The sequence below is a fragment of the Juglans microcarpa x Juglans regia genome, chromosome 7S (assembly GCF_004785595.1).
Source record: "Juglans microcarpa x Juglans regia isolate MS1-56 chromosome 7S, Jm3101_v1.0, whole genome shotgun sequence".
Classification (NCBI taxonomy): domain Eukaryota; kingdom Viridiplantae; phylum Streptophyta; class Magnoliopsida; order Fagales; family Juglandaceae; genus Juglans; species Juglans microcarpa x Juglans regia.
In genome coordinates this window covers 8,799,192-8,860,139 of record NC_054607.1, presented here as the reverse complement: position 1 = coordinate 8,860,139, position 60,948 = coordinate 8,799,192, and the positions used below count along the sequence as shown (strand labels likewise).

The window sequence follows — 60,948 nt, the reverse complement described above, 5'->3', positions numbered from 1 at the left end:
GCTACCTGAATACTTACCCCAACTCCCATCTCGAAGAAGTTACCACCTTAGGGAATCAAAGGGGCGGGTTTGACTTGAGGTATCCCGACCTCTTCCTCCAAAGAGGCGATCGGAGTCTCCCTGACGCGGCTTAACTCTTAAAGGGGGATTTCCAACCCCTTCAAGCTGACGACAGCGAGCCAGAGTCAGCATACACTAATGGCACTTCTATCTTCTTTCAATTACATACCAAAATAAAGCATAGCAACGCAAAATTGAAGAACTGAAAGACTAGGCAGGGTAAAGCGCATCCAAGAGACAGACGACAAGGAGGAAATTGGCGTCAAGAAGAACTGGATAGACATCTGCCTCGTCAAACAATATCGCTAAAGGCCCCAAGAGGACAACTGCCTAACAAGGGCAAACGAAGACAGAATAAGCAAAAAAGTTGTCGGCCAGCATGGCCGTCGGGAATAGATTAGGCGCTGGCAGGGTGGACCGTAAAACTCTATATGATGGCAATCACCCCGCCTAACGCCAAGCCCATAATTTCCTACAACAAACCCCCCCTGGCCGGCCATAAAAAAAATAAATAATAAAAAGGGAAGAAGAATAATGAAACATCGGAGAAGAATACGCAAAGAAAAACAGTCTGGCATAACAAAGTATAAGGCAGTTTCATTAATGATCATAAGTTACACACGAGTCGCATGATGATGGCGCACAGGTATATACATTTACAAAAAGAAAGAGAAAGAATAGCAAAATGAAATAACAACAATGGTACAAAAAATATAAGGCGTAATAATGTCAGGCACCTTGCTCAGAGACCTTGGCATCGGGAGCATCAACCTCAGGGATGTCTGGCTCGAGGTCGCTGTATTCGGGAGTAGTAGGCTCGAACGTGGACGCATTATTTTAAATACCGTACCGGCCGGTATATGTCATACTGGCCATTGGTCCGGTACAGGTATTACATACGTACTGGCCCAAATACTGGTCGTATCAGCCGATATTTCGGCCTTTAATTTTTTTTTTCAAACTACAAGTTCATTTTTTGACCCCTAATTCAGACTAGGCTATTTATAATTTATATATATATATTTATATATAATTTATTCATATATAGACTATTATTTTGGAATATAATTTTTATATATATTTATATAGATAATATATTCATATATCGACTATCTTGAAACGGTACAGGTATCGAAATATTTCTTTCCAGTGCCTTAACCGGTATGACATCCAGTACGGTATTCAAAATATTGCATGGACGAGAAGGCAAGACCCATAAAACCATCAAGGATCACGTCCATCCCTAACTTGAGGCCAAATTCAAAGGCTTCTCTGTCAATGACAACTTGGGAAAGGTCAAGGTCCAGCAAATATTTCTCGAAGGTCCGTGAAAATAGCTGCGAACTTTCTAGAATGTGGTCTCGCAATGACTTAAGGCCCTCAGCAAACTCATGCGCCCACTCGGTATCGCGAACACCCACAGCCAGCTTCAGCTGGCTAACTAGGAGGGAGGCAACGTCCTACACTTGGGACAAGGTGCATGCGGATGCCTGCACACCACACACGACAGACAGATGCCCTGCTCGCCTGGGGAGGAAACAGACGGGCCAATAGGATGTAGGTGGCTGCTCACCAAAAATTTGGGGTTTCAAATGTGAAACTCCGAAAGTTTTTAGTGAGCACAACTTGCCGAAAATAGTTATTTCTGGCAAGAAAAATCGCCTCAAAAAGTTTCTCCTTCTCACATGGAGGGGATTTCTAGACTCTGTTATGGTATTATTATTTTAAGGTTTTTTTTTTTCAATTTGCTTAGTAATTTTAGATTTTAAAATATGTTCTTATTATGATTTTTTAATAGATTAGTTGATGGGGAATCAAAATAACATGTGTAGGCTTTTGATAGGTAGAATGCGCCATATTTATCACTAAAAAATTAACATGTTTTTCGTGGAGTGAACTATTCACGAGTTCTTAACATTTAAACATTAATTTTGCAAAAGGTAAAAACCTATGGAATTTTTATAAACGATCAAAATCCCAAGTACTATTCCGAGAATAACCCTATTTTTTAATTTCCTTTAATTCCAAACCAAAAGTAGATAGGTGGTAACTGGGTTAGGCCAAGATTAAACCTGTAGTGGCCTTGTGCTAAAACTTAAACAAGGAGAAGTTGAATGGTCAAGCAGCCCAAAGCTCCTCAGTCCATTCTACGGACTACATATTCAGCTTTACCACAGCTTTGGGCTCCCAAATGTTTAACTCTCTAATTTTTAAATGTTTTCATTTCAAAGTTAAAACTCACGTCATAAAAACTTAAAAACAATGTGTTAGGTTTACAATTAATCTAATACAAATGTTTATATGTTGACGTGATTTAATATAATACGTCATATTTATTTTATAATAAAAGAAGAGTTTTATAATTTATAGATCATATTAGACCACATTATTATATAAACTTTACAAGATTCTAAATGAGTTGAGTTGTAATTGAAAATTCCGACATTCGACTCGAGTTTAATGAACATATTTTAGACTAATTTAAACAAGTCCTAGAAACAGTGTTTTAAATTTCGTACCGTACCGGCCGGTATGGCCGAAATTTTTCGTTTCGGCCGTCCGGCCGGTACAGGTACTATACCTGTTCCGTACCAGCCAAAATACCGGCCGTACCGGCTTGAATTTCGGCCTGTACCGGCCTATATTTCGGCTGGTACCGGTCGATATTTCGGACTGTGTTTTTTTTTTTTTTTCATTTTTTCAAACCACAAGTTTATTTTTTAACCCCCAATTTAGACTAGACTATTTATAATTTATATATATATATGTATTTATATATAATTTATTTATATATAGACTATTATTTTAGAATATAATTTATATATATATTTATATATATAATTTATTCATATATCGACTATCCCGAAACGTTATCCCGAAACGCTATCCCGAAACGGTACCAGTATCAAAATATTTCGTTCCAGTGCCTTGACAAGTACGACGTCCGATACGATATTCAAAACATTGCCTAGAAAAGAGTTAACAGTATAGTCATGCCGAGGAGAAATATCCTCCGGTACAAAAATTCTATAAGCTTTAATTTACATTTTGCAACAAGAACATAATCCGCAAAAAAAAAAAAATGAAGATAAAACAAGTTCTCGTTGTACTAATTTTTTTTTATGGTTGAAGGTTCATATATGTTGGTAAAAGCAATAATTAGTGCAATGCCTTAAATTCTCAACCACCTCCTCGTTTGTTTTCATAACTATTTTCAACTCATCTCATCTTATCTTATTTAATTATTACAATTTTATCAAATTTTTACACAAAATAAAATAAATAATTTAACATTTTTAAATCTCAAAATAAAAATAATATTAAAAAAATATATTCTAATAATATTTTTTTCAATTTTCAATTTTCATCTCATCTTATCTACGAAAATAAAATAAAATTATGAGCATTGCTAAATCCAATTATCAGCAAGACCCTAGTTAAATAACTAAAAGTGAATTCTACACAGGTTTTAACATGCATCAGCAACTATTCACTCCCACACTCCACATTTGACAAATTTTTCTTTATTTTTTCATAGAGTGTGAGGTGTGTGCAGTGAATAGTAACTGATGAGAAGAATTATTCTGTAAACATATCATACTGCAAACATCCATGGACCATATATACACTATATATTATATACAAATGAAATAGATTTTATAGCATTTATTATTGTTGGTATGAGTTTTCTGGAACTTGAAAACTAGGTATAATTACTTTGTACATTAGAAATCTGTCAAATATATGCAGAATCTTTCTTATCTTCAATTTTGGAATTCAAGTTATAATGTGTCTTCCCCCAACCCCCCCGCCCCCCCTCTTATGGTTTACCAGAAGTGGATTAATCAACAAGAAGGTAATTTATCGTAGGATGGTCCTGATCAGGAAAAGCTACAACAAAAAACAGTTTTGTGGGTTTCTTCTGATACACTATAATCCAAAAGACATAAGATTTAAAAAAAGTATGATATGGTTGAGGTGTAACATGTGAAACTGAGAATGACATATATAAAATGGAGGCTACTATTCATGAACAGTGAACAGTGTTTCCATGGGCCATGCATATCATTTTCCTATCCTGTTGGGGAGCTTTTGGCCTCCTTAAAACAGATCTCTGGCCACTCTTATCAAAGCAGCTAAAAAGAAAAAAGACAGAAGAAGCATATATCTTCAAGGTGGGGAGGGCCCTTCGATTTAATTCCACCTAGCAATAAACAAAGACAGAAGTGCAGACAGACAAACACAAAAGTGACCCCCACCACCCATTGGGGTGTCTCATTCAGTGCCACACACTAAATGGTTATTTTAAGAATCCCAGAAAAGATCTCAATGTCAAATTGAAACCTCACCACTCAAAAGAAAGAAGGAAAAAAAAAAAAAAAGCCTTGAGAGAGTAGCAACTATGACCATACCTAACCCAAAGCCAACAAAAAGACAATGTGGGATCCATTCATATATATTAAAGAAGGATGTGTCATAAATTTGCAACTGTGTGCTAGGGACCACCACGTGTTCAGAAAACCCTTATGAGAGAGAGAGAATTATAGTAGAGTCTACGTACATTGGAGGAGAGGAACCTTAGTTGTAGAAAATAGAAGAACAAAAGTGCCTCATTTAGGATTGATTTGGATAGAGATGCTTACATTTCATTTCAATATTTAAATATTTAAATAAAAATATTTTAAAATTTTAATTTTTTCAAATTTTCATCTAATTATTATAATTTTTTTAAATTTTTAAATAAAACTCAAAAAAAAATAATTTAACTTTTTTAAATCTCAAAATTAAAATTATATTAAAAAATTATATTCTAATAATATTTTAATTTTATAATATTTTTATTCAATTTTTTCTCTCTCATATTTCAAAACCTCATAAAACATTTTAATTCATTTCATATCAACTCAAATATCTCACTACTATTCACAAACTATTTCAACTCATTTCATTTCAACTCATTATCCAAACCATACCTAATACTACTACTGCAGTACACTACTCTTGTCGTGAGTTTACCCTATGATTTTGCTCTCTCATTTTGATCGTTTAGATTTTTTTTAATTAATAGTTAAGAAAGTGATTAATAATAAATTAATGTATTTTAAAAAAATATATATTTAAAGATATTTAAAATGCAGTACATAGCTGATCGCTGAATAGCATTATTCTTTTACCATCCCCATGTTTACAAAATATACCTAAACTTTGTGCATCTAGGTAGAGGTTCATGTACTTGTAACCATCTACTATCTGATGAATCTGCAATGTTTCTATTCCTTCTTTTTATGTTTAAGGATTTCTTGAAAGGTTGAGTGATGATGCTTTTCTGAACATTCATGTAAATGACGTGTTTCACATTATCAACTATTTAGATGACCTGTAACAAATAAAAAGACGGCATTGATTACCCTAGAGACACTCTAATACCAAAATCAGTATAACAATTTGAGAGTAAGTGTATAAAGTAGCAAATGAATCAAGTGAAGTGGTATACCAAAGTCAGTATACCACTGTTTATAGAGGTTATTTCTTTTGAGTAATTGAATTTAACTTGACTTATGATACCTTTACTTTTTAGGAGTTTGATCCAATTTCTTTACCTTATCTCTTCCATTAGTGATAGGTTTTCAGAGAGTTTGACCCAGTCAATTTAGTCCCTAACAATTCTATTGTTTTAGAATAATATCATTCCATCAAACTAGCAGCAGTCTTGGATTTTAAGGATACGTTGAATTGAGTTGAGTTCTTTATAAATAATAATGAGTTGAGATGGTAGAGTGAGTTTTGTGGAGTCTACTCAAGATAAGTTTAAATGTTAAAATTAATTTAAATGTATTTATGAGAAGGTGAAAAAAGATTGTGTGTCTCACATTTAAAAAAGTATTAAATTGAAAAAAATTGTGAATTCCACGTATAAATAGGTTTTGAGTTGAGATGAATTTAGTAATTTGAAAATTTAATATTTAGATATTAAACTTAGTTTAAAATTAGACTGAACTGAGTTGAACTCAGATAAATTTAAAAAACAAACGGGGTATAAATCTTGCTAATTGATTCTTAGATGCAACAACTACCATCCTATTATTGATACTCATTCCCATTATCACTTTATAAAATCATAACTTGTTTCAAAAATTTAGTAAATTATACTACGTAATTTATATATTAGGATAGGGTTTAAATTTAAAACTCCACTTAAATTTTTATATTCTGAAATCACTACTTAACTTAAAAATTCATCACTTATAAATGGTGATTTCGGACGCTCAAGATGAGTGAATCCTTATCCGGATAGGGGGTGAACATTGGAGGCTCTGATTGGGTGGCTGAGATGGAGAAATGAGAGGGCCACACCTATCTTGGACCTGCAGTGATATTACTAAATCTAACAGTACTGTCGCCACTGGCACTCTTCATTGTTGTGTCATATTCTGCTTGTCTAAATAATAATAATAATAAATAAATAAAATATAGGCTCGGCCTTCCTTTTTGTATAATTAATCGCGTTTCCAAAACTTGGTCGGCAGTGGACACCTCTTTTATACGGTGGTTGGAGAAATGTTTTACAGATTTTATATAAATAAATTTATAAATTAATATAATTTGAAGTGATATATTAAATGATAAAATTATTTTTAATATAAAATAGATTTAGTTTATCATATTAAATCATGTTAATTTATACATTTATTTTTACGAAATCTTTTCATGATAAAAAATATTTTAGTTATAAATAGATTATATAAAAATAAATTTATAAATTAATGTGACTTGATATGATACATCAGATTGTAAAATTATTTTTATTATAAATTAGATCTAACAAATTTTATGAAATTACATAAGTTTGTAGATTTATTTTTTGTTCTCTTTGTATCTACGTCAGTTCTCTTTTATAATTATAGTACTTCTCTTATAATTTATCGATATAATAAAATTTTATCTATAACTGATTTTGGCTTTTTAATTTTCTTTTTAATAAAATTAGTGACTTGGTGACATCCTCCGCAACAACTTACTATCTAGTAAAAGGATATTTCATATAATCCACTAGTTTGGCTAATCTAGATTATCCAACGACCAACCATTCTCACAATACCCATTTCAAAAATTGTAATTTTTACAATTCCAAATAATATTGGTAAAATGCATCCCAAATTTACATGCAAAAACAAAAATCATTAGAAAATATCCTTTTAAATTTTGAAAATGTCTCTTGAGCACACATTAATATGAGCAATGGTTTCTATAAGTTTTGAATAGATCAACTTTGTACAGTCCTTTTGTTAAAAATGAGTGAACTTCACCATAAAAATTATAGAAAAGTTTATCTTTTTTTAATAAGACTCGTTTTTACTGAAGGCCTGCACGAGATTTATATATTGAAAAATGATAAATACACAGTAATTTTTACAATATTTTACACAATAATATTTTAAAATGAGAGGTATTTTTATAAAATATATTTTAAAACTAAAATCATTTTACAAAAATACATTTACTTTACAATATGTGCTGTGAAATATGTTTTGAAATATGTTATGTAGATATCATTACTCTTATTTATTTGAAACTTATATTTAATCGTATTGAACATTTGAGGTGAAAATAATCAAGAAATATTAAATGATTTGATCTAAGAATTTCTCTGCTGACTTGATTGACATGGGTCTTCTTATTAGTAGAGAAACTCCATTTTAAATGGGAGTGGTGAATGAATGAATCAGCTAAGAGGAAGTTGGGAGTTGGGATCACTTTCTTTTTTAACACATTGGGTCTACGTTTAAATGAGAATATAATTTCTTTAGTGGTTAATTAAAAGAACCTTTTTTAAAGTCACCCACGAAAAAATAATTGTCGAATTAATTATGAGAACTCATTTTGACAACTCTTTATATATAAACCTAAATATATTTCTTTTTTTCAGTCAATTTAGAAAAAAAAAATTGTAAATTTAAGAATTTGGAATGGGAGAGATATGCATGCACTTCAAAATGAGTGGATGAGAGGAACAGGCAAATGGTCATTGCTGTGAATGATTTGACAGTATTGGAAAGAGGCATAAATGGCACATGAACAGTTAGTCCATTGGACAATGAGGGATAGGAGGACGAGGATCCCATGAATCTATTCTAACGTTAGAATTACTTCTGTCTCTCACTGCCACGTGGCTCTTCCCCTAGCTTGTCCTTGATGCTTAATAAAGCCCTTTTTTCTTTGTTTTTTCTTTTTTTTCTTTTTTTCTTCACGATTATTTTCTCGGTAAAGAAAAATGACTTGATATTCTCACAAGTTATAATTCCTTAGAGAATTGACGTTAGATTCATCATTTTTAATTAAAATTTTGATAAAAAATATATATTTTTTATAAATCCAAAACATCCTTATCTATAACCTCATATTAGATTAGTTATTAGATTCATCAAAATAATAATATAATATTATTATGTTAATAATAATATTTGTAATTTATTTATTTTTTCATATTTTACAATTACACTTAGTATATGTTAATTAATAATTTAATTTGATACTTAAATTATTGTTTACCAACTTAAATATATTGTGCCTCAAAATTGATAAAAAAATAATTTAAATAAATAAAATAATGGTTATAGAGTGTGAATAGTGAGTTTTCAAATTTAAAGATGAAGGGAAATGTACTGTAACTAAAAGTTTGACATTTAAGCATATGGTGAATCTAATGCTAAGATTTTAAAGTTATAATCATTAAATTTTGAAAATGTGACTCATTTGATGAGTCTAATACCAGTGATCTTAGGATTGTCCTTTTACATTCTTCATGGGTATTCAAATGCCAACACCGTGGCTTTCAAATCTTGTGGAAAAAGTTCAGATGTATAAACTTGGGAAAACACTATTCCTACGAGATGTCCACCGAAATTTTGTACCGATTTGTTTTTTTTTTTTAAATTATTATAACTTGTGAGTTTGTATTTTTTTTAAAAAAATATGATTAAGAGATTTAAAGAATGTTTGGAAAAAAAAATTACACAATGTAGCATCATCCTAAACCTAATAAATTGTATTTGTAACATCTGTAACACTATTGAACTTAGTGTAACACCACCGATTGTAACAAGCAATCAAGCTGCATCAGAAGTACTAGCTTTACAAAGAGATTTTACTCGCATAAACAAACTTATAAGTTAACGTAATTTGATGTGAAACGTCAAATTTATTTTCCAATCTAACGTATCACATTAATTTATAAATTTATTTTTATAAAATTCCTTTGTAGACTAGGATATACTACACTGATGTAGGTATTGGAGGATGTAAGATATGGCTCTAAAATTGCCTCCAAATTCAACACATGCATACATAAATACAAATATTGAAGGAGATGAGTATTTTGGATTTCAAAGAGAAAAAAATTATTCTTATCAGACATTATTCATTACTTCACATTTTATAAAAAAAATTATAGATATGAAGTATAAAAGTGAATAGTAACTGATGAATAAATTTTTTTTTTTAAAAGAATAAAATTTACTATTAAAAAATTAATTTCTTTTTATGTAATTCTCATATTTACTATTTTTTTAAAAAATGAGTTAATAATACTTACATAATCTATAAATGTAAAAGAAACTAAAAATTGGGATCATTAAAAAGTAGGAAAAAGTTACTTTTCCTCGCCTTTGACCGCTGGCCAAAAATTTTTTTTTTTACTTAAATGATTTCAAGTGTATTGAAAGTAATAGGATCAGCGCACCTTTTGTCAGTAGGTTCCTTCCCCGCTTGTAAAAAGCACTCTGTACAATGTCTCCAAAATGTGCACATGCATTTAGCGACCATTGAAAACCCACTTTTGCTCGAGCTACGAGGTATCATACATTATACTTACGGCCTTTAGGATTTTAGGAATCACCAAAAGAGATGAACATCAAATGGTCCGTCAGATATTTTGCTGTTGGATCATAAGAGCTACCACAGGAATAAAGTATCGATTTGTACCATGAAAATTCAGAGAGCCAAAAACCAAAAACTACTTAGAACCCAATTTACTTCTCTAGAAAACTTGACTCTTATAACTAAGCAAAACACGAAGAGTTTTGGGGAATCCCACCACAGAGTCCAAACATGACATATTGCTGGAAAACATAAGCAATGGGAATTATCATTTCTCAACATATATTAGCCAACATAGTATGGGAATGACCTATCTAAGTCAGGAATAGTCGAGTCTTTGCATTTTGTCACAAACCGCATTTGAATTATAAAAAGAATTCTGAAAACCACAACTGTTACGTTTGCCTGCCCTCTTGATTCGGAGGGGTAAATAGGCTAGGGTGGTGCAGGTGGTGGCTTCGCCTGGTAAAAATATGGCGCGGTGTTGGCGGCAGCTGTGGCTGATGAAGTAAAACACAGATTGTGGGCCATTGAATTGGGAGGTTTTGCCGGAGGAATGGCAGCGGAGCGAGGGGTAGACAAAAATGAGAATCCTGATGATGCTGCAGTAGAGATCAGTGGCATTGGGGGAGCACTGACTTGGCCATGCATTTGCCATGCCCAATTGGGGAGTCCTTGTGAAGAACCTAATGCAGTTCTCTTGTTTGTTGCTCTTTCCTGCCGGAAAGATCAAAAGTTCAGTTAAAATAGATCCAAAAAGGAGGTTTCATGATCAGTCGGGGAATCCAAATAGTGTACAATCAAAATCTTAATTTTTCTTTGCACCCAAGTATTGAGTTCACCTAGCAAAGAAAAAAACATGGATGGTTTGGTGAAAAAAAAGAAAAAATTTACAACAAGGCATATAACTGTATTCAGTTGAAATAATCTAATTGCCTCTGGCCTGGCACCCTCTTCCAATATACATCACCTAGATCTGTCCTAGAAAAGGATTCAACATAAGATATAATACTATGTAAATGAAATTCAGTGATCAGTATGGGGTTTGGTTGCAGTTTTAGGTTACTGCCACAAAACACATGCAAAAATATTAAGGAAAAGAAAGGGATGGTACCTAGTCTAATGGATAATTGTTTACAGACTATGAAGTTAGGAAATAATGAGAAGCTGGTTCTTTGTCTAAAAGGTAATTGGTTCCAAACTATGAAATAGGAAATAAGTGGACAAATTCACCTCATTAGGAAAGAAGCTAGGATATAAACCCTTCATTAAGGTTGACTGCTCTGAGGTCATTACTAGCCCTTTTAAACGTGGATCTGTTAACGTTGGGTGCACATGGTTCTTCATCTGCAAAAAAGCAGGACGCAGTAAGGATGAAGTATAGGTAGTTTTAGAAATTGAATATGGATGAAACGATTCATTATCATCCAGCATGTGTAAGGAAAACTTAAAACGGATCAACTATATTTACTACAGCAAGCTAAATTGTAGCTTTTAAGTCCTTCAACGAGGCTCGCAAGATTTAGTATTTGAACCTAACTTGAGATTCTTAAGTACATCATCAGCAAGCTAAAAATACGTTTGAATTTACCCTAGAACTCCTTTCACTATGCATGTCATAAGTGCCGGAGTGGAACTGAAGACACCCTTCAATCTCCTTTGAACCATTACCAAGTGAAGGAGGAGACATCCCCAAATTCAGATCAAGATTGTGGTCACCACCTGCACCAACACACATACATGCACAAATCACTACGATAATGACCACTAGCTCCTCAAGAAGTAACATACATGTAAAGCGCATACAAGAATAGCAACAGCTATATAAAATACCTTCATTACTGGCCTCAGAGATCATCTCCCCTTGATACGCACTCAGTTCAAAGTTGGTGACTGCCTCCCTTCCATTACATTTGATAGCTGCTTTGTCATAAGCCCTGATTTCCATAAAATCAAAAGGGAGACACGTGTTGGAGTGGAACCTAATGAGCTTGATAATTCAGGGTAATAAATTCAGTGCAGGTAGAGAGTAATTCATGATCATTAGGACCTTGCAGCTTCTACTTCGCTGTCGAACAGCCCAAGATATATATACCTGCACGCAAGCATCGTAATCTCCGTGATGAAAACACCATCCCCAATCATTTCTTTGAAATAGTCATCGTCTTAGACTTGTTTTTCCGAACAAGGGTAAAACAAATACAACCAACCAACAATTTAACTAAGAATTGGAACCAACCATTTGAAACTTCTAATGTCTCTTCTCTTAAGCATAAAATAAGCTGAAATTTAAATTCCATAAAATGTTGCCTCACTTTTTCCCAAGGAACTGCCCCATTCGAGCTTCCCATCGTCCACATTTGTGCAGTGTCACTCCTCGATATTTTGAGCTCCCCCTTGAGAACCCAGTGCTCTGCCGCCTTAGTATGTGCACAAATTCTTCCTTCGCCAGATTCTTCATCTGTCCATTGATAGCAAAATACAAAAATAACACAGCTTACAATTTCATCATTTGAACTACTTTTAAAAAATCATTATTTGGAGCATATTGATTCAGTTTGATCGAGGCACGCATTATCCAACCTGTTTCATATCATCGTCATAATCACTGAGATTGAAATTGATGTCAGCATCAACCCCCCTAAACTTAATAGCAGCACGATCATAAGCCCTGAAATTATGAACACCAATTTTAAGAATAATGTAATTCAAAACAGAATAAAGCTCAAAGGTAAAATACAAGTTAAAGTAAGAGACCCAATTTCCATAAATGACAACTTTTACCTAGCCGCAGCATGAGCAGTGTCAAATCCACCTATAAAAATCCAACACCAAAATTTACAAGAATAGAGTTATATATACTTTCCGCAACAGTAGAACTCAAATCAATGAAACAAAAACATTAAGTCCATACCCAAATACACTTGCTTCCCACAGTCCCTGCACCAAAAGAAAAATAGAACAACTAAAGGAATTAGATAGAAATTCAGCTCAGCTCAGCTCAGCACTATTAAAATTGAAATCAAATAATAACTACTTTTACATGCCAAGGCACACATGGAGAGAGAGAGAGAGAGAGAGAGAGAGAGAGAGAGCAATACAGTTAAGCATAGAAGCACCTCAAACTAATAAATGAAATTCAGACTCAACTAAGCAAAAAAAAAAAAACAGCAGAACTAACTCAGAATTTAATTGAAGAGCAAACAAAAGCATCGAACTTAAATTAAAAAAGAGCATCCAAATTTAGTGAAATTTTTCACTGACCAGATATGGGATTCCCATCTCCCAGTCCTCCTATAGAACGTGACACCTCTGTACTGCGAGCTCCTAGACCTCGGTCCCCTCCTACTCTTCTTCACCTGCTGCTTTTGTTGCTCTTGCGGTTGCTGAACCACTCTCACCTCAGCAGACACACCGCCCTGGTCGAACGACAGGTCGATCCAATTCTTCTTCGACGAAGAAGACGAGGACGAAGATTGACCCTGCCAATTCATAACATCCCCGTCCTTCCCTTCGCTCAAAGGGAAGAGCTCCTTGGTGATGACGTCGTTCCCGCCTCCGACTTTTAATATACCGAAGTTGAAGGTGAACAAGTCCCTGGCGGCGCGTGTGGAACACGAGTCGTCCTCGCACGCGTCGGCATTGACGATCGAGGAGTTCGAGGTCCCCGATTCGTCTAATTGGTTCCCGGAAGAGCCTTCGGGTAATATATCGAGGAAAGTTACGGATTCGTCTTTCTCAGACGAATCAGCCAAGACCACATTCAGATTAAGATCCAGCATCACGCTCTTCGTCTTCGAGATTTCAACTCTGATTCTAGCTTAAAATAGAAGTTTGGCAACCACTTATTAGCTTAGAAATGACTACTTACAAACACTTGAGCAACGAGTAACGGCTTTCAAAGCAGATAATCGAACGGTGTAGATCTATGGGATCGGAAACAACCAAGGGCTACAAGGAACGCGATCGGAGCTCAGAATTCCAAGGAAGAGAGACATAGACAGAGACAAAGACAGAGAGTTTAGAGAGAGAAAGAGAGAGCCAACTCGACTTCGTTCAGTAAATACGAAGATTGAATAAGAAGCTCGTTTGCTATCTCTATGGCCACCGGAAAAAGCAGCCGGAGAAGCTATCGAGGAGAAGAAGATGCACTAGCATTGAACGCCTCGTTTAGAAGACGAGCACGGTAAGCATTAGCAAGTTGCATTTGCCAACTGCTCGGCAATGTGTTCGGCGACGGAGTAAATACATCGCCGACTAACAGATTCCATAGCAGAGAGAGAGAGAGGGAAAGAACTAAAGAAGGAGATGGGACGTGTGAAGGAACATTTCAGACCCATTTCAAGAGGGACGGAATATATAAACATTTTCTCTCTCATCGTGGCCACCGGTTCGACCGGTCACTGGTTCTTCGTATCGGCAAGTAGATTTTTGTCTTGTTCAATGCTTTATCGTTCCACCATCGCCACTAGGTACTAATGTCCTCTGTAATACATTTTTCTTTAAAATATAAAGACATTGTCTGAAAAATGCCCTCAAATAGGTATTTTATTTTAAAAAAACTTTTATATTTTACTTCATCAAATCTCTAAATGTAGATAATACTGTTTATTATTGTAAACATTTTTAATTAATTTATCTTCCCTCCTCTTGTTAAGTTTCTCATTTATTCCACTCTCTTGATAATATTTTCTTTATATAATCTTTTTTTTTAATTTTTCAATTAATTTATATTTTGATTTAATTTATAAATTCAGATTAATTTAAAATAGAACATAATTATATGACATTGTATATGAGAAGATATTGCAAATATCAAAATATATGAGGATATCATTAGTAGTTAGAAAAAATATTTGAAATGAATAAAAAATATTAAAAGGTATAATATTTAAATGATATGAAGAAAAAATAGATAAACTAATATATGATATATTATAAAAGTTAATATGCAAAATAAAAAAAATAAGTTTTGATGATATATTTTAAAGGATAGGATGAAGAATCTATTTCCCGTACTAAGTTAGTTACATTTTATTCGAGAATAATGTAATTATGTTGTCTCATTTTATCATTTTATCTTTTTATTTTGATCGTTCATCTATTTAATTTTTTCTTTTACAAGTTTTTTATTTATTGATTAAAAAATTGATTATTAATGTATTGGTATTTTTTTAAAATGTTTAAAAATATTAAGAAAATATGAATAAAAAATTAAAAAATAAAATTTTGCATAGGGCCGCACCTAACGGTCATGCTGGGCGGCACCAAAGTAGCGCTTTTTATTTAAAATTTTACTAATCATCACCTCTAAACACCAAATATTATATTTATTATTTATTTATTTTTTTTGTTTTATTTTTATTAAACTAATTGAATCATATTTTACTTCCTATCCATATACCACACATTTGATAAAAGAAAAAATAAAAATAAATATAGTGTGTTGTGTGTAGAATTTTCTTTTATTAATAATTTTTTAAGTTACTCATCTAAGTATCAAATAACAAATGAAAAATCTGAAAAAAAAGAAGAAGAAGCTTTTACCCTCTCAACCAGAAATTATCATATTAATCTTTTTTATTATAATTAAAATACATCAGTACAGAGTCAAAATTTACAATTTTTTGGGAAAAAAAAAAACCAATAATGGTCAATGGCTGTCGGATTGTAGCGAACTCCGACGATGGATCACCAAATTTCGGCCAATTCCAATGACTTATCAGGGTGGCCGTGACTCGGCTGAAATAATAAAAGAGTTCTTAAAGTAATTTCTAGTTTTGGTATTGAGGTATTATCAATATTTTTATAATTATTTTTTATTTTTTTATTTATTTTTATTTATTTTTTATTATAATTCACTACTATTCAATGTTAGAATTCTTTAACATTGGTGTTAAAGAACTATTCAATTTTATTATTGGTGTTAAGGCATTCTCATATCTTTTTTATTATTATTCAATTTTCATCTTTTCACTATTTTTTATTACTCTTTATTTAAGAGTTCTTCTAAGTCGGTGTGGAAGTTATACTATTTACATGGTAATATTTTATTTGTAAAATATTTTATTTTTAAATTTCTCTTTTTAAATCAAATCATATTAGGTCACAGTATGGAAGGTGACCTCCACACATGCTTGCAAATAGAACTTCTCTTAATGGTAATATAGTTATACTTTGGTTATGATGTTTCTTTCTACAATATTAAGTACTTTTTTTAATAACTTGTAAAGCATCTTAATTTGTCTAGGTGAAAAGTATTTTCTGTAGGGATATTATTTTCTACAATACATTTTTCTGAAAAAAAAAAATTGTTTTCTAATTTTTTATTGAAGACCTTGGTCCTTCAAGAAAATTATGAATTTATAAAACATTTTCTACTGTTTGGTTGTAACCTATAATCATTACACCTCCTACCCAAAAAAAAAATAATAATAATAATAATAACTAGAAGCGAATAAATAAATTATCGCACCCAAAAATAATCACAATCACCTAAAGAATAATGATATACATAAATAAAATTTTTCATTTTTTATTTATTTTTTTTATATTTTGAGTTTCTTATTTGACTTGGATTTCAAATGTCATATAATCTTAACCACCTGCAATAACATGAAACTCTATCAATGATATATTTCAAAAGAAACTTTATACTCATCATCTTTACATACCACATATAATTTTTTAATTTCAAATTTTTTTCTTTTACTAAATGTGTGGTGTATAGATACTGAATAGAAGAATTATCACGAAGACTAAAGTAAAAAATAAAAAATAAAACAAATATGGTGTGAGGGGATAATGAGTAATAAAACCCATTTAAAAAAAACTTTATCAAGAAAAATTCTACTTGTCATCTTTTATACCACACACCAACATGTGAATTGTCATTTTTATCATTTTATTTAAAGAAACATATATTGATGTGTAAATATGCGTATTTAAATAGAAAGATAAAATGAAAAATTACATGTTGGTATGTGGTGTGAAGAATAATAAGTAGCATTTATCTTTTATTAATATTTGAGGACATAGAATGAGAGAGATACAAAGTAGAATTAGATATGTAAGACATATATAGTATCTAATATTGTTGAAAAACTCAAATAAAAAAACAATTAAATATTGTAGGGACTATTTTATACAACACGTCACTTGAAATTAAAAAATTAAAAAAATAAAATAAATTTAAATATCGATGTGGGTAAAATCTAGCTCTTTAATTAAAAATAATATTTAAGATTTTAGCACTCCTTCATCCAAAATAATATAGAGAATCCTAATTAAAAATAACACTAGATCTCAAGAATATGATACTAATCTTGTCCCATCGTGGATTTTAGTAAGTATTCAAGAGTCATGATTGGATGAATCTTAACACTTTATTATCTTCTTATTTTCTTTATGTTTGGTGTAGTATCTCAATCAATTTTCCAATTTTGAAGTTCACATTTCTCCTCTATTGGCTGAAAATTACATTTAAATCGAATGAACTTGAGTAGATTTGTAATTTATCATATGATCCTTCTTTTTCTTTGTTGGGAAGGGAGAATATCTTTATAGAAATGTTATAACACTTTAAACCACATTAAACCACACAAATTTATTTTTATAAAATTTCTTTATAATTATAGTAATTTTCTTATATTACGATGAAAAGAGTCTTAAATATATATTTATCAACCACGTCCCAACTAAAAATCATATATTTATCATATATAGTTAGAGAAATGTTATATCCAGAAAAGCATATATTTGAAGTGATATGTTGTGTTACATTAAATCTATTTTATAATAAGATGAATTTTACATTTCGATATATCACATTTTATCACATTTGAATGAGAAATGATAGTCATTGATATTTACAGTCATGAAATATACAAAGACCGTACAATTACTTAAAAAAAAAAAGTAAATACATGACCAACATAAAAAAATAATAATAACTTTTTAATAGCGAGCCTCACTCTTTTTTAAAAAGATTACATAATACTTACGTATTTTACGATTGTATCTAGTATTACTCTTATTTTTATATATCTAAGATGTTACCAAAATATTATTTTTTTTCAAAGCCATAAAGTTGATATCCATGCTTAAAAAATAGTGAGAAATACACGAAGTTTGGATTCATTAACATGCGCAAAATGTGCAAACGCGTAAGCCATGACAACATGAGCACGAACTTTATGCATAAAATATTTATTAAAAAAATTTTTTTTTTCTCTACACAAATCAATTAAAATGTATATAGATTCGGCGGGTAATAGCCCGTACACGTTGGTACCTGCCCGAAAAGGGCCGGATGTGGATTACTCTCTGCCCGAACTGCATTATGGAGTCAACAGTAACGAGTAACAACGACGACCGTTATATTATCCTTTCCCCCAACCCTGTATTTGCATAATTACCCCTGTGAAGTCTCAAAATCCCCAACGTGTTCCCTGCCGTCCAAATCCTCCCCATATGTAACACGTGCTTTTCTTACTCTTTACTCTTTAATCATAGTTCTCTCTGTGAAGTTATAAAAGCACACTCAAAAGTCAACAGAAACTTACCATACCTCTGTACACACACTTGTCAAGTTGGCAGGACAATTGAAGCACAATAAACATATGCCTTATCATTTGTACTTATTTTAAGATTATTATTATTATTTAATTTTGGTTTAACTATGTTACAAAAAGAAAATTCCAAATAGCCTTTTGATTTTGTCTCCTAAATTTGACCGTTTGTGTATTTTAAATTTCTTTAATTAATTTTTTTTTAATAATTAAGAAAATGATTATAGTAAATGTGTGTATTTTTTTAAATGTTTAAATATATTTAAAAAATATTTTAAAAAAAATAAAAAAATGCACTAAGAACACGTCCAACGATACATGCTTAGCCGCTCACTAGATTTGTCCTTAGTAAATATATGCATAAAAAATAACGGTAATTTTTATGTTGTTTGTTCGAACTTTTTAACAAAAGTTTCGATTTAATGCTTTTTTAAAATGTGAGTTTTCGGTTTTTCCAAGTGCTTCAAAGTATTTTTTTTTCTTTATAAATTTACTAAACGCATCATTTTTCTATGAAAGCACTTAAAGATATATCGTCAAAAATACTTTTTAAACTTTCATACTAAAAAAAAGAACAAGCACTATTAATCTAACCATATATATTTGTATTGGTTTCCATAGTTTTTACAAAATTTCAATCTCTACAAATTTTCTCAAAAAGTCCAAAAACCCATTCATAATCAAGGGAGAGAAAAAAAAAAAAAAGAATGTTCATGTAAATGCTAGAAGAATATGACCTAAGAAACATCAACATCTATATAATTTTGCAATACATCTCCATATATATATATATGTATATATATAATCTCTCCAACTTTATAGCATATCACCACTAAGCACGAGCCACGTGGAAGAAGCATTAATTAGGTAACTAAAAATAAACAGTTTGGTTTGTGTGGAAGAGAAACTATCACGTTGCTTAAGGTTTCGTTTATTTCAGAAAACATCTCATCTGATTTAAATATTATAACTTTCTCAACTTTTAATATAAAATAAAATAAATAATTTAACTTTTTCATATTTCAAAACAAAAATAATATTAAAAAAATATTTTAATAATATTTTATTTAACTTTTTAACTTTAATCTTAATTCATCTCATTTCATCTCTGAAAACAAATAGATCATAAGGAAACCAATTATGGAGCTTTGATTTAATATATATATATATATATATATATATATATATATATATATTAATTGAGTGGGAGAAAGGACGTGTCATCTTGATCTAGCCATATCTAGGAAACATGAAATCTAGAAATTTTTAGCATATTTCTTGGTTGGCTCTACCATATGCTCCTTATCCATTGCAATACTCGTTGCTTTCCGATTGGCTTTTCTGAAATTCCAAAGTTCTAATTATATTCACGTTCGGCCAAAAATGAGAAAGGATAGATATAATCGTGAGTGTATAAATATTGTGCAATCATTTTAAAAAAAAATATGAGATTTGCATTAAAAAAATTAATTTTTTAATAATAGATTCTATTTTTTTTTTAAATAACTGTATGACGATTGTGTACTCTACAATTATATGTAGTATTATTTAAAAAATATTGTCAATCTTAAATGAGTGCTTCCGTGATAAAAGAAAAAAAAAAAAACACGCTTTTTTAATCATCATTTTCTCAATATCTGGCATCAAATGATTGGCGTTATACAAATAAAATTACGAGATAATGAATAAAATGATGAGTATTACTCGCGAATCGTGATAAAATGTACTACATAATATGAATTGAGTTTTAAAATATTTATTAATTATTATATATTGTTCAAAAAATTTTTGCAATTATAATTAATTACGGATAATAATAATTAATGTGTCTATATTGAATTCAAACGAAACTTAATGAGTAGTGAAAGGTATATATAGGCCCCAAAGATCTCAAAATTCCCATTATTTTGCTAAAGAGTTTTGCTACACAACCTCCACCATACTTCACACTCCACATTTTTTTAAAATTTTTTATTTTTTAATATTTTTTTAAAATTTATTTTGAGTTAATTTTTTTTAAATTATTTTAATTTTTCTATTCATTATACATATAATAAATATTTAATAAAAGAAAAAAATAAAAAAACTGTAGAGTATAGAGTGTTAGGAGATTGTGAAGATTATTTGTTTGCTAAATTATTTCTCACTAGGATAAGATTAATGTGTGGAATTAAGGTTGGAACCAGTTATGTCCTTGCATGGTGGCCTCCATGCCTAATTTTAATTTTTTAAGATTATTTTATGGCAAATATTTTATTAAAAACATTCATTTAGAGTATCCTTAAAAGAAAATCTATAATTTTACCTCTAAATTAATCGAATCTTCTGGTTTTATTCTGATTCAAATAAATTCCATTCATAAATATATAATATGAAGGTGTCACGATGAAACTCGTGCAGTTGCAGCATCTTAAAACTTTGAAACAAAACAGATATCATGATTTTACATGCATCATGCATCTTTTGTAATTATTTAACCTAGCCAACGTGTTGCCTGCTGGTTCCTCAAATATAGACACGTCCTCGTACCCAATCCCTCTCTCTCATAGCACATATTCAATAGTCTACTCATCGTTTTCACATATATAATTTTTGTATTTATTATTTTTTTCTCATATTAAATATATAATATATAGATGATAAGTAGAAGAATTTAAATTAATTTAAAAAGAATAAAATTAAAAATAAAAAAATAAAAAATAAATATAGTATGTAAGAATGATAAGTAACAAAACTCTTCGTTAATATAATTTTATATGATACGCTAGATCTATTTTATAATATAACACATGAAATTATTTTATAGTTAAGTGATTTCTCTTTGCCCAAATGAGTAAAAATAGATATAATTTTTTAATGTACAAATTTTACTTATTCTTTTTATAAAAAAAAAATAAGACTCACTAGTAAAAACTATATATATATTTTTTATTATGAATATCATATTTATCTATTTAAAAAAAAATGCGAGAAAATTGTAAATTTTTAAGACAGCAGAAATAATTTACTTTATATAAATATTCCACGTGTGTGTAGATATATGATAAAGTTTTTAGATTCCTTTTTATAATACAATAATGGGAAATCGATAGCTAGCTGTACTTCACTTCGCTTCAAGCCTTTTGAATCATGCCAATGATTCTTGAAGAGTTGGCTTCATTCTAACACTTGAACATGCTTTTTGATTTACCCATTCAATAAAAAAAATATAAAAATTTGATCTATGAATAATATAATATTGATAATTATAACAAAAATTAGGAAACACGATTATTTAGAAATAGTCAAACATGGCCTTTTTATTAAGAAATTCAAAAGGTGCTTTACACGTGGCAGTGGAAAATAGAAGACTTGCTTGTAGTAAGAGAGACAAATCAGTTAGCTTCCCTCTTAAGGCAATGTTTATACCTTAAAAAATCCTTTTGGTTAACTTTAATTTTCCAATTCCGGTAACTACGTACCACTACTCACTCACCTAATTCGTGATTGCGATTTTTCGACCGGCTGTAACCGGTTACCCAATTGAGATCCACCTACAGCTGGCTGTGTTTTCTGCTGCTTCTTGGATTTGGATCATCTTCAATTTGTAATCAAATTCAGGTTACTTTGGAATAAGTGGTTCATTTTATATTATCTTATTATTATAATTTTTTTAAATTTTTATATAAATATAATAAATAATTTAATTTTTTAAAATTTTTAAAATAATTAATAATATTAAAAAATAATATTTTATTTAACTTTTATCTCAACTCACAACTCACTATCCAAACAATACCTAAAACTTAGAAGAGAGATAAATACACATTTAAATAAATAAATAAAGTAGGTTCTATAATATCTATTTTACGTATTTATCTCTTTTTCACTTTAAATTTTAAAGTCATTTATCTTCATCCACATCCCCCCATTCATTCAATTTTCCTACAATGTCGAGCTAAGTGGCACATTTCATAATTTATTTGATTTAAAAAATAAATTTTAAAATTTAAATATTACAAATTAAAGTATATCATATGAATGATGTGTGGTGTAAAAATTTTATAATAATAATATTCAATAATTTATAATGCCTTGACAAGTAAAACTATTTCTTAAAATGTGGTTAAATTTATTTTCTTGGTCGTGTGAAGTAAAATATAATGGGTAGTAATAAGCTTACTACCTTATTATTCTCCACTACTAATCAAGTGTATTTCAAGATTTTTACTTTTTTATCATTTTCTTTTAAGTATTTTTTTAACATCCTTAATCGTTAAAACAAATTAAAAAAATATATAATTTTACTAATAATTACATCCTTAATTATTAAGTAAAATAAAAATTAAAAAAAATTAAATATAAAAAGAATAGTAGATAAATAATAATAGAATAGTATTCTTATCATTATTCAAATATAATTTCCTTAAAACTTAATACGCAGTTTTCGGTTTTCCTATGTACTGGTGAGTGGTCTCATCAAATCTCTGGCTTGGCAATTTTGGTTTGTTAAAGTTTCATTTTCATTAATTATTTTTTATAATTATTTATTATTAAATTAGACATCATCTTTAATGTAATAAATAAATAAAATATCAACCTTATCCTTTTATTAAAAAAATGAAATAATTGTCGGAAGGATACGTTCAAAACACTGTTGATTTTAATTACATGGCCCCGCCTGGTATCCTTTTTGGTGGGTATATTAAATTACGAATAAATCAGAATATAATAAAAGCTTTTTTTTTTTTTCAAACATTAAATAAGAAAGAAAAAGTACAACTAGGGTTTCCTTTCTGGTGGGTATAATATTATTGTCGGCAGGCTTGTACGAGGTTTACTTATAGGGAGACGTGGACTCTTCATCTCCGTCCATACAAAGTCCTCTCTTAGTATCACATGCTCCTATTTTCTTTTAAAGAAAGATAATACACACGATGTTTTTTACAATATATTTTATAATTATATTTTAATATAATATAAAGAATATTATTGTAAAATATTTTATAAAAATAACATCATATTATAAAATATTTTTATTTTATATTATATATTACGAAAAGTATTGTGAAGAATGCTGTATCTTTATTTTTTTTAATATTTTCTAATGAAGTGAAATGCTGAAATTCTTTTATCTTTTTAAAAAAACTGTTTATTTATTTGCCAAAGGTGTTGCAATTTGATTGGTTTTAACCTGATAAGTTAGTGCTGCATATCATTTTCACAAATCTTGAAGGGAATGACCACTTTGGTACGTGGGATCACTTTAATTAGTGTGATTTTTTTTAATTAATGATAGATTTCAATATAAAAATTAAAATTAGCGTGTAATTTATAGGTAGATAAGTTTCGTGTACTTTATTTAAAAAAATAGATAAATTTAAAATTTATATAAAAAAATATTTTTTAACAGTAAACTTTATTTTTTTCAAAAAAGTATACGATACTTACACCTAATAATTACTGTATCCAGAATATTGCTCAATTCTTTTTTAAAAAAAAGTCGATCCCAAGTTTCATATTTATATATTACTTACATTTTTCTAAAAAAATTATACGAAATTTCCACATTTTAGATTAGCTGATAGATAATCTTTCAATATCGCGCATCATTTCTCTAAAACTAGTGATTTCGTTCAAATTTTAATTTAGGTCCAATATTTTAAGTCAAATCATATTTCCAAAACATGATTTCTACTTATTCTATTTTCCTGACCTTCTTTTTATCCCATATGTAGATTCATATTTTGGATATACTATTTTATGAGCAAGAATCTCGATTTCATGCATCCTGGTGATTTTTTTAATAAATCATGTTCCGCTACATGATTTATTAAATACATAAAAAAATACATTAAAAATAAAAGATTGTTCGAAAATATAAAAAAGAAGGTTGAAAATCTAGATTATCTCTATCATTTTTGTGTTTGTATGTTTTTTTCTTTTAATAAATCACGTGGCACTGTGGTGCTACGTCAAGAGAATTATCTAAATGGTAAGTTTTAGATGAGCCTTTAGCTTATTCTTCCTTTATTGATTAATTATAAAATGAATTATAAAAGAGTTTTCATGGATCATCACTCATCCATGATAACTGCTATGTCAAAATAAAATTGCATCTTTGGGGTCATATGATTCTGGCTTGCATTAAACAATTTTATACGGGTGAACAAGACATCCATGAAAATGACTATGGTTTTCTTTTACTAGAAAAAAAAAAAAAAAATCTTTTTTGGACACCTCTTGTAAAGTTAAAATTCACATGAAACACGATCTAGAAAAAAATGAAAAAAAGGAAAAATGATATGAAACATGCCAATCAAGGTATTTTTTAATAATAATATTATTATTTTAAGATTTAAGAAAGTTGAATTATTTATTATATTTTGTGTGAAAATTTGAGAAAATTATAATGATTAGATGCTAGATGAGTTAAAAGACTTTTTTATCCAAACCTTCCCAAAGTGGATTCAATACTATAATTTTAGTTTTATATTTTCTTCTCATGAACTAATACTTCCTTGTCATTTATCTTCTAAACTTCAACCAAGTGCAACTTAATTTTTAAATTAAAATTTTCAGTGTTAACTATCCAAATTTATCGTTAATTTAAACAAAAATATCTATAAAAAGACAAAAAATGCTCTTAATGCTGCTAAAATTAGCAGGCATATATGCATTTAAAAGAAATAAGGATATTTTCATATATGGGTAATGATATATACAGTTTTAAGGTGTGTAAGTCTCGTGTATTCATTTTGAAAAAAAGTAAGCTCTACCATTAAAAATGTTGAAACAAGATTTATCAACTTTTTTTAAAAGAAATAATGCGATATCAGTTGTACATTTTATGATTGTATCTAGCTAGAAAGAATAATTAGGGATATTCAATTGTTGGTCTTAAGAGAATGAATATAATATTTCAATTGTTGATCTTAAGAGAATGAATATAATATTTCGAGGAGATTAAGATGCCATCACTAATAATAATAATAATTAATAATAAACATGAAAAACTGAATCAAAACGTAATCCTCATTCATTATATTAAAGATTTTCTCGTATTTGGCTCAAAAGATTTGCTGTGTCACAGATATATTAATATATCAGACAAGCTTTGACACTTTTTTTTTTTTTGGGCATTGTGTAGTGTATCAAACACTCATAATTAACAGCTAGTAGTGCTTTATGTCATTGATCTTTAGCTGATAAAATTAAGCAATTAAGAATTAGCAACACATGATGAGTTCTCAGACGTTGTTTATTCATGTTCATCACATTTTAAATGCACCACCATTTCCTCGGTTCCCACAAATTCAAATTAATTAGAATAAATAAGCTACCCTTTGTTTTGGAGTAGTGCATCTGTGCATGCATGCTAATTAATAAATTCTTATTAAAACACCCCATGCATGCATTATTCCAGACCGTATTTATATATCTATTCTATTATATTAAGTGCTTATAGCGCTTCTACAATAATGAATAGTGATTTGTTGTCAATCCGTGTTAGTTCCTTGTGTGTTGTGTGGTTATTTTTTTATTCTTCTACTTTATTCTTTTGTCTCCGTTTATGTGAGATATAAATGTATTTTTATTTTTATTTTTTATTTTTTTTCCCGAATTGTGTCAATAGGTCAGTGCATCAATAATGGGGAAGGGGATGGTGTTACTTGTTAGTGATTTTGTGTCTCCGAGTGCTTGTGTCAGTGTAAATTTTTACTTTTTTTACTTCTATTTCTCTTCTTTTCGTGCAAATTCTCTTCTCTTTCTCATTCCTGATTCCCTATACGATTCAAATAACCAAAAAAATATCCAAAATATCCAAGAATCGTGAGGATGTAAAACTAATCAAAATACCTGGAAGGGTCAAATACTCCCAATGGATCGTGGGGTGTTAACATGGGCTTGGTCCTCTACAGTAAGATGTATGAGGCTTAAATACTCATCTAATCCAATAGAGTTCGAGCAAGATTGATAAGGGAGATTCCTGCCCATTACCTCGGCACGATTAGGGATGTTCATCCACCCGAAACAGACATATAACTCCGAAAGACCGAGATTCAAGTTTCAAATGATAGATAAGGTGGTTAAACCCAAATGATGAGAAGAAAGCAAAAGATTTATTTAAAATGATCAGGTACGTAAAATAAAGGTTGAAATGAATTGGCCTAGAGATTACTCTGACTATTTTCGACTTAAGCATTGGAGGCTCCCCTTCCCCACCCTGGTGTCTTTTATCCTTTGGTTGCAGAAGGTCGTGGATGATAAGCGGTGAAACATATCTTCAACAGTTGTTGTTGGCACCGTTTGTGGAATTGTCGTATCTTACAAATCAACATGCTTTTCACATGTCCATCACTATTCGGTCTCAAACAACTAGAGATCAGGAAGAAACTTCAATAAACATGGAGGGAAGACTAGCGGAAATGGAAGAAATGGTGAAGAAACTCACCTCAGAAGTAGACTCGGTGCGAGAGGAGAACAAGACCCTCAAGGCACGAAACAGGCCGTCGGGAGAAGATGCAACCCCCAGTCAAGTAGACAGAGAGGAGACAGAGGCAAATAGTGCTGGCGTCGGTAAGGGCCATCAGGAGGATAAAGGTATGAAGAAGATGCACCATGACTTACGCAACCTGATGGATAAATATGAAGAAATTGCCAAAAAGATAAATACATCCTCAACTGTTGACTAGTTGTTAACCAGCACCAACCTACCTTACACCTCAGAGATTGTGGCGGTCCCGCTCCCTCCAAAGTTCAAAATCCCATCAATAGACATGTACGACGGCTCCAAAGATCTGGTGGAACATTTGGAGATTTTCAAGACCCATATGACCTTCCATGGGTTCTCAGGAGAGATTGGGTATAGAGCTTTCCCTTTAACACTAAAGGGAACGGCTAGGGAATGGTTCGGGGGACTGCGGCCGAGCTGCATTACAAATTTTGAAGAACTCGACAAGCAGTTCATTACCCAATTTATGGCTAGTCGGCGGAGGAGGCGAGAGTCTGAAGGCATACCTGGCACAATTTGGGCTCGTTTGTTTTCAGATATGAGATTAAAGTTAAAAAGTTGAATAAAATATTGTTAGAATATATTTTTTAATATTATTTTTGTTTTGGGATTTGAAAAAGTTGAATTGTTTATTTTATTTTGTGTGGGGATTTGGAAAAGTTGTAATGATGAAGTGAGATGAGATGAGATGTTTCTTAAAAACAAACAAGGCCTAAATAAAGAGAGAATGACGGTGGATGACCAAGATAAAAAAATCATGTTGGCTGCATTACTCGGGAGAATATGGCCAAGGAGTCCCTTTATGACTGAGCTAGCAAGGAAAACCTCATCCACCTTAGGAGAATTTATGGATCGGACGGACGACTTTGTGAATGTCGAAGATACATTGATTGCCCTCACCAGCCGGTCGGGGTGAAAAGAAGAGAATGCATCAAGGGAGGGCCCTAAGAAGATTCAAGAAAATAGTTAGAAGCCAAGGAAGAATCAATACGAGAAAAGGTGAGAAGGCAGGAAGTATAATAGTGATCACATTCAATAGCCGCTTACGCGGCGTTTACCTGAATTGACTGAATGTAGAATTTTTCATATATATAAGCTTGAATATGTATATATAATTTATGGCTTATTTGTTTTCGCAGGTGAGATGAGATAAGTTGAGATTACAGTTAAAAAGTTGAATAAAGTATTGTGAGAATATATTTCTTTAATATTATTTTTTTTTTGAGATTTGAAAAATTTGAATTGTTTATTTTATTTTGTATTAGAAGTTGAAAAAATTATAATGATTAAATGAGATGAGATGATATATTTTTTGAAAACAAACGAGGCCTTAATTCGACATTCATGCAAGGGCATTGCCAAGTACAAACTCTTAGGCCATCATGTTTGAGAAGTGAGATGAATTGAGAACATTTTATTTTGTCTTAAGAATAATGCTTAGGCCACCAAGGATCCTCACCGATTGTTTTTTTCACTTAATGATTAGGAAAATATATTTTTTAATGAATTTGTGGTTTTTAGTTTTTTAAAAAATGTTGAAGGGATTTAAAAAAATGTTTGAAAAGAAAGATATTTTTTTTGTCTTCTCGGTGAGGATCCTCGGTAGCTATTGCAGGATCCTTATATTAAAATTTCTCACAATTTCATTTCCAAACATTACTCAAACACATGAAAACACTTTTCAATTTCAAATCTTCAACTTTTTATTTAATAATTACCTAATCATTACATTTTTTTTAAATTTCAAAATAAAAATAATATTAAAAAATTATATTCAAATAATTTGTTAACTTTATAATATACTTTTTAAACTTTTTCTCTCTCATTTTTTAAAATTCATTAAAATATCTTAATTAAAATTATTTTAATATTATTCACAAATATTATTATTATTATTTATATAATTCTCATTTTATCTCATTATCTACTTAAGCATGCCAGACAACCCATGTCAATCTAGGTGCCATCGTTCAAGTTTATAGATGGGCTTAATGATATTGTTCTCTCTCTCTACACAGTCCTATTATAACTCGACACGATATCAATCTACTGCATAAACCCGAATCATTACGCCTAAAATTGGATTAGGTGGCAAAGTTGGATGTTTATGTTCAGCTAAGCTCTATTGGCAATTGGCAATTGGCAATGACGTGTACCATGGTGAGTGTGATCGATCACTTTATAATAATGTTCAGAAGAAAAATGGCTGTCTCACCTGCCAATCAAGATGGCTGATGCCAGCAACTTATCATTAGATATCCCTCACGATTTTCCTCGCTCCATTCATCAAAACCCTATAGTAATGATCATAAGCAAACTAGACAAAAGAATTAGAGGAGGAGGCCATTTGAGTCTTGCTATTACTAATTAAATGGGGAATAAAAAATAGAAAAGAAGTGAGTCGTGCTAGTCTTTTTCTTCTCTCCCTTTTTTGCCTCAATTTCTTTCTCGAGTTATCTATATTATTTTAATAATAAAATTTAATTTATAAGATTCAAATTTTAAAATTTATTTTTAAAATTAAATTATGTCATATCATTTTTTAATATGTGTGCTCTATATACACACTATTAAGATATAAAATAAATAATAAAATCTACCACTTGTCCCAAAAGTTTAACTCGATGGAGAAGATGTAGGTAATTTTATTATTTATTTTATATCTTAACACACACCTCTACCACTTGTCCTAAAAGTTCAACTCGATGGAGAAAATATAAATAATTTTATTATTTATTTTATATCTTTAACACACACCGGCTTGAGAATAATTGTTTTCTTCTTTATGTAGTAATTCACCAAATGCATGCTAGAGCTTTGATTGCCTCCATGCAGAGATCATTATTCCACCAAACGGGATTTTGTTGTATCTTTTTAATTTGTTCCCTCAACTTTCCTCGATTAATTCCTAGTTTATAACAATCAATTGGCCTAGAAAAAAAAAATTGACATTTTTTCAATTGAAAATGTTGCCATTACACATTCATTCTCGTCTTACAAGTTAATTAAGGGAGTACTGGATGATTGTATTTTTCTTTTTTAATCTCGCCTTTTCTATGCATTCATGCATTTGCTTCTAATATTATTGGCATATATCAAGAACATGAACAGCATGGGATACTCCAATAGGTAAAAGCAATAAAAGTTGGCAAAGTATCTCTGCACTTTGTGTGTGTTGATCACTGGTGGCAATTCTGATCAACCCAACTCTTTGGTCTCCGTTTATTCGACAAACTGATGATGTTCTTGTTTTTATAGGTTTAGGCAAGTGGATGCATGCATGGGGTTATTTGGAAATGCCTTTGATCTTTTTACAGTACTTGAATTGCTCTTTCTAATGCATGAGAAGAATCATTATCTTCATATGTTTATAGCTGTATATGTTGGTAATAATTACTTCGGGTGAACATGGTCTACATCACATGCATGTTTTGAAAGTCTATGATCAGTGTAAGCATTTGTGTAAATTTCCACCATTCGCTTGCTTATCCTAACCTCTTACTCGTAAATCTATTTATTGACACACCACTAAAGCAGAAAACCGTCGTATCAAGTCGCATAAAAACAAAAAATATTATCACTTTTTTATAATGATAATAAATTCTATAAGAAAAAATCTATTCATCATTTATTTTTTTATCATCTTCTCATCATCTCATGATATGGTATTAGATGATAGGTTGACAAGTGAAATATAATAAATAATCTCCAATAATCTAATGCCACAATATCGTGAGATGATGAGAGGATGATGAGAATTAAGATGATGAGTAGCATTACTCATTCCACAATAACTAGTGTGTTTACGTTGCGGTTTGCAAAAATCAAAACTATTTAGAGCCAGTTAGAAGATTTTCATGAGATCTAATATGGTTGATGCACACAATCTTAAGGAAGAAAAAGGCAAGTCATGCATATCGGGCATCCGTAAATCAAGCTGTACGTACTGATATTGATTTGCTCAGGATTCAAGCTACTGCAGATCAATACTCATCATTCAAGTCTCAAGGTCATAGCTCGCTCGGTGCAAACAACACAAGCACAGATATTAATTAGCTCTATCATAGCAGCACTTTGAATATTTCTAACGGATTGCTATTCAATGTTAATTTGTTACCTTGTATAGATTAACAGATCAGTGTCTTACAGACACTATATATACTTGTACATGCATATACACACACACACACTTTTGTGTATTTCCATTAATAACAGACATTTCATCCCACCCTTGATTTACTTGAACCCAAAAAAAGAGAGAAAGGAAAATTTTAGTTTGCCCTCTCACTTTGACCGTTTGTGTATTTAATTTTTTTTTACTTAATGATTAAGAAAGTGATTTTTAATGTATTGATATATTTTTTTTTATTTTTTAAAAAATTCAAATATGTTAAAAAAAATATGAAAAAAAAGAAAAAGAATAGAAAAGAATGGCCTAACGGTCAAATAGAGTGGTGTTACTCTACTGTGGTGCTACTCAGGCGGCATAGTAGCACCACTCAGAGACAAAATCCTGCTAATGCATGAAATGGTCACAATTGTTTATAATTATAAGACAATCAGCTCTTGTAATATAACTGCTAGTTTCAGCAAGAGAGCAAAGAAATACATTACAAACATTGAACTAAAACACTTTATTCCATTAACATGAACTTCGAAAGTAGATATAAACTAGCTACAAGCACAAGAACTGTCACAGCATGGACTCGGTGAACGCCCAAAGCGGCAAAAGATGAGAATCATATATATCTTGTCTGTGTTGGATCTGTAAAATCTGAAATTGCCAAAATCAATTGTCAAATCCGTGTTGAATCATATGGAGACAGTTCTTTTAGGTATATATTGAAATAGAAATGTTTTGACAAGGAACCCAATATGTCTTGAGGGAGAAATGATGATTATAAAGGTAATGCCTGAGGTCTAAAGCTTGATTCAACTGCTAAACCAGTCGGGGAAAGGAATGTGATTCCCCTGGTTACTGTTTACCTGGTTGATTCACCTGCTAAACCAGTCAGCTTGATTCACCTGGTTACTGTTTACTCTGTCGGGGACAGAGATATGCACGACGGATCTCTTAGACTTAGGTCTTTAGAGTTCTGTCGTTTGGGCTAGACCATGTCAGCCATGAAAGTGTGCTGGGAAACTATTAACGTATGTAACTGACTTGTTTAAGTCAAAGTTGTATGTCCTCTTTTATGAATGAAATGTGATTCCTTATTATAAAAAAAAAATGCTAAACCAGGCAGGTCTATAGCTAAAGCAATTGAACCTACCCTGTGAAAAGAGCAACCATGCTATCAATGACTAGCAACTTGATTCTTTGCAAATTGGTAATATTTTAGACAACAGATAATCCACTGACCCATTTCAGTAGTCTTTTTGATTAATTATTAAATAAATGTCTGTTTCTAGGAGAAAGGAAGATCATAGGACAGCACCAGACATAAAGTAAACAATTCAACATTTGATAACCAAAAGAAAAACTCTCTCCATTTGCATCAGCTAATTGATCGATAGCAGTTGAAGATCATCTAATTTAGATAGTGGGAAGAAAAAAGATCTACATAATGAGAAAAAAACAGAGAAATAGTTTGCGACTGGAAGGATACCAGAAGCTGAGAGCACAGAGTCTGAGTGTACCAAAATGATGGTCCAGCCAGGTCAAATCCACCGGGTCTTTTATTGGGTCGCAGAGGCACTGACCCGTTATCCCCCACCGTCAGGAGCGGGGAGTTGTCGCTGCTCTGTGAAACCAGCCTCACGCTTTGCCCCCAACCTCTAGGAAACACGTGACCCGAGGGCCTTCGCCCAGATCACATGCCTCATCTCATGACTTGGAGCGGGCGGGCCAGTATAAGCCATTGGGGAGCCCGACCTGGATGGAATTTGCCAGCGTCCCATCACTTTGAAGCCCCCACACGGGTAACAGGCTCGCGTTACCAAGCCCGGCGATCATTACAACCTCTCTGTGGTCTTTTAAAGTACGGACTTTTCTTGCTTCTCATCTATGTGGGACTTAGTTTTGGACATTGAAAGATTAGGATCAGCGCAGCTGCTTACAAAATAGCACCGTTGTTTCACCAAAACATATATCCTCTCTCTTCTTTCTGGTACAACTTCTTCGATTTTGCAATACAATGAAATCTGGGGTCCTTTTCTCATCTGTCTTCCATTGTTTCTCATATAATAATTTTTATAACAATTGAGACTATAAACTTCAAACTGTATTCAGGGGTTTGAAGAACAAGGATGCAACACAATGTAATTTCTGCAAATGAAGCATTGAACAGAAGGGACATTGAAGGGGCAAGGAATCTCTTAAGAATTGCTGTCCAACTTCTGTTAGTCAGGGCTGTGAATACTGTAGCATAACTCCATTTATACTCAACACCATGCATTTTTAATAACTACTACTATATATCTTTGATATAAACATTCCAATATGAGGAAATCTACTCAATTAATTGGATCCACAATAAAAATAATGTAAGTAAACCAAACATTAATTCATCAACTGTTAAAAAACCTTGATCAATTTTGTCTAGCATAATCTGATCAAAGATTTTTAGTAGGGAATTCCAAATTTAAAATAGACAAACTTAAGCCATTTATACTAGCAAATTCCACAAAAAATACATGATTAAGTATTACAATCTTATTAGTTTCCACACTGCTGAATCAAGGCAGATCTATTATAAACCGATTGGGCAGGGTGAGTTAGTGTAATAAACTTAGATCATAGCTTTTAATTCCCAATCTATTACTACAAACAATCAACTATATATATATATATATATATATATATATATACCCTTCTTGTATGGATGAAACACACTGCCATACATTTTGACTCTTTAACAGAAAGAGGTTATACTCATTCAAATAACACATCAGCAGCCATCGCAAACATAAGCTATCCAAGCCATACTAACCACAAAAAACCGAGTATGAAACCATAAATCATTATATTTTTCATCAACAACTCAGCCTACACAAACTATAAGATGACCTAATACGCTGCCATTTTTTCAGACCCTATCCCCATTCCATCATATGTTATAGTATTAATTCCCATGCATCTGATAGGAGAATGTTTTTAAGTAGTTGCAGCAATTTTACAATACAGCAGTAGTTACAAATTAAAGAGTGGTAATCAATGGGATGCAATATGTTTTACAACAATTATGATGTGAAATAACTGGAAGTACCCCTTGCATTGAAAACTTAATCTGATTATGAAATCTGAAAACTATATTAGTAAGCTAAAACCACCCGCACCATCTCTTATCAACTTGGTAATTTTTTCACCAACAGCCTACTTTAGAGCTTTAGAGTTGTATGCAACACACCAATTAACTGCAGAACACATGCTATGAGTGTTAGTATGCCAATATTATATGAGACTCCCCTTGTGAATGCATGCCTGACATTAAGCTACACAATGTCTTGTCATACTCACGCTGTCTTTCCAGAAGTACTCTAACATCTCGCCTTAATTCTTCAAACTGAGTCTTGTAATACTCAGCCTCCTTTTTGTGTCTTTCAACTTCTTCAGCATAACGTTTGTCCCGTTCACGCTCATGTCCCCTCGTAGATTCTGGTATTACCATCTCTCCTAGACCCCTAGGATATCCTGGTCTATGTCCTAAGACCTCCCTAAATACAGATGCTGCTGCCTCTTCAGTACGTTTCTCAGGGGTAATATCATCCATCTTGCCAACCATATGCGTATGCACAAATGTAGAGTTAGTGTAAATTAAACAATAACTTATTCTTTAGTTTGCACAAGAGTGTATTAATGCCACTTAATATATTGGCTGAGAGGCCATAAACGTTAAAACTGATTTTATAAAAATTCTCACATAAAGCTCTTTTGCTGTGGATATCACGAATTTATCATTCTTCCTAGACCAATGGACTTCCTTGTAGAACTCCACCAAAGTTTGGTGTAGTCGAATGCTGATCACCAATTCATAACTATTAAAATTGTACACCATAAAAGCAGAATTTTGTAGGTGGGCAACAAACATAATTCACAATGTTGAATATGTAATGAAGATTCGTTATAGTTTTGGTGATTGGATTAGTGTGGTTAAGTTTGTAGTTAACTACATGCATACCTTCTTCTCTAATATTCTGACAAATGACTTCCTCCCCACAGTGTGATTTGTTTTCAGCTTGTTACGGTTCTCTTTGTTTTGCTTTGACATTTTCTACAAATACAACCCAATAGTTGGTAGATTAATATATGATCTTTGTAAATGAAAACTAACATTTTCCAAACCACAACTAGATTAAAAACATTCAGAATTTGCAGGAACTTATACCTTGAACGCCTCGCTTCCCCATCTACAACGTAGCTTCAACCAAACTAGTGGCCCAACCAACCCAGTCCCACCAGCCAAGGCTTCTTCATGGCTACCATATAATAAATATTTCTTGTGTAGCTCATGGTGGAAAGCATTGAAGCGCTTACGCAACTGTTTCCACTCCGTCTTTCAATGATTATCCAACTCCCAGTCCAATATGAAGTCACCCTAAACATATGAGAATATTATTTTCAACAACATAGCCATATATGACAAACTCAATCTTACTAATGTCATCTTTGGAGTTAAGTTTTGCTTACCTTGGCACGGTCTATCAACTCATCCTTCTTAGTCGTGGGTACATCACTCCATCGTGCGTAACTCATACCTGCATTGTGCTTCAATATCCAGGTGTAACAACCCAATCTTAAGATTAGGCCATAAAATAAGATCATTGTTCATTTTAATAAGATTATTATCATTTTATTATTGGTATTTTATTATGACTCGGAGTTGGTTTCTTCCTGTCTCGTACGCCTCATCCTTATCTCTTAATTGATAAATCCAAATCCTATTAGGAGACTAACTCATATTAGAAAACTCTACCATATATTCTCCTTTTTCCCTCTATAAGCATTAGCATTGGTTTCATCAAATTCATCTTCAAAATTTGATAAAAAGTACATGTTTTCCATAAATTCAGAACTTATCTATAACCCTACATTGGATTAGCCATTAGAGTAATCAAAATAATAATCTAATATTATTTTTTTAATAATAATTTTTTTAATTTTTTTTTCATATTTTACAATTATACTAACCATATATACATTAATAATTTAATTTGATACTTAAATTATTGATACTAACCAGAGGGTCATTCATATTGTTAAGGCCAGAAAATGCATCAACACCCACCATACAGTAGTGTTAGTAAAAAAGGCACTCAAAATAAAAGATGAAAGAATTACATTACACAAATTATAGGAAATGTAAGAAATACATTTTATAATAAAATAATAGGAATATAGAATGAATAGTGGATCTTCAAATATAGAGATGAAGGTGAAGATACTGTAGCTCAAAGCTTGAGCTTTGATGGTATACCAAATCCAATGCCAGCATTTTAACCCCCAAATCATCAAATTTTGATGAAACCTCCATTTTGATGAGACCGATGCTGGTGCTCTAAAAGTTCACGAAGCCACTGTATTGAATACAAAACAAAACAACAGACCTTCCCCATGCATGTCTCAGCCTTGCTTCACAACAAACCACCATCGCAAATAAGCAAAACACAGAGCACACCCATGCTATGAAAAACACCGATTACCACACCAGTGAGCCACCCGTGATCTAAACTGTAGCCGAAGAACTCTGACACCCTGCCATGCACGTAAACCTCCGCCACTAGCTGCTCTGAAAGTCGACCACTGTGAGCCTAAAACATGCACGAACATAGCCCTATTTTACACTCCTCTAACAGAGCACCAACAACAGCAACCAAAACGGGGTCGCGACTCTGCGATGGAACCATAACCACCGCGGTGACTCCACTTCCAGACCATGCATGACCGTGAAGACCTCCAAGCACTGTCACCCGTGCACCATGCTACAGCTTCTTGCACCCGTAGACGAGCACCTTGATGCAGCCAGTCCAAGTTGTTTTCGCTAGCCACCTCAAGGACGTCCGAGCACCCTTTGGACGACACAGAAATCACCGGCCGATTATACCCCGTCGAGCCTACTCCTTTCCGATAAGCTCACTGTAGTCCACCACCCTCCTCTCTCTCTCTCGGTTGCGTTTCGGCGTGACAGAACTCTCTCTCCCTCTCTCAGCGTCGCACCACCATAGAGGAGCCTCAGTTATGCCGCCTTCATTCCCAGCCACCCAAAGCCGCCATCCAACCCATCTTTGTCGCGTGCTCCTCCTCCCCTTGGTGAGTCCCCTGCCTTGCACCTCTCCCATAACTCCCGTTACCCTCTGTTTCTCTATAGAATATAGTACTTGTTTTTAGGTTTTAAAATACTAAGGCTGCGTTTGGATGTTGAACTGAGTTGAGTTGAGTTGAGATGATAAAATATTGTTAAAATATTCTTTTTTAATATTATTATTATTTTGAAATTTGAAAATATTAAATTGTTTATTATATTTTGTGTTGGGATTTAAAAAAGTTGTAATGATGAGTTGAGATGAGTTAAGATGAGTTTATATACCAAACGAAGCCTAAGTGTAGGTGTTAAAAGAGATTACTTTTATGCCCTTCTTAATCCCTTCCCACAATATCTTGAAGGATTGTTTTAAGTATAATTACATTTATAACCTTACGTTTAAGTATATGTTAATTATGAATATTATTACTTCATTTTATTTGTAGTTGAGTTGGGCTTAATATTTCAAATTGAGTTTAATTTTATTAAATAAATGTATTAGTCATAAACTCATTTTTATAAGAAAGTGTTTAAAGAATTTGAAATATATTTCAAAGTATACTATTGAGCCTAATATTTTAGTTAACATTTCCTTTGTCTATTTAGGTGGATTTTTAATAAAATTATTATGTTATACTTTAAATAGAAAAATTAAGGAAAATATTATGAATTTTATGTTAAGAAAGGAAACCTATTTTAAGAATTGAGATTTTTATGACTTATTTTAAAATAGCCCTAGTATTCTACTAAATTATAATATGTTTGTTAGTATTTAAATAATTTAAATACCAGGATTTATTGATTATGGTGTTAAACAAAAGATTTATTTGACTATCTTCTAGATTATGAATTTAATTAAGTAAGATATTAATACATATTATTCCTAGATAGATTTAGTGATAATTAATACTGCATATAGGTGACGAGCTACTAAGTGATATTCAAGAAGAAGTGCAGCGAGGTAAGTAATTTGATCATAAATTAGAATCATCACAGTTAAGCTTATATAGATTATTATTAGCGCCAGTTCTTTAACAACCATTTTTATGTACCACTTATGTCATATGCAAACATAGGGGTGGGCTCCGACTCCGATGGAGTCGGAGTTGTCATTTCCGACCTCCGACTCCGACAAAAGTCGGAGCCGAATTTCTCCTCCGACTCCGACTCCGAACGTAGTTGGTGTTCGATTCCGATCGGAGGTCGGAGCTCCGAACTCCGATCGGAACTCCGAACGGAGGTTGGAGCTCCGACCTCCGATCGGAACTCTGAACGGAGGTCGGAACCCCGACCTCCGATCGGAACTCCGATCGGAGTTCAGAGGGAGTTCCGAACGGAGGTCGGAGCTCCGACTCCGAACAAAATTTTCAAACTCAATTTCGGAAATTTTGTTCTTTTTTTTATTATTATTTAAATTTTATTGTTCAATTTCGTTTCAGATAGTGAGCAACATATATATTTTTTTTAAAAGTGAAACGATCTACAAATATTTGGTTTATTCAAGAGTTTTCAATAATTTAAATATTCGTTCTGATTTTGTTACTGAATTTTGATTATATCTTTAATTTATTTTATGTCCACCTGAAATTTAGCATTAAAAGTGCTCATGACTCATGAGTTGAAAATTACATAAATTTAAAATTTTATAAAAAAGAATGATGGTACGAATTTCTATAATTCGATTAATTTCAGTTGGATAATAAATTCTAAACGTTTGAGAGAGGATGGATAAGTACTAATAGAAATTATAGAATAAAGAGTACTTATCTCACGTCTTTGCTCGGGATATAACTACATAAATATAACTATATAAATAGTTTAAAAAGTAAATAACATGTATGATGTAGCCATAAGTTATAACAGTCTCATTTATAACGTAATAACAATGTGACTATAATTTGAAATATAACTACAATTCGATTAAACACGGATTTCACTCAAATACTTTTTGTTCCATTGGTCATGCCTGAAATGAAGATAGAAAGTAGCAATCAATAGATGAAAAAAAATTGATAATAAAAAATTGAATACGGTAAAAGAATAATTTGATTCTTACCAAGAAAGGAGGTTCTCTCAACTCCATCCCAACTCTCAAGTAGCGTCCGTTCCAGACTCTCAATCATCGGTAATTATGTTAGAGTTCACAATTAGATCTATAAAATCATAAAAATTAGAAGTTAGAAACATTAAAAATAATTAAATCATCATTTAAAAGCATATAAACTTACCCGATTCAAGCCTATAGCTCTCGGCATCAACGCCAACGGTATCTAGTCCAATAGGCGTTTCACTTATCCAATTCTGTGTGCAAACGAGGGCCTCCACGGTTGACGGTGACAATGAACTCCGATAAGCATCCAACACGCGACCTCCAGTGCTAAATGCCGACTTTGAGGCAACCGTAGTGACAGGAATGTCTAGCACATCTCGGGCCACACAGGAAAGGACTGGATACTTGGTGGAATTAACTTTCCACCAAGTTAATAACTGAAATACATCATTAGGTGCCTCGACAGCTTCCATAAAATATCGTTCAACCTCAGATATACAATGCATAATATTCTTTGTTGACATGAGTTGATGATACTGCTGTATAATACGATTGCCTCTAACCCCTACAGATGGGTCAGTATCACCTGAGGAAACTATCAATCTTGTCGGCCTCGAATGTGAGGAGCTACCAACTGCGGATGAAGGCTGAGCACTAGTACTGTAGTGATGATATAAGTCATCAACATCACTTTTTAGCAATTTAATAAACTCTGCAGCCTTCACTGCCCCGAGGACGGAATTTACCCAAAATTCTAGAACGACCAACTTAACTCGGGGGTCAAGGATCACAACCACAAATAGCAATCTATTTATCTTCTCAATATTCCCCCAATATTTATTATATTTGATCTTTATCCTTGTAGCCATAGTAGATAACAATCCAGCAGAGTCAGTACAACTATTTTCCAACTGGAAGTGAAGCTTCGAGAGCTCGTTGAAAAATGAGTTCGCAGTCATATATTTGGATCCAGATAGCCGCATGGTTATCTCATAAAAAGTTCTTAAAAATTCAACAAAATAACTCACACTGGTCCAATCATGTGCGTCCGGCGCACCGAGCCCCTGTCCTGCTGGCTCCAACAAAGCATACCTCAGGCCCCCATCCTCGACCTCCATCCGCTCGAATGCTTTTTGGTACTTCTGTGCCACATCCAACATCATGTATGTAGAATTCCATCGAGTCGGAACGTCCAAGCACAGCATACTAGAACATTCAATCTTCAGATCTTCTGCTATTGCCTTAAACTTGGCAAGCCTTTGAGGGGAACCCCTCACATATCGTACAATGTTGCGGACTCGGGTTATGGAATCATGAACCTCTTTTAATCCTTCAACAACTATGAGGTTAATGATATGAGCACAACATAATAAACTCGTGGGCCCGAATGACATCATCTCTCACCGTCGTGTTCCGCTTAAACCAATCAATTGCTGTTTCATTCGCACTGGCATTGTCAACTGTAATACACAGCACTTTTCGAATTCCCCAGTCCTTTAAACAATCATCCATCTTCGCCCCAATGGATGCACCTTTATGATCCACAATTTCTTTAAAACCAATAATTTTTTTATGCAAAATCCACTCACTGTCAATGTAGTGTGCTGTGATACACATGTAGCAGACGTTCTGTATGGAAATCCATGTGTCAGTCGTAAAAGACACTCTCTGGTCAGTGGTAATAAACATCTTCCTCATCTCCTCCTTGTCCTTCGCATGCCTCTTCATACAATCTCGCATCACTGTATACCGTGATGGAATGGGAAATCGTGGCTCAACAAAATTTAGAAACTTTCGAAAGCCTCTTTTCTCGACTGTGGTAAATGGCATCTCATCAGTAATTATCATCTCTGCAAGCATGTCCTCAACATCTTCTCACTGTATTGAGGGATGAACAATTTCTTAGTCTGTGTACCATCAGTGGCTGTAGAAGTTTGGTAACTGAGGTTGGTTTGATCAGTGGCTTGCAATCCCTTCGCTATCTTATATCGTTGACAACCATTTAGATGTGCTATTAACACACTGGTACCTTGCTTCTTCGAATGGCATCCACAAAGTGATCCACAGTAATGGCATCCACAAAGTGATCCACAGTAATGGCATCTTGCTACTGGGTTCGCAATTTCACCAGGAATTTTGGTGAAATGCTCCCATGTCCACGACCTCTTTTTAGAAGGTCGTGGTGGTTGATCTTGCTCAATGGGCATCTCCTCCTCTTCGTTGAACATATCCTCATCCTCTATATCAACTGGGAGTGGGAGTCGACTACTCGCACAAGATGTAGCTGCTCTAGATGTAGCTGCCCTAGATGTGGCTCTAGGGGTGGAAGTAGCCACCGGTGTAGGAGTTGTAGCATTGGCATCCGCCACATCCCTTTGTGGACGATCATCTCCACTATGTCTAGGATCCATATCACAATCAATGAAGCTGAAAAAATTAAATTAGAAGCAAAAAATTAGTTTAAAAATAAACTAGGCTATTGTATTATACAATAGGACATGTATTATTGTATCATAATATATTATTGTATTGATGTATTATTACATCGAGGTTCGGTTGACTTGCGCTCGACTCAGCGGAACCCATCCAGAGAGGTTCGCTCGACGTGCACTCGACGTGCGCTCGAGCAGAATCCATACAGAGAGGTTCGCTCGACGTGCGCTCGACGTGACACTTGAGCAAAACCCATCCAGAGAGGTTCGCTCGAAATGCGCTCGACGTGGCGCTCGAGCAGAATCCATCCAGAGAGGTTCGCTCGACGTGCGCTCGACGTGGCGCTCGAGCAGAATCCATCCAGAGAGGTTCGCTCGACGTGCGCTCGACGTGGCGCTCGAGCAGAATCCATCCAGAAAGGTTCGCTCGACTTGCGCTCGACGTGGTGCTTGAGCCAATGTTCAATACAATGTGCGCTCGACACCTCGCTCGAGTGCAAGTCTGCAATACAATGTAAAATTCAGGGTTTTGAGTGCCGTGTTGGGACTATATTGAATATTCAATACAACCAATTCACAAGAATCACAACTGCTGGCTTCAATTCATAAGAGACGTGCTTGAATTAAATTTAGGGCTCATAAATTTAGGGCTTACCGTAGGTGGAACCTGAATAGAGGAGCAACGAGGAACGGCGGCACGGAGGAGCAACGACGAACGGCGGCACTGGGACGGAAGACGCGAGAGAGAAGGGATGGTTCAGTCACTGGGATGGGAGACGCGAGAGAGAAGGGAGAAGGAAGAAGAAGAAGAACTGGAGAAGGAAGAAGAAGGGGGGGAACGTATGAGGAGAAGGCTTCCTTAGGAAGACATATGAAACGACGCCGTTCCATATTAAGTGGAACGGTGTCGTTCAATAATTTTTTTTAAACCCAGCTGTAAAACGATAGGAAGACATATGAAACGACGCCGTTCCATATTAAGTGGAACGGTGTCGTTCAATAATTTTTTTTAAACCCAGCTGTAAAACGATGTCGTTTTACAGCTGGGTTTAAAAAAATTCGGAGTCAGAGTTGGAGCTACATGGAGCTCCGACTCCGACTCCGACTCCGAATCACTATTCGGAGTAGCTCCGACTCCGAATTCCGACAACTCCGACTCCGTCGGAGTCGGCGTCGGAGCGGAGGTCGGACGGAGTCGGAATTCTCGAAATTTTGCACACCCCTATGCAAACATGTCATCCAACATAGCATACGATCATGTCATTCCGAAACATGTTCAGATTCAGAAATTATAATTATGTATGTATTATGCCATGCATCTCATGTACATAAGACACATAAGCTATCTTAAGTTTAAGTGCAAGATAAGATCAGATCAGTTAATCAGATGACCATTTAGATGCATGATACCAATGCAGTTCAGTTTCAAGGTGGATGTGCAAGCCACAGACTCAAACGTGGTCCACCATAGTATGCCAGAATACTATCAGTAGCTCCCCTCGCAGCAGCAGGACGTGGGGGCGGTGCACAATCTCGCACACAGGGTTAAGTGTGTTGGCCAATTAGATCATTCAGTTAATTCAGATAAATTAAGTTATGCATAGCATAAGCATCAATATGAACAGTCATGATTTTAAGCTCTCAGCATTAAAATTTTTATGAAAACCTTATGTTTTTTATGTTTACATTGTGATGGATTTCTTGTTGAGTCTTCGACTCATTTTAGTTTGTTTTCATGTTTTTAACCACCCAGGTGAGGATGATGAATATAAGCAGGCAGACTGGGATTAGAAGGAGCAGTTGATTTAGTTTAAACTTTCTAGAATAAAAACTATTTTATGACATAAATTGTTTATTCATTTAAGTTTTTGAAGACATTTTATTAGACAGTTTTTGTACAAAATAAATTCTAAATTCATTTATTAAATATGATCTCTTGCCGGATTTATTTTATGAAAAACACGTGACACTCCTAACCTACGGGAATGAGGTGTTACACTGGGTGACCCGTGTTGTAAACATCGTAGCGTTCTCACAACATGGTGCGGTTTGTCCATCGTTCTCACCACGGCTGAGATCTCCCTTGGTTTTTCACCAAAGTATAATGATTTAAGATAATTTCCTCATTACTTGATAAAAGAAACATGCCAACCCAATGGATGTTGTGTAGGAGGCCGCTTCTCAATATTCCCTGAATGTTGTATATTACTATATTAGCAACAACAAACTCAATAATGCATGATATATGGGCATTGTACATTTTGAAGAGATATCTGAAGTACATGTGGAAGAGATTTGAAAACATAGCACTGGTGGCAGAAGGAACATTTTAGCCAGCCCTAAGTTGAAGGGACAAAGGCTTCGTTGAATTGATCGAGTAAAGGTTACTATGAGCTAATCAACATTAGAGAAATGTCTAGAAAAGGAAGGTTAGAGCACATGCATGACCCTTCATTTCTGTTTTAGATGAGAGATATGGCAGAGAGCTTTGACAATGAACCCAATATGTCTTGAGTATGCAGTCATCCCAAGTCCGCCCTCTGACCATTCAGTTGCACCCTAACATGAGGTTCTTCTGGAAAATCATATGGAGACAGTTCTTTTAGATATATATTGAAATATAAATGTTTGTGAATTTCTGGTAGAGCATTTTCACTAATCTACTTTAATATTAGAAGAATACTCAAGCCAGCACCTAAACGTTGTATGAAAAATACAAGTTCCATAACTTGCGTTCCTACCGAACATAAGACTTAAGTTATTCTTATCATGTAGCAGGCTAGGGGGCGGGGATTTGAGATAGAAAATCACTTAAAAGTGGATAACCAAACGATGAATGATCTGACTGAAAGCTGATAAGATATAGGACTTAATAATCACAACTCAGTCCGCAAAAGAGAATTTTGAATTCTAAAACAGCATTTTCACAGGTGAGATTAACCTTATCCTAAAATATTAGAGGGAGAAATGCTGATTATAAAGGTACTGCTGAGGTCTAAAGCTTGATTCAACTGCTTAAGCAATTGAACCTACCCTGTGAAAAGAGCAAGCAGGCTATCAATGACTAGCAACTTCACATGATGCTCGAGGATTGATTCTTTGCAAATTGGTAATATTTTAGACAACAGATGATCCACTGACCCATTTCAGTAGTCTTTTTGATTAATTATTAAATAAATGTCTGTTTCTAGGAGAAAGGAAGATCATAAGACAGCACCAGACATATAAAGTAAACAATTCAACATTTGATAACCAAAAGAATAACTCTCCATTTGCATAAAGTAAACAATGCTATCAAGCAGTTGAAGATCATCTAATTTAGATAGTGGGAAGAAAATGTTCTACATAAAGAGAGAAATAGTTTGAACTTGACCCCTCAACTGAAAGGATAACAGAGAAATATGCCAAACCGCTAGTTGGTTGAAGAAATGGGTACTTCAACTTACAAAAAGTGATGGTCCAGCCGAGTCAAATCCACCGGGTCTTTTATTGGGTCACAGAGGCACTGACCCGTTATCCCTCCACTGTCAGGAGCGGGGGGTTGTCGCTGCTCTGTGAAACCAGCCTCACGCTTTGCCCCAACCTCTAGGATTCACGTAACCCGAGGGCCTTCGCCCAGATCACATGCCTCAAACTCTTGACTTGGAGCGGGCGGGAAGGTATACGCCATCGGGAGCCCCGACCAGGATGGAATATGCCAGCGTCCCATCACTTTGAAGCCCCCACATGGGAAATAGGCTCGCGTTGCAAGCCGGGCAATCACCACAGCCTCTTTGTGGTCTTATAAAGTATGGAGTTTTATTGCTTCTCATCGATGTGGGACTTAGTTTTGGACATAGAAAGATTAGGATCAGCGCAGCTGCTTACAAAATAGCACCATTGTTTCATCTAACATATTATCCTTTCTCTTCTTTCCGGTACAACTTCTTCGATTTTGCAATACAATGAAATCTGGGGCCCTTTTTTCATCCTTTCTCAACTGTCTTCCATTGTTTCTCATATAATAATGTTTATAACAATTGAGACTATAAACTTCAATCTGCATGCAGGGGTTTGAAGTGGTGTTGCCAGGCCAAGCAAGGATGCAACACAATGTAATTTCTGCAAATGAAGCATATATTGAACAGAAGGGACATTGAAGGGGCAAGGAATCTCTTAAGAATTGCTGTCCAACTTCTGTTAGTCAGGGCTGTGAATACTGTTGTCATTGCTTCAGATGTGTTAGGAAATACACAATAATAAAATGAAAAATTATAATGAAATGAAAAATTCAAATAAAACCAACTTGGATTGAGATACGTAAATCTCGTTTTCTTTAAGGAGAATCAAGCCCTTTGCGATATGTATCTAACATATTGCTTAATTCTTTTAGAAAAAAGTTGATCCCAAGTTTCATATTTATATATTACTTACATTTTTTAAAAAAAATTATATGAGATTTACACATTTTTAAAACTGCATATATAATCTTTCAATATCACACATCATTTCTCTAAAACTAGTGATTTCGTTCAAATTTTAATTTAGGTCCACTATTTTAAGTGATTTCTACTTATTCTATTTTTCCGGACCTTCTTTTTATCCCATATTTAGACTCATATTTTGGATATACTATTTTATGAGCAAGAATCTCGATTTCATGCTTCCTGGTGATTTTTTTAATAAATTATGTTGCACCACGTGATTTATTAAATAAATAAAAAAATAAAAATATATTCAAAACAAAGAGCATTCGAAAATACAAAAACAGGAAGGTTGAAATCTTAGATTTTCTCTATTATTGAGATCTTTTTTTTTTTTTTCCAACGGCATACTGAAGATCTAATTTAATTGCTTATATTGGACAGAACAACAAATCATCTGTTTTTTTTTTTTTTTGTTAAGCTACATGTTTTCCAATATATATTGATATAAAGACCAGTTTTATATTGGTTGTATTAAAACTATATGTTTTCCAATAGATATTGATATAGAGACCAGTTTTATACACCAAATGTATGAAATCATTGGCCCAATTAAGCTTATTTTCAGAAATATGATAAGCAATGACGCTTCTTTTTTCCCCCTCCTCAAGAATTGGATTCCATAAATATTGCCCTTTTTGTTGAACAAAAATTTTATGTGCAGTCACTTTTGCGTACTTTTTTGTGCACTACACTAATGTAAAATAAAATAAATATTTTAACCAATTATATGAGTGGAGTGAGCAATGAATGCGCAAAAATGACTGTATGTAGTTGAACTCGAATGTCTAAAGTACCTCCCTTATCTGACCATAATGAAACACGATAACACATAGAGAATCGAAGGTATTTGACAGAAGTTCTGAATGAAGATATATTGAATTAAATCCTCATTTTAGTGTTACTGATTTCCCATATACAATTTGGAGAATATCTACACATATTTATAGCACAATGGCTCTACAATAGATACAAGATGATTGGTCCACATCAGCATTCTGTTATGGGTTATTATTCTCTGTGATTCCTGCTACAGCTGGAGTAGTTGTGTGAGTGAGTGCAACCACCACAAATTCTTTGTGCTCGGGAGTACTAGAGGCAGGTCCCTTGTGAACTGTCTTAACAACCCCCCGCGATTCAAGCGGCACTGGAGTGAGAGTGAGGCTTGAGCATAACTGTGAAAAACGAACTGAGGACAAAGGTTTGGTAAAAATATCAGCAAGCTGATCTTTACTAGAAATAAAAGAGACTTGTAGTGTTTTGGAAGCCACTTTATCTCGTACAAAATGATAATCAAGCTCGATATGTTTAGTACAAGCATGTAATACCAGATTAACTGAGAGATAGGTGGCGCCCAAGTTATCACACCACAATGTCGGAGGTTCAATAAGAAAAATACCAAGTTCTTGTAACAGGTGTTGTAACCATAAAATTTCACAAGTGGCATTTGCCACAGCCTTATACTCGGCTTCAGTGGAGGACCGAGCTATAGTGGGCTATTTTTTTTGAGCCCCAAGAAATAAGTGACCTCCAGTAGACTTACGATCATCCGCACATCCTGTCTAGTTAGCATCAGAGAAGTCAGACAACTTAATAGGGGAAGAAGCACAGAAATGAAGACCAAAATGTTTGGTGTGATTAAGATATCGAAGGATGCGTTTTACAGCTTGCTAGTGGGGCTGCCGTGGGTAAGGCATGTATTGACAGACTTTATTTACTGCAAATGAAATGTCAGGCCTAATAAAAGCTAAATATTGAAGACTTCCAACAATACTCCTATAGAGATGAGGGTCCTCAAAGGAGGATCATTCAAGAGCATTTAGTTTGACAGATGCAGATAAAGGAGTAGAAACTGATTTAGACTCATGCATGTTTGTTCGAACAAGTAGGTCAGACACATATTTAGACTGAGAAAGATATAGACTAGATGGGTTGTGAAAAACTTCTATGCCTAGGAAGTAGCTAAGTAGACCGAGATCTTTAACAGAAAAATATGATTTCAAGGCAGTTATAAATTCAGATACCAAGGCAGATGTAGATCCAGTCATAATAATATCATCTACATAAATTAAGACATAGATGAAATCAGAGTTATTTCTAAAAATAAACAATGAACTATCAGATTTGGAACCAGAGAAACCAAGAGAAAGAAGCCAATCTGTTAGCTTGGAGAACCAAGCCCCTGGGGCTTGCTTCAAGCCATAAATTGACTTCCTTAACTTACAGACATGGTTGGGAAGATCTGGATTTACAAACCCCGGAGGCTGCTGCATGTACACATCTTCTTCAAGGTCCTCGTGCAGAAATGCATTTTGAATGTCCAACCGATACTAAGGCCAGTTATGAGTGACAGCAAGAGAAAGGATGAGCCGTATAGTTACCACTTTGACAACCGGACTAGAAGTCTCGGAATAATTAAGGCCGGGCTGTTGATGGAAGCCCTTGGCCACAAGGCGCGCCTTGTAGCGTTTGAGACTACCATCAGCCCGATGTTTTGACTTCAAGACCCATTTAGCACTGAGAAGATTGAAAGAGGTGGAGAAGGGAACTAAGTCTCATGTGTGATTTTGCAAGAGAGCAGCAAATTCGGTGGCCATAGTTGCCCTCCACTCAGGAAAACGAGACGCCTTAGTGAAGGAGGAAGGTTCTTCTGGAACATTTTGAGAGTAGGAAGTGAGAGAGGACGATGGTTTAGAAGGGGGCCAAGGAATTTTTCCATCGGTTCGAATAAGGGGACAAAGAGACTGAGATTTGGTCCGAGTGACCATCGGGTGAGAGGAGAAATTATGGTGTTCGGTTGAAGAGATGGGTTGAGATGATAGAGGTGATGATGAGTGAGAACGCAGGTGATGACCATTAGGTGAGTTAGGGTGTGAATCTGTGTGGGTTGATGGTGGTAGAGGGAGAGTAGCGATGTTAGGGTTGATGTTTTGAGATAATGAAGGCAGATGTGGACTAGTAGGTGTATCGGGCTGAGGGATATGTTGATTGGGTTCGTGGGCTGGATTTTCTATATGAGATGGAGAATTGGTTGAGCATGGAACTGACTTAGTGGGGCACCTAGTAGGTGGACTGAAGCATGGGTTGACTGGAGCCGACGTAGAACTGGGCTGTGTGAGAGAATACTGATTTGATAAGAGTGAAATGGTTGGTTGTGAAAGAGAGGGTTGGGTCGTGTTTGAACTAGGCGGTATGGAGAATGGAAAAACAGTTTCATGAAAAATAACATCACGAGAGATATAAGTTCGGCCTGTAGGTAGATGAAGGCAGGAATAACCTCTGTGATCAGTACTATATCCCATAAAAACACAAAGATGAGAACGAAGATCCATTTTTTGTCGATTATAGGGACGAAGATTTGGCCAACATGCCACACCAAAAACTCATAAAAATTTATAGTCCAGAATGGTGTGAAACAACATTTCAAAGGGTGATTTATTTTTAAGAATGGAAGTTGGTATTCGATTAATTAAGAAAACAGATGTTTGAAAAGCTTCAGACCAATATTTAAAAGGAACTGAGGCATGAGCAAGGAGAGACAAACCAGTCTCTACGATGTGATGATGGCGGCGCTCAATAGTGCCATTTTGAGCGTGTGCATATGGACATGAGAGACGATGAGAAATACCACAAGATTGTAGTATTTTGTGGAGGGGGCGAAATCCCCCCCCCCCCCCCCCACACCCCACAATTGGATTGAACAGATAAAATATTTGTAGAGAACATGTTGTTAACATAACGTGAAAACTCAACAAATATTTTAGAGACATCAAACTTAAATTGAAGGGGAAACAACCAAATATATTTAGAGAAGTCGTCTACAATAGAAAAGTAAAAAGACAAGCATTAGAGGAAAGCATTGGAGCATGACTCTAAACATCAAGAAAAAGAAGCTGAAATGATTTGTCCGATGGAGATGGTGGATAAGGAAGAGCATGAGCTTTGACTTGGGAAAAAGGATTATTGGACTGAGACGTGGGTGGCCCACGCCCAGATCCTCTACCACGTCTCGCCCCACGAAAAGGAGTTCGCCCTTTGTTGAATTGACCAGCGGCAATGGGAGAACGAGAAGAAAGACCAGTGGCATTAACAGAGATGGAAGACGCCGAGAGAAGAGATTGGTGTTGATGAGCTAAGTGGGATTCATGATTTAACAGGTAGCTGTAAATCTGAGTAGCTGATAGGGGTTCGGGACGAGTGGTAATGGAAGAGATGACCGACTCATAATCCGAACCCAGTCCCGCAAGTAAATACACAGTGAACTGAGATTGAGAAAGAGGATGTCCTGCTGCCGACAAGGAGGTAGACAAGGATTTGGCCTAATGGTAATACGCATTGATTGATTCAGCTCCTTTCTTTAACGTAGCAAGTTGAAACTGAGTTTGGATAATATGAGCCGTCGATTGAGCGGCATATAGGTTGTGTAACGTCGTCCAAATCTCATGAGATGTATTGCACTCAAGCACTTGTGCAAGAACAGTCTCTGATAAGGATGAGTTAAGAGTAGACATAATCAATTGATCCTGTAGAACCATAGTTTATGAGCGGGGTTTACAGCACCATCGATTTTAGCTGAAGGAGAAGTAAAGGAACCATCAACATAAGGGTAGAGTTGATTTCCTTTAAGAAATGAAAGAATCTGAGCCTTCCAGAGAAGATAGTTATCGGTGGAGAGCTTGACAGTGACCGAATGATTGGCAGTGGCGATAATGGAGGAAGTAAAAGGGGAAGGAGGCGGAGTTACGGACGCATGAAGGAGTCCAGAAATAAGAGGTCACAGGTCAGGAAAAAAAAAAATTAAATCGAAAGAAGAAGGACGAGGCGTTGGCCTTAGTAGCTCTTTGATACCATAATGAAACACAATAACACAGAGAGAGTAGAAGGTATTTGACAGAAGTTCTGAATGAAGAAATATTGAATTAAATCCTCATTTCAATGTTACTGATTTCCCATATACAATTCGGAGAATATCTACACATATTTATAGCACAATGGCTCTACAATAGATACAAGATGATTGGTCCACATCAGCATTCTGTTATGGGTTATTATTCTCTGTGATTCCTGCTGCAGCTGGAGTAGTTGTGTGAGTGAGTGCAGCTACCACAGATTCTTTGTGCTCGGGAGTACTAGAGGCAGGTCCCTTGTGAACTGTCTTAACAGACCATTACAGTACTATGGTCCAATTTATCACCTTTATATTGCCATCTCTCTGATTTATATTAATCAGGCCTTTAATGGTTAATGTACAAACCAATATCCTATATTAGCTATATAATAAACTGTTTGGGGAATTAATAGCCCCTTGATGGCAGTGTTGGCTTGTAATCTGTTTTGCAATTCAAGTGCATAAGGTCTGTGAATCAAGTGCATGCATGCATGCTTCTTATGTATAGTTTCTGATCTTTATGCTGCCTTCTAATTTGCAGTTTAAAATCAAGTGCAAGGCATCTGTGAAATATTGAAAATGATGTCCATCATAATGATTCGTGAATCCTAATTCTCCAACCTTCACAATCATATAATTGCTATATATATATATTGGAATGTATGTATATATATATATATTGGAATGTATGTATATATATATATATATATTGGAATGTATGTATATATATATATATATATATATATATATTTTAGGGTGTGCCTTCGTTATTACACACAACTCAAGCAGCCTGCAATGTGTCTGTGTGTGTGTGACTGCTAGCAAAAGATAAAGATTAGAGAGGTGGAAATGCATGGCAGGTTTTTGCAAATGCCTTGGCGATATATCCACCAAATGACGTTTCTAGAATACCATTAAATGTCTTGCCTAGAAGGACCTGCCACAAGTTGGTTAATCCACCAAATGTAAATCATGAAAGGAAATCAACTAAGCACGCATGAATTAGAGTTTTAAACCTGGACTGCAATATCAATCATGTGCAAGGTGAGTTACTTGAGCAGACAAAACTATAAGATAAACTGCCTTGGCCAAGCCTTTAGGCATATATTTTACACAACGTGCAGATTATCTCTTTTGTAGACGAAATTGTATATTCATCTGCCTATAGAGGAAAAACAGTGCATCCAAGTAAATTATGATGGGGTATGCAGAAAACTAACATACAATTTTAAAAGAGAAAGGTAAAATTCATCAAGTCAACCTTAATTCACAATGGACTGAAATTGTCTGAGGGTGCTAGTCAGACAGAGCATCTTCATCTGTGGATAGATCCTCCAGGTCATCAACATTTTCATCGCCAACACCCTGTTGGAACTGATATGGGCAGTGGTGTAAGGAGCTGAAATTTCAGCTTGCACTTCATCATCTTGTGTCACTTGTGCAGAGTGAATAGTGCCCTAAATCACAATGATTTTAGCGACATATATACTACACACCGTGCTGTATATCTCTTTGTATTCATCAAAACCTTTTTCCAATGCACCAAGTTTCAAGTCCCCAATTGTCTTTGACAATCTTTGTAGCATAAATAATGAGAGATATCTGTGGAAGAAATTGTATAATCATCTGCCTATAGAGGAAGACCAGGTCGTGTGTTAGTAAATTATGATGAGGTGCACAGAAAAGGGGAACATTTACAAGTGAAAGTCAAAATTCAGCAACTTAACCTTAAGGCATATTACTGAGAATGACTAGTGCTAGTCAGACACAGGATCTTCATCTGTGGAGAGATCCTCCAGGTCATAAAAAATTTTCATTGCCAACGCCACCGTCTGAACCGAACTCAACCTCTGCGTCGTCGATAAAATCCCCACCTGGTTGGAGCTGACTAGCCGAGTGCATCATTGTTGATGCATCGAACTCAATGGATGTTGTGTAGGAGGCCCCTTCTCAATATTCCCCGAATGATGTATATTAATTACTATATTAGCAACAGCAAACTCAAAAATGCATGATATATGGGCATTGTACATTTTAAAGGTATATCTGAGGTACATGTGGAAGAGATTTGAAAACATAGCACTGGTGGCAAAAGGAACAAAGTGGAAGGGACAAAGGCTTCGTTGAATTGATCGAGTAAAGGAAGGTTAGAGCACATGCATGCCCCTTCATTTCTGTTTTAGATGGGAGATATGGCAGAGAGCTTTGACGAGGAATCCAATATGTCTTGAGTTGCACCCTTTCTGGTAAATCATATGTAGACAGTTCTTTTAGCTATATATTGAAATAGAAATGTTTGTGAATTTCTTCCTGAAATGCAGAGAGCATTTTCAGCAAATTGGTAATATTTTAGACAACAGATGATCCACTGACCCATTTCAGCAGTCTTTTTGATTAATTTTTAAATAAATGTCTGTTTCTAGGAGAAAGGAAGATCATTAGACAGCACCAGAAAGTAAACAATTCAACATCTGATAAACAAAAAAAAAACTCGCCATTTCCATTGTTTATTTAAAGAGAAAAAAACAAAAAGTGATAACAGCACCAGAAAGTAAACAATTCAACATTTGATAACCAAAACAAAAACTCGCCATTTCCTTTGTTTAATAAAAGTAAACAATTCTATCAAGCAGTTGAAGATCATCTAATTTGTGGGAAGGATAACAGAGAAATAGCGTTGGCATCAAACCTCTAGGAGGGTTGAACTTTCAAAAAGTGATGGTTCAGCCGAGTCAAATCCACCGGGTCTTTTATTGGGTCACAGAGGCACTGACCCGTTATCCCTCCACCGTCAGGAGCGGGGGGTTGTCGCTGCTCTGTGAAACCAGCCTCACGCTTTGCCCCCAACCCTTTAGGATTCACGTGACCCGAGGGCCTTCGCCCAGATTACATGCCTCAAACTCTTGACTTGGAGCGGGCGGGAGGGTATACGCCATCGGGAGCCCGACCAGGATGGAATATGCCAGCGTCCCATCACTTTGAAGCCCCCACATGGGTAACAGGCTCGCGTTGCCAAGCCCGGCGATCATCTCAACCTCTTTGTGGTCTTATAAAGTACGGAGTTTTATTGCTTCTCATCGATGTGGGACGTAGTTTTGGACATAGAAAGATTAGGACCAGCGCAGCTGCTTGCAAAATAGCACCATTGTTTCATCAAACATATTATCCTTTCTCTTCTTTCCGGTACAGCTTCTTCGATTTTGTAATACAATGAAATCTGGGGCCCTTTTTTCATCCTTTCTCACCTGTCTTCCATTGTTTCTCATATAATAATGTTTATAACAATTGAGACGATAAACTTCATTCTGCATGCAGGGGTTTGACGTGGTGTTGCCAGGCCAAGCAAGGACGCAACACAATGTAATTCCTGCAAATGAAGCATATATTGAACAGAAGGGGCATTGAAGGGGCAAGGAATCTCTTAAGAATTGCGTTAGTCAGGGCTGTGAATACTGTTGTGATTGCTTGAGATGAAATGCAGGTTCTTCTCCCTCATGAAGATTCTCTTATAAAGAAATGTATTGACCCCATGGGTTCTTCTAAATAAATGTATTTTAAATGATACACACTCACTTTGAGAGTTTTATGATTCCAGAAGACGATCAAGAGTTTGGTCAAGTTTGGTGTCATCAGGGCGGCTGCTAGTGTTATGTAATCAATCCGTGATCAGTTATAGAATAAGATCAAACAATAAAATGAGCAAATAATGTCATAAATGGTGGGATTTAAGTCATTAATGTAATAAAGGTCAAATAATTTCTATGTAAATCACTTGGCTTGGCTATCTCTATAAGGAGCCCTCTGTTTTGAAATGAGAAATCAAGAGATTATCTACCTAATATTTCGACTTGGGTTAGTTGGAAAAGCTCAGTTGCATTACAGTACCCCTGCATCACAGATTCACAGGGCACTATTATTATCAAATATCACGCCCCAAACCCGGAACAACCATAATCTGTCAAAAATATTACTTTTACAGAACCTGCTTAAAAGTTCTATACCACAACAGTTTCTTTATACAGATAAGAATATATACAACAATCAGCCTGTGACACTAATCAATCACTTTTTGCCCCCCCCCCCCCCCCCCCCCCCCCCCCCCCCCCCCCCCCCCCCCCCCCCCCCCCCCCCCCCCTCTTTTATAGCCCATTGTTGATTCCCGCAGCCAAGCAACCCATGTCCCCAGGAAATATAGGGACTCAAATTTTACCGTTTCAGTGGGAAAGGCTGAAGAATACATATAAAGAAATATTGGACTGTAGAAGTAGTTAGTTATTGGCCATGAAAATGTCCTTCCACACGTTAAATTGCCCTGTAGTTCTTCTAGGTAGTGTAAATCAGAATGAAATCCATTACAGAACAAGATCAAATCCATCTGCAGCTGCACAAATATCTTCAGCCACCAAACGAGCTGATGATCAAAGTGGAAAATCAATTGATTCCAAAAGGGTTGTGAGCTCAGGTATGGGTATAAAAAGATGTCAGACCCCAAATTCCCTCCTCACCCAACCAAATACAGGCTGAATCATTGGAGGGGTATCTATTTTTTCTACTCTAGTAACTACTTTTCTTGGAGAAGCTCGTCCGATGGAAATATGGACAAGAATGTTGTGAAAACGATGACAGACAAAGCAAAATAAACACAAGTAAATCAGTCACATGACATAAAATTAATGTAGTTTGGCAACTTGTCTACATCTACAGAGCTGCAGAGGATTTTATTATATCGAGAAATTACAAAATATACTTTGGGGCGAAATCTCATTATTCAAAACACTCAGAACCCACTAAACTGATCATTAAGTACATATTTAAAGTGTCACACGGTGGAAATCTTAATTTTTTGCATTATTCGCTCGAGCAGAGAATCGAATGTGCTTTTGTTTGATGTTTGCTCGAGCAACCTATTGAGCGAGATTCGAGCGAAATCTCTGCCTGAGTTTCGCTTGAGCTACTTGTTTGGCGAACGTCAAGTGAACTTTCTGCTTGGCGCTTTCCGAGTCAAAATAGTGCCAAAAATTTCCTCAGGTGCATTGCCCCCAAACCCCCACAAGGATTCCATTCATTCAATGGCAAACACTCTCAAATCCAATTCAATCATGGCCCAAATAGTTAGAACTTTGAAGCGGAATAGGGTGTTTCTTGAGCAGTCAAGAGCTACTTGCATAGTCATGCCATGCCATCTGTCACATGCATGGCACGGTGAGATTTCCTAGGGATGGTCTTTACCCTTCCTTCATATAGGTGAGTGTGTTGCCAGGGAGCTAAGCAAAGCAAAGATGAAGCTGCCACTTGATGGGCTCTACGGATGGGCTCTTGACCAATTCAAATGAGGCTTCAATTGTATCTGATTGGAAGGAGATATATATTCAGCTTATCCAAGGAAGACTAGCCACACTAATTCGACTACTTCTTGTAGAAATCCTCTTTAAGCAAAGTGCACATTGATCAAGCAAATTACACATTAAAAACTCAACTAAGAAACTAGAGAGCTCCTAAGAAAAGATGAGATACTAATGTCTACATGAACAACCCATCGTTTAGATGGTCAGGACTTGTGCTCTCTCTCTTTTTGTCGAATTTTGTTACCGTTGATCTGACGTGGAATTACCAAGTCTAGCTTATGCATGTATGGTTTGTGTAAGTCCCGTGCATGTATCACATGAGTTCATCCTTGATTACCAGGAAGAAATTCCATTCAGTTTAGGATTTGTTAACACACAAAAATTAGGAGTCGGAAACAAACTTAGAAGAGTATGAAGAAAATGCTACTCTGCATGCTGAGGTGTGTGTGCATGCTTGAGACCAAAGCAATCTTTGAAAATGGTTTCTTAAACTCGAACTAAAGGCCAGCTTGATCAAAGCCAAAAACGGCCGCCATTTTAGATTGGAAATCAGAGAGCATAAATTTAGAAGCAAAAACCCTTGAATTTCCAACCAAGTGTGGGTACTGTTTAAAATCTAAATGCCGAGTATTCTGCCTCAACCTAATTTGGCTGACACGTGGCATCGTCATGATTCATGAGTTACGCCAAACTTTATTATCATTGCTTTGAATAATTTTATTCCATCATCATACATTCGACTTAGATCCTCATGTTCATTATTTGTTGGTATTCCTTTTCGGTAATTGCATTTTTTTCTTGACTTGGTTGCTTTTTCTTTTCTTTATGTTTTTTTCTAAAGCAATTGAAGCTATGCTTGGAGTTAATGCCGAAAAATGGCATAGTCCGAAAGGGGAGAAAGATCTATTCCTGGATGCATTGAGCCTCAATTGGTGAGGTGTGAAGCCCTCGGCAGTGATCCAGTGTAACTGTACGATGTCTATACGTACATCTATGACAGTGAACAATATTTAAATGTAGAGAAAATAAGAAGAGATAGACACACAGATTTATGTGGTTCGGTATTAGGCCTACGTCAGACACACAGATTTATGTGGTTCGGTATTAGGCCTACGTCCACGAGGTTTTGGAGAGGGGAGATTCTACTATAATGTGATTTTTTACAGTCTCTCATAACCTTTCATTTCTCACTGTACATGGGATCTGGGGATCTTCTTATTGGAGAAGATATTCTCTATAGAGCTCTTTGTCCAGAGGTTGAAGAAGAAGTCAAAGAATAAGCCTGGCCAAAAAGTCCCTGAAGTTGTATGTGTCCGTCCCTTTTATCTGACCCACTTCACGCATGCGCCTCGGTAGTGGTGAAGATTTTCTGCTTTGCATGTCTGACCATCTCTTCATTTCCTACTTTCTCTTGACACTTCTCTGCCTCCTGACACCCTCACCTCCTTGTCTATTCTTTGTCCCCTTTCACTCTCTCTTATTTTATCTTTTAGTGATGACCCCTTGATGGATTGGGTCTTGAGAACCCCCTACACTTAGAGTCAATCAATTACATCAATTTCGCTGATTGCATCCGTCCAAAGAGAATCTCTCGAAGCTTTTGTTCATGGGTAAATTTATTCTCCATAACTAAAATCATAGGGAGTAAAAAATGCAATTAAAAAGCACATGAAATATTTGACTTTGAAACAATTCATTTGGACTAAATATATAGGAAAATGATACTATCATGTTGTTTGAGTTTATCCCTTTAATTTGGCCGTTTATGTATTTTATTTTATTTATTTTAAATATTTTTATTTAATAGTTAAGAAAGTGACTATTAATATATTAATATTTTAAAAAAAATATTTAAAGATATTTAAAAAATATTTGACAAAAAAAAGTACAATTTGGCGGATAGAAGCAGCACCCGAATATACACACACCCGATGCCGATGGCATTTGAATATTGGTTTCACCTGCATGTGTCAAGTCACGTGCAGAAGTAAAAAACAATACATTGGGCGGTGCTAAGTTGGAAACGGTAGGCCATGCACCTCTACACTCTAGTGCATTTGCTTGCTTTCAAGACAACACGACATGGGATGGGGATGCCACTTCATTATTGATGTTTAAGATTGGACCAAGATGTCTCCAAGTACCTATTCGATTTTTTGAGAATCTAAGAGACTATAAATGTATAAAATGATCAGCTATATATAGATAGATATATATATATATATATCATGACTTAATGTGTTTAAAAGATTTACACGAACAGTAGTAAATATTTTCTTTTTCTAATTTATTCGCGGCAAAAAGGACTTCATGATCAGTTAGGTTTGTCTGGTATTCATATATATCCAACCCTCGAGGCAGGCGTGGACTAATTTGGAGCTTAAACACTTGTTGTTGGAGTTTAATTTGAACTCCACGGATATTTGGCAGAGATGGCGACACAGCTAGCTTTTGAAACGCAATGCTGTCCATGCATGCATGTGATCTCTAGCTAGTTGGATCGATCATATTTAAGACGTACAAGTTTTGCATAAGATCTTATTAATTATATCAAGGCAGTAGCATCACTACTCTGCAAATCAGAGGAACACCGTAAACCAAAGGCACATTCCAGAAGCTTGGAGAATATTTCTACGCAATCTTCTTGTTATGAAAAGGGTGACTAGGCTACTACCTGTCATGTGATGAATGGTCAAGGCATTGTATTCTGTTATGAAGTCTGTCTAGAAATATTCATTACTATATAGAGGTCATTGTATTCGAAAAATCAATATATTCAAAACACGGTTTTCAGTGAAACCTTTTCACAAACATCATCTGTGTTGCTCAAGATTTATTATGGTTGGAGAGGGAGGGTGAGGTTTAGCGTGAGCCTTGGTAGAGGAACAAGTTGGACAGTGCTGAATCACAGTAGACGAGCTCAGAAAAATATCCTCTCTCTGAGACAGTGCACGGATGGGACCATTCCCTGGCCTCCTTCCAAACCGACTGCCTCTCACACTTCTCTCCCTTTGTCTTCTAAGCTCTTGTGTGTTTCTGTTCCTGAGGAACCTTCCTCATATACAGAAGCTTCCAAACATCAAGAATGATGTTCTGCCATGGCCTCCGAAATATATGCTCTTCTTCTCAACCAAACTTGGGATCTTGTTCCACCATTATCCTCCTATAATCTTCTTGGTTCAAAATGGGTCTTAAAGACTAAACGTTGTGCTGATGGAACCATTGAGAGGCGTAAGGCATGACTTGTGGCTCAAGGGTTTCATCAGCAACAGGATATAGATTACTCTGAAATGTTTAGTCCAATAGTAAAACCCACTACTATTCGGCTTCTCCTCTCTTTGGCAGTCTTGTCAAACTGGGCTCTTTACCAACTGGATATACAGAATGCCTTCCTCCACGGGGATCTTGATGAAGCGGTATATATGAAACAATGGCCCGGATTTGTGAACTCTGATTTTCCTCTTCATGTCTGTAAGTTGAGAAAGTCTATTTATAGTTTAAAACAAGCTCCTAGAGCTTAGTTTGCTAAACTTAGTGATAGATTGCTTTCTCTGGGTTTTCGGTATTCTAGTGCAGATTCATCTTTGTTTATCATGCGTAACAAGTCTGATTGCATTTATATCTTGATATATGTCGATGATATAATTGTAACTGGGTCTAATTCAATACTTATTTCTGAGTTTATCACTGCTCTAGGTGCTTACTTTCCTCTTAAAAATCTTGGTCTTTTACATTACTTTCTTGGCATTCAAGTTCACAGAACATCTGCTGTTATTTTTCTGTCTCAATCCAAATATATTACTGACTTATTAAAAAGGACAAATATGTCTAACTCTAAGTCAGTATCTACGCCTATGTCCTGTTTAGAGAAGCTTATAGCCTTAGATGGTTTTACCTTTGAAGATCCTCAGTGGTATCGAAGTGTTTTAGGTAGTCTTTAGTACCTTGCATTTACTCGTCCAGATATTTCCTTTGCTGTGAATCGTGTCTGTCAATACATGCACTGTCCACGTCTTCCTCACTGGACTGCTGTGAAACGAATCTTGCGTTATCTTAATCACACTCCTCATCTTGGTTTATGCTTTTCTCCTACTTCTTCCTCTAAATTGACTGCTTTTACTGATGCTGACTGGGTCGGGTGCCCTGATGATAGGAGATCCACTGGAGGTTTCTGTATCTATTTTGGAAATCATTTAGTTTCATAGGGTTTCAAGAAACAACCCACAATTGCTCGATCTTCTACGGAAGCTGAGTATAAATCTGTTGCTAACACTGCATGTAAGATTCTTTGGTTGCAGTCACTTTTGAGAGAACTCGGCATTGTGCTTTCTAAGCCTCCCACACTTTGGTGCGACAACATAGGTGCTACATACCTATCCATGAATCTAGTCATGCATTCCAGGACAAAACATGTTGAACTGGATTACCACTTTGTACCTGAAAGAGTTGCAGCAAAATCTCTCCAAGTTTCCTTTGTTTCAAGTAAAAATTAAATTGCGGACATCTTGACAAAACCTCTATCTGCTGCT

At 34.5% G+C, this 60,948-nt stretch overlaps 1 protein-coding gene and 1 long non-coding RNA gene across 3 annotated transcripts; one reads left to right on the top strand and one right to left on the bottom strand.

Annotated features, from left to right (window-relative positions):
* Nucleotides 1-10,096: 10,096 nt before the first annotated feature.
* LOC121240700 (ethylene-responsive transcription factor RAP2-7-like) lies at nt 10,097-14,273 on the bottom strand. Of its 2 annotated transcripts, XM_041138203.1 has the most exons (10): nt 13,201-14,273; nt 12,851-12,876; nt 12,721-12,751; nt 12,520-12,607; nt 12,252-12,397; nt 11,987-12,031; nt 11,770-11,873; nt 11,528-11,658; nt 11,170-11,283; nt 10,097-10,653 (listed from the first exon to the last, which is right to left on the bottom strand). In XM_041138203.1, the coding sequence occupies exons 1-10, from the start codon at nt 13,716-13,718 to the stop codon at nt 10,372-10,374; spliced, it is 1,485 nt and encodes a 494-aa protein (XP_040994137.1). In that variant the 5' UTR covers nt 13,719-14,273; the 3' UTR covers nt 10,097-10,371. The 2 variants fall into 2 exon arrangements, with proteins under 2 accessions (XP_040994137.1, XP_040994138.1); XM_041138204.1 differs by lacking the exon at nt 11,987-12,031 and having other exon boundaries at nt 13,201-14,272.
* LOC121240701 lies at nt 10,660-28,453 on the top strand. Its single transcript, XR_005935590.1, has 3 exons — nt 10,660-10,807; nt 23,337-23,338; nt 28,442-28,453. It is a non-coding gene; the product is annotated as an uncharacterized LOC121240701 (long non-coding RNA).
* The last annotated feature ends 32,495 nt before the right edge of the window (nt 28,454-60,948 follow it).

What these genes read in the sequence shown, in the direction of transcription:
- LOC121240700 (XM_041138203.1), bottom strand. Translation starts at nt 13,718, where the DNA reads ATGCTGGATCTTAATCTGAATGTGGTCTTGGCTGATTCGTCTGAGAAA. An exon ending in ATGACGATGATATGAAACAG is followed by an intron (nt 12,398 to 12,519) that starts GTTGGATAATGC and finishes ATCAATGGACAG; the next exon opens with ATGAAGAATCTGGCGAAGGA. An exon ending in CTAGCTTCTTTCCTAATGAG is followed by an intron (nt 10,654 to 11,169) that starts GTGAATTTGTCC and finishes TCTTTCCGGCAG; the next exon opens with GAAAGAGCAACAAACAAGAG.